The sequence below is a fragment of the Miscanthus floridulus genome, chromosome 2 (assembly GCF_019320115.1).
Source record: "Miscanthus floridulus cultivar M001 chromosome 2, ASM1932011v1, whole genome shotgun sequence".
Lineage (NCBI taxonomy): Eukaryota > Viridiplantae > Streptophyta > Magnoliopsida > Poales > Poaceae > Miscanthus > Miscanthus floridulus.
In genome coordinates this window covers 153,767,524-153,839,612 of record NC_089581.1, presented here as the reverse complement: position 1 = coordinate 153,839,612, position 72,089 = coordinate 153,767,524, and the positions used below count along the sequence as shown (strand labels likewise).

At 45.3% G+C, this 72,089-nt stretch overlaps 1 protein-coding gene across 1 annotated transcript; it reads right to left on the bottom strand.

Annotated features, from left to right (window-relative positions):
• Positions 1–42,641: 42,641 nt before the first annotated feature.
• LOC136533545 (putative clathrin assembly protein At2g25430) lies at positions 42,642–45,588 on the bottom strand. The gene is made up of 2 exons (XM_066526107.1): positions 45,261–45,588; positions 42,642–44,888 (listed from the first exon to the last, which is right to left on the bottom strand). Exon 2 carries the CDS (start codon positions 44,802–44,804, stop codon positions 42,867–42,869), a length of 1,938 nt encoding a protein of 645 aa, XP_066382204.1. The 5' UTR covers positions 44,805–44,888; positions 45,261–45,588; the 3' UTR covers positions 42,642–42,866.
• Between the last annotated feature and the right edge of the window lie 26,501 nt (positions 45,589–72,089).

Genomic DNA, 72,089 nt, shown 5'->3' with positions numbered 1-72,089 from the left:
CCATGAGAAGCTTGCAAGGCTCACAAAAGCTTGAAAAGGCTCATTCCTCTTTGCTTTATGAGCAAAATAAAAAGAAGCATATTGAGACTTGCAATGTAGGATTAACTTATGATATAATTGATGAATCATTATCTATGCCTACCATTGTTGCTCGCGCTAACTCTTCTTATAGTACTTCTACTTCCACCTCATCTAGTAGTGATGGTTTCACTTGTGATGCCTCACTAATGGTTGAGAATGAGAACCTTAAGAAGGAGGTCAATAAGCTCACTCACACCTTGGCTAAGGCCGATGGTGGTGAGGATCGCTTGCTTATGTGCTTGGGTAGCCAAAGAGCTTCTCTCTACAAAGAGGGATTGAGCTATACCCCCAAGAAAGGCAAGATGATCTTTGCTCCTCATAAGACTAGTTTTATGAAGAACAATGGTCGGTTTTGCACTAGTTGCAAGCAAGTTAGTCATGTAGAGCAAAAGTGCATGAACAAGAAGTCACAAGCTAATGTATCCTACATTAAGCTTGATTCTTTCTATGTGCTTATCAAAGGTGCAAATGGTGTCAAGGCTAAGTTTATTGGTAAACCATGGATGGGCTCAAAGAAGAAAGCCATTTAGGTGCCAAAGAGCTTGGTCACTAACCTTCAAGGACCCAAGCAAGTTTGGGTACCTAAAAAGAATTGATCTTCTTTTTTAGGTCAATTACAAAGCCGGTGGAAGGTATTGGGTTCTTGATAGTGGGTGCACTCAACACATAATCGGTGATGTAAGAATGTTCAACTCAATCAATACCATTGGCAGTGATGGTTATGATAGTATCATATTTGGTGACAATGGCAAAGGCAAGGTCAAGGGGCTTGGTAAGATTGCAATATCTAATGACATGAGCATTTCCAATGTGTTGCTAGTAGAGAGCTTGAACTTCAATTTGCTATCCGTGGCTCAATTGTGTGATCTTGGATTCAAATGCATATTTGGGGTAGATGATGTAGAGATCATAAGTGTAGATGGCTCTAACTTGATCTTCAAGGGCTTTAGATATGAGAATCTATACTTGGTTGATTTCAATACTAGTGAAGCTAAATTATCTACATGTTTGTTCACTAAGTCTAGCATGGGTTGGTTATGGCATAGAAGGGTTGGTCATATTGGAATGAAATAATTAAATAGATTGGTTAAGCATGACTTGGTTAGAGGCTTGAAAGATGTTGTGTTTGAGAAGGATAAGCTTTGTAGCTCTTGTCAAGCCAGAAAACAAGTTGGAAACACCCATCCCAAGAAAAGCATGATGAGCACTAGTAAAGCATTTGAGTTATTGCACATGGACTTGTTTGGGCCAACACAATACACTAGCATTGGTGGAAACAAATATGGCTTTGTCATAGTGGATGATTATACTAGATACACTTGGGTATTCTTTCTAGTAGACAAAAGTGATGTGTTTGCAACATTCAAATCATTTATCAAGGGCATTCACAATGAGTTTGAAACAACCATCAAGAAAGTTAGAAGTGACAATGGTAGTGAGTTCAAGAACACTAGAATTGATGAGTTGTGTGATGAATTTGGAATTAGACATCAATTCTTGGCCAAGTACACTCCACAATCAAATAGCCTTGTTGAGAGGAAGAATAGAACACTCATTGATATGGCAAGGACTATGCTTAGTGAGTACAATGTGAGTCAATCTTTTTGGGCCGAAGCTATAAACATGGCTTGCTATTGTAGCAACCGCCTCTATTGTCACCCATTGAAAGAGAAGACACCATATGAGCTCTTGAATGGTAGAAAGTCCAACATTGCATATTTTTAGGCCTTTGGTTGCTGTCGACACGGAAATTTTGTTCCATGCCGAGGGCACACGAGCAAGCCAGAAGGGTCCACTCGATGGAGCTGGAGATCCACCTAGCTTCAACGCAGGGGTGGTCGATCCTGCGCACTCCTCCTGAGACATGCCAGTCAATTTGACCCTACAATTGACAAGGAGAGAAAGTTTATCAGTAATTTAGGGCATACCATACCGGTGTTGCCAGACAGTCCTGAATGTGCGGCTCTGAGAGCCGATATGAAAGGGGATCGACTAAATAGTCAATTCCAGCATATTCATAAGAATAAATCAGTTGAAGCTCATGGGGTTGTGTAAGAAGAATCGGTTATCATTCAGGATGAATATAATTCTTTAGATAAATATTGGTCAATGGCAATAAGATATTAACAATAATTAGTTTACACTGAGCCAATGACTGCTGAAGAACTCGCCGAGATCTACTCTACTCCTACTCCTATGGGGTGGCCATAGCTGAAAAAGTAAATAACTTGTATTGGATTGATTGTGTGTTTTGTACAATAGCCGGGGTTTGATATTTATACCCGGGACCTACGCATGACTCCTATATAAGCACGACCCATCACAATCTTGGGCCCTAGAGAAAACATTCCTAATTTAAGATAACTTGGACTCTAATCTTTATCTTTTTGTAGAGTCCAACATGCTTTGTCCCAGCGCCGATCATAGCCTTTGTTGTTATCTGTCGACACTACTTGAAGAAAGTCAATTCCAGTGTTGCATTTGAATCAGCTGATTTCGATCTACACGCAATTGATTCCTTGATGACATGATCTTAGGAGCTTTTAAGTCCCTGTGACTTTTCTTCCAAATTTTGGTGTAAACACATACCCCCCAATTTTAGGATAAAAGTAATTTTATTCCAAAATTATCGCGTCTGTATCCCCGATAGGTCCGCAGTCACGGGTAGAGAATCTTGATCTGGGGTCTACTGTTTGTTGTTGCCTATGTCAACTCATGAGCCCATGCTTCAAAACTTTTTACGAGAGCATCATTGCTTCACAGGCACTTGGATTCATCTTTCCAGGCCATCTATAAAATGTCTATCCGACCCTGGCGAGAGCAACTCAACGATTCAACCATGTTTCTCTTCTATCTCCCCTCTCGAGTGCTTCCAACTCCACCAGACCCTCCATGGTCTATCCTCTTGCTATGAAGATCTTGAGCGGCTAGAAGAATTCTTGTGCATAGGGTGATTATATCGCTCATTGTAGCGCCTTGTCGAGCAAGAGGACCAGCTATTGCGGTTAGAAATATTCTTGTGATATCACCTGAGTCTTCTCTCCATGCTCACAAAGCTGTTCTAGTGTTTGTAAGGGCTAAAATGTGTGGACACCTTCCCCTTGTTTGTTCCTCCAAACACCCACTGGGAAAGCCACATGCTTCTTTCCCATAATTACTCAATTTACTGAGAAATCGGCTGGGCATCTGTTAGGCGGGTGGCCTTTCCCCTTCTCTGGCACAATTTTATCAACGGGCCGATGTGATTCGGTTCACGATGACCTTCGGCCTTGTGGGGACCCGGACTCCCTTCAATCCAAAGAAGCCTTGGTGGGTTGGTCTCTGGTCAATGTAAATTTTTCGTATCCATGATATTTTGTAATTTGGGGAAGCAATAAGTTGAAATCTGTTATCTCTTCGTTATCCGTCCCCTAAATTTCCAGAGTGTCGATCCGCTTCCATTTCTAATTTTAATTTCACACCCCCGGTGAAATCTATCTTCTCGCCTTCCCGGGCTATATATATGGGCCACGGCTATGGATCGAACAACAACCCGCTTCATCTCAAACCTTCTGCATCCTTAGTATAGTTCCTGCTTTTTTCGTAGGTTTGAGATCATGGAGAACAGGAAGAGGTCTATTGAGGAGGCCCTCAACGGATCTGCATCATCGCGCTAGTGCCTTCATCACCCAGAGGGTGCAACTGGGGCTGCTCCCAGCATTCCAGAGTAGAGGGCTGACTCTGTTCAGCCTTTGGGGTCACCTTTAGCACCAATTCACCGCTAGCTCCCCTGCTACCCGAGGAGGTAGATCAGCAATGACGATCTGCTGGCCTCCATCAATCGGACTGACCAGAATCTGGCCAGCTGCCTCTCCCTTGTAGAATCGGCTTTGGCCATGATTCAAGGCCGATCATCCCTTGAGGCTAGCCCGGTGGGGGAAAGGTTGGCCAGAGCTAAAGCCAAAATCATGGGTGAGACATCTACCACAATCTTTATGTCTTCTTCTTAATTTTGCCTTCAAGATTTATGATCATTCTTTCCTTAAATCTTTTTAGATCTAACTGCTCAGTTGGAAAGCCTTCGATCAGCTATGGATCACGCAGCGGGATTTGTTAATGCCAGGGGCGCTATTCTGGTGGTTCGCTTGCATGACATCCCAAACCGTGTTATGGAGGTCGCTCTTCATGGTGTTCGTCATGGTGCTGCCATGGCATTGGCTGTTGCACAAGCCCGTTCTGGCCACAATCTTCATCTCCTTCCCCATGGTTTTCTAGATGCGCCACACCTTGGGGAGCATGAGCGTTTGGTTGAGGATTTTTCTAGCGCCGCCAACTCTATAGCCTTCAACACCCTAGCCGATGATATAGTAAGCAAAGTGTTTTCTGGCCCATAGCTTATAATAGGTGATATTTTGCAAACAACTTCTTCGTCTTGAGTGGTTTTCCTTTGTTTCGTACTTCATACACATCACTTCGTTCGTGTTTGCTTTGCTTCTATAGGCGATACACATCGTACCAGCTTTTATCCCTTCGGGCTTATTTTTGCACTAGAGGCGATACCTTTCTAATATCGGCTATTAGAGTTGACGACCGAACAAATTGGTTATTAAGTATTAATCCAAATGCTAGGGTAATATTTCTTTAATATTTCCCATTGATTGCTCGGCCATATTCTTCCTCTCCTCTTAGTGTTTCCAAAATATAAGCATTACTAGGCACACAACGTTTGATCCGATAAGGTCATTCCCAGTTAGGTGACCATTTGTAGAATTTACCATCATTTGACCTGATTGGCAATTTCACTTTCCTGATCAAGTCTCCTTTAGAGAATTGCTTAATCTTGACCTTTTTATTGTAATATTTTGCAACCCTCAGTTTATTGGCTTCGATATTTTCAAGAGCACACAACCGAAGGCAACTCAAGTCCTCCAAATTGTCTATCATAAGATTCTTGTAGACTTCGGTTGACAAATCATTCTGCAGTGTAACACACCTCGATCCAGTCCTAACTTCCCAAGGAAGAACTGCATTATGGCCATACACAAGTTCATAAGGCGACATTTTAATTGATCCATGATAGGCCATCCTATATGCCCACAGTGCCTCATTTAGCGTCGAATGCCACTTCCTTGGCTGTTCCTTAATCTTTTTCTTGATCAGCTTAATCATAATCTAGTTGGATGCCTCTGCTTGGCCATTAGCCTGAGCATAGTAAGGAGAGGAATTCAGTAGCTTGATTCCCATACTAGCAGCAAAATCCCTGAACTCTTCTGATGTGAACATTATCCCTTGATCGGTAGTTATAATTTGAGGAATCCTAAAACGATACACAATGTGTTCCCTAACAAAATCAATCATGTTCTTTAAGGTTACCGTCTTCAAAGGAATTGCCTCAACCTATTTAGTGAAGTAATCTATTGCTACTAATATGAACTTATGTCCTTTGCTTGAAGTCAGAAAAATCTAGCCAGTTAAATCAATTCCCCAACCTCAAAACGGTCATGGCTTGATTATTGGATTCATGGCCGACGTAGGCGATCTCTGGACATTACCAAAACATTGATAGTCCTAGCACCCCTTGTAATATTCAAAACAATCTTCCAATATTGTTGGCCATAAATATCCAGTCCTATGAATAATCCATTTCATCTTATAAGCCGATTGATGAGCTCCACATATCCCTTCATGCACCTCACCCATCAACACCTTAGCTTCTTCTTGGTTTAAGCATTTGAGCAACACCCCATCGACTATTTTATAATATAACTAATCATCTAACAAAATATACTTAGCCGATTTATACCTTAGCTTTCTGGTAACTTTCTGAGATGGATCTTTAAGGTAATCGGCGATTTTGACTCTCCAATCATCACTTGAGGTTTCACTACTCAAGATTTCTTGAAACACTCTATATCCTTATGTACTTTGAGATAGATGATTAGCCTCTTGGTTTTGTGCTCTCGGAATATGTTGGAAAGAGATATGAAGAAACTCCTTGAGCAACTTTTGGCACTCATCATAGTATCCTTTCAAAGTCTCTTCTTTGCACTCATATAGGACGATCAACTAATTAATAATTAACTGTGAATCTTCAAATACTTCAATTGCTTCGGCCTTTACTTTGTGAAGAAGTTGAAGTCCCTTAAGAATAGCTTCATACTCCGCTTGATTGTTAGTAATCACTGGTTTAGTTGGAAAAGCAAACACAAAACTTGCTCCCCGAGGCGAAATAATAACAATACCAATGTCACCACCTTGCTTGCATGATGATCCATCAAATAATAACATCCAAGGCATTGGCTCTACATAACCAATGCTTGGCTTATGATGTTGGGTGAAAAATCGGCCATTACTTGTCCTTTGACTGCTTTAGCCGATTAGTACTTCAAGTCAAATTCTGATAACGCAAGAATCCACTTTCCCACTCTTTCATTTAGTATTGGCATTGATAACATGTGCTTAATCACATCAGCCTTGGAAACAACTATACACTCAACCGATAATAAGTAGTGTCACAACTTAGTGCAAGAGAAATATAAGCACAAGCATAACTTTTCGATGGAAGAATATCTTGTCTCTAGATCCAGTAGTCTTCTACTCAGATAGAAAACAACTCTCTCTTTTCCTTCAAATTCTTGCATCAAGGCCGATCCAATTGTCTTGTCATTAGCCGATATGTACAACTTAAAAGGCTTACCTTGCTGAGGAGGGACCAGCATAGGTGGACACTTCATGTATTCTTTTATCTCTTCAAACGCCCTTTGTTGTATGTCACCCCACTTGAATTCTTGATCACTTTTCAACTTCAACAAAGGAGAAAACGGCAGGATCCTTTTTGACAAATTGGAAATGAATCTTCTGATGAAATTAATCTTACCAAGCAGAGATTGCAACTCTGTCTTAGTAGTCAAGGGAACTGCTTCATCAATTGCTTTTACGCTTTTTTGACCAACTTCGATTCCTCTCTTGTGGACCATAAATCCCAAGAATTGTCCAGTTGACACTCCGAAAGCACACTTATTAGGATTCATCTTTAGACCATGTTTTCTTGTGCATTCTAGAGTCTCTCGCAAATCAGCTAGGTGCTCTTTGTACCCTTTGGATTTTATCATCACATCATCGATGTAGATTTCAACAATCATGCCGATCAACTTATGGAAAATGCAATTCATCGCCCTTTGATAAGTTGCACCGGCATTCTTCAGACCAAAGGTCATCACAACCCACTCGAATAAACCGATTGCGCTGGGGCACCTAAAAGCGGTCTTTGCTATGTCTTCCTCAGCCATGAAATTTTGGTTATACCCCTACATTGTTGTCCATGAAGCTAATAACCTTGTGCCCGGCTGCTACATCTACTAACATATCAGTTATCAGCATCAGATAACCATCCATGGGTGTGGCTTTGTTAAGATCCCTGAAATCGATGCAAACTCTTAATTTTTCATTCTTCTTATATACAGGGACAACATTCGATATCCACTCTGCATATCGGCATGGTTGGATAAACTTCGCCTCTAGTAACCTTTCAGTCTCCTTTTTGATATCATCAAGCACGTTTGGGTTGAACCTCCTTGGAGCCAGTTTAAATGGCTGATATCTAGGTTTGATTGGCAACCGATGTTCGATAATTGACCGGTCTAGACCAGGCATCTCATAGTACTCCTAAGCAAAATAGTCTTTAAATTCCCTTGACAAATCAACTAATTCTCGTTTATACTCAGGGTCCAATTTGGCACTTACATACGTTGGCCTAGGTCTATCTCCAGAACCAGTATCTACTTCTTCTAATTCATCGGCCGACGTGAAACCATGTCCCAGTTTGCCATCTGTACCATCTATTGGATTATCCATTAAGTTAAAATTTTAAAGCCGACTGCTTGGATCACCATTGACTCTAATGAAGCATCATTCCCATAACTTGCCAAAAAAGCACTCAAAGTCTCCTAGTTCCCAGAAGACTGGATCGGTTGTTGCGATGCTCATAGACTCATCAGTGTGAACTAGCTCGACATCATCTTCATGCCATTGAATTAAACACTAATGCATGGTCGATGGTATGCAACAGTTCGCATGTATCCAATCACGACCAAGGAGAAGACTATACGACCCTTTTCCATCGATGACGAAGAATGTGGTGAGCAGGGTCTTACTTCCGATTGTTAGTCCAATGTTTATTGCCCCCTGGATCTTAGACGTATTACCTCCAAAATCCTTAAGCATCATGTCAGTCTCCATCAAATCTCCTAGTCCCTTGCCAAGTTTATGAAAAGTGGTGTAAGGCATGAGTTTGATATAAGCACCTTCGTCCACCAACATCTTGTTCATTGGTTTCCCATCAACAAAACCTTTCACATATAAAGCCTTTAAGTGCCGATGCTTGACTGACTTATCAAATATTGCTTGTTGTACAACCGTCAACTTGGCAACTATCTCCTCATACTCTGATTCATCAAAATCCGAATAAACTTCTTGATCTGTCAGAGCTCTGAATTCTGATGGCAATAGAAAAGCCATTTGGATGTTAGCCGATGGTTGCTTTCTATCGGCTGTTTGCTTAGTACGCCATACTTAAGGTTTACCAGGTGCCTGAGCCTGTTCCAACTCTTTATTCCTTAAGTGTTGCACCCTTCTCTTCTAGCTCCTTATCAAACCTCCTAGACACCATTGGCCTTCCTGCCAAACATATTCTCTTTCGTTGCCTTCCTCTTCACAATCAGCCCAGTCTTGGTCAATAACTCATTTTCCAAGCCGATCATGAACACTTTTATTTTTTAAGCGCCGATCCATGTTATTATGATAATATGCATCTTAAGTATGGATAGACCGGCGGTTGGTTTGAGATTGCCTAAACTCCCAATATTGATTGCTGCATTCTAGACAGTCATGTCTGGTAGGCAACTTCAAACCTTCATTCCAGCAATGTCTGAAGAAAGGACAATTCCAATGTGATTTGGTTTGTTTCCTTTCGTACCTCTCTTTGCCCAATTGACGCTGATATTCTTGATCCTTTAACCAACGCTGATAATCCTTTTCCTTCTGCTGCTGCCACTTATTTAATAGAATCCGAGATGTAACTCGTGGCTTTGTCGCCCCATCTTTTGATGTTTCCCCCTGCTCAGATCGACTCTTTTGCTTAGCGCGACGTCTTCTAATTTCCTTGTATTCGTCGGCCGATATTTGCATCTTGGGATCAACTGTTCTAGCTTCTCTTGATTTGGTTGATGTTAGGACCTTAGTCTTTCCTTTGAGCAGCCTAGCATCAACCATATTTTGATCTCCTAGGAAAGGATTATCATCAATTTTCATTTTTCGAGGTGTATCAAATTTGAGCCTTCCCTGCTAAATAGCCCTCTGTATATGCTGCCAGAAAATTCTGTATTCATTAGTGGAATGAGAAGTAGTATTATGGAACTTGCAGAACTTCTTATTTTTCAACTGATCAGGGGGTAACATAACATGACCATCGGGCAACTTGATCTGCCCCTTCTCAAGCAATAAATCAAAGAGCTTGTCTAATTTTGTGATATCAAAGTCATAGCTCTCCTCGACTCCTCTTTCCCAAGGATTCGACACCATTACTATCTTCTTGCCCCAATTCCATTCAGCCGCATCAACCTCTTCCTCATCATCTTCATAGCCATCATCGACTGAGTATGGATTGTAAGCTTCAGCCACTGTGGTACTCTTCTAAAATCTAGTATCTCTATGCATACTCTGGAATTGGCTATTGAGCGCTGCCACTCGTTGAGTCAATTGACCCAAGTTATCAAATTCTTGTTCTAGTAGTTTCTCTTTCTACATTGGCAGTATTCCTTGAACGGCTAAAGCAGCTTGTTGACCATCAGCCAAGTTTAAGGAGAAGCACAAGTTCCTAGTTTCTCGGAACCTCTGAAGAAACTCAGTGCCCGATTCATTAGTCTTCTGCCTTATAGTTGTCAAATCAGTTATCTTCTTTTTCCCAGTCCTAGTGTAAAAATATGTATGAAACTTCTTCTCTAGGTCAGCCCAATTGGCAATGGAATTGACTGGTAGTGATGAAAACCAAGTGAAGGCTGGCCCTAACAGGGACAAGGAGAAGAAACAAACTCGATGGGCATCCTCAACTGATGCTTTGCCCAATTGTGTAAGATACCGACTCACATATTCTATCGTGTTTGTACTGTCTTGGCCAGTGAACTTAGCGAACTCTGGAAGCCTGTAATTTGTGGGAAGAGCGACCAAATGATACCATTCTGGATATGGGCGTTTGTATGAGAAGGTCAACCCTTTTGGCTTTAGACCAAACTGATTCTTCATCATCTCGGTCACCTTCAGCAGCAACTCATCAGCATTTAAATTTGGATTTCTCTGCACCTGCTGACCCATCTATGGATCGAAATCCCATGTGCCTAGGTACCCTAGATTCAAAATCATGTGAAGGGTGTTATAATCTATGCCATAGTGATACCCTTTTTGGAATCTCTATCTGCTGGGTCCTTTGCTGGTTTACTTCTTGCAGTCTCTGATTATAGACATAAGGATCTATATCTCTATGGATCCTTTGAATTGAGGGTGCTATTTTTTGAGCCAACGACGGTATGTGGCCTGATGTGCCAAAATTGATCACCAGGTTCTGACCTTGCCCCACCGGCTGTTGCACATTCTGTACTGACGGTCCAGGATTATACTGTATATGATTCATAGTAGTTCCTTGAGCTTGTTCAGATGAACCCTGAACTACCTGGACATCACTATTACTAGCCGGTGCTGCTTCTTGATGGCTGGTACCGACTTGATTAGTCCTTTGGCTCGATGGATCTAGAATGTTGTAACATGCCGGCCCACCTTGACCAACTAGAAACCCATGAATCGCCTCTTGCATGGCGTTGTGGAATGTGTCTAAGAAAGCTTCATTACGACTTGATATGGCATCACGAACAGATTTGTCTACAACTTCTGTAAAGAAATGCCTATCTTCAGCTTCGGCTGTATCTATCACGTGTAGTGGAAATTTCTGAACAATTGTGTTGTCACGTGTTTTAGTGTAGGACAACAAACATTTGCTCTAAAATTCTTCTGTAGCTTTGCCGATGACATCTTTATCTCCATCAGGTAGATCTTCATAATGTACCATAAAGATGTCATTGTTGTTGTGAACCGCCATGACGATTGTGGTGTCCCATTGGGCGTGCCAGAAACATGTGTCGACACAGAAATTTCGTCCTGTGCCGAGGGCACACGAGCAAGCCAAAAGGGTCTGCTCGATGGAGCTAGAGATCCGCCTAGCTTTAGCGCAGGGGTGGTCGATCCTACGCACTCCTCCCAAGACGTGCCAGTCAATTTGATCCTACAATTGACAAGGAGAGAAAGTTTATCAGTAATTTAGGGTGGAACATACCAGTGTTGCCAGACAGTCCCGAATGTGTGGCTCTGAGAGCCGATATGAAAGGAGATCGACTAAATAGTCGATTCCAGCATATTCATAAGAATAAATCGGTTAAAGCTCATGGGGTTGTGTAAGAAGAATTGGTTATCATTCAGGACGAATATTATTCTTTAGACAAATATTGGTCAATGGCAATAAGATATTAACAATAATTAGTTTATACTGAGCCAATGACTGCAAGTAACCGAACCCCTTTATAAAAGAAATAGTTCATCATCATTCAACCATTTAATAGAGATAAATCTAATGAACATATTAGATCTCATCTATCGCTATGACCAGTGGGGCATAAGGCAGAATCATGCAGGCTGTAGAAACAACAATAGACTCGACTACCCTAACTTATTACTAATATTAGTGGGGCATGAGGCAGAATCATGCAGGCCGTAATACAATAATAAGATCATGGGGCTAACACATCTTTCAACCTATCGCTTCTTCAACGGTCTAGTGACGTGAACTGTTCATGAAAGCACTCGATATCGGCTAAAACAGCCGATTCAGGCATAGCGCACAGTTAAGATCATACTCTCTCAGAAATAGATCTACCAAATAACGATCCTCACTCCACGGTGCTAATAGTGGGGTGTAAGGCAGAATCACACAAGCCATGATAACGGGTCATGGAACGGTTTTTGCTAACCAATAGATCTACTCAAGATCAGACACATCTTAACCGCACGCTATGCACGATTAAGATTGATATAAAATAGCCGATAAAACATAACTCATCGTTTAAAGTGTAGATTATATCAAATTTAGATTAACAAACGATGGGTTAAACAAGATATAAGGCCAATCTAGATCAATCCCAATCGGGTGAAGTGATATTGCTGTAATTAAATAAATAATGGAAGCAATAAGCAATATCGGTAACTTAATGAATCTATCCGAAGGAACGCCACCCTTAGATAGAGCTGATAACTTGACCTTAATCTAGTTCAAGCTGTGGAGGTCGACTGGATCGATGCAGCCTTACTTGAACTAGACAAGAGTCGATAACTAACTTATACTAGAGTCACAGTGGAGGTCGACCGGATCGATGTAGCCGTACGAATAGAGGTATAAGCCATGATGGTACATACAGACAAGCTGTGGAGGTCGACCGGATCGATGCAGTCATACTTGCTGAAGAACTCGCCGAGATCTACTCTACTCCTACTCCTAAGGGGTGGCCAGAGCCAAATAAAGTAAATAACTTGTATTGGATTGATTGTGTGTTTTTTACAATAGCCGGGGTTTGATATTTATACTCGAGACCTACGCATGACTCCTATCTAAGCATGACTCATCACAATCTTGGGCCCTAGAGAAAACATTCATAATTTAAGATAACTTGGACTCTAATCTTTCCCTTTTTGTAGAGTCCAACATGTTTTGTCCTGGCGCTGATCGTAGCCTTTGTCGTTATCTGCCGGCGCTACTTGAAGAAAGCCGATTGTAGTGTTGCATTCGAATCAGCTGATTCCAATCTGCACGCAACTGGTTCCTTGATAACATGATCTTGGGAGCTTTCGAGTCCCTGTGACTCTTCTTCCAAATTTTGGTGTAAACAGTTGCAAATGCTATATTTTGAAGAAAGACACTAAATTGGGCAAGTTTGACAAGAAATGTGATGAAGGATTCCTACTTGGCTATTCTACTACAAGCAAAGCATATAGAGTTTGGAATTTGGATAGTGGTACTCTTGAGGAAGTTCATGATGTTGAATTTGATGAAACCAAGGGTTCACAAGAAGAGAATGAGAACTTGGAAGATGTTAGAGACATTCAACTTTCAAATGCCATGAGGAACATGGATGTTGGTGAATTGAGGCCTAGGCAAGTGAATGATGATGAAGATGATCAAGTGCAAGTGCTCTCTAACTCAAATGTGCAAGATGATACAAATCAAGCTAGTACAAGTGGCTTTCATGTTAATGAACAAGATCAAGTGGCTAGTACATCATCTCAACCCAATGATCAAGCAAGTGCAAGCAATCAAGTTCCAATCCTCCAACCAACCAATATTGTAAGGGATCATCCAATGGTCACTATCATTGGTGATATTTCAAGAGGTGTGCAAACTAGATCAAGATTGGCTTCATTTTGTGAGCATTTCTCATTTGTGTCATCCATTGAACCAAAGAAGATAGATGAAGCATTGAAGGGTGTTGATTGGGTGAATGCTATGCATGAAGAATTGAATAATTTCATAAGAAATCAAGTATGGGAATTAGTAGAGAGACCAAAGGGACACAATGTGATTGGAACCAAATGGGTCTTTAGAAACAAGCAAGATCAAGATGGGATAGTAGTAAGGAACAAAGCAAGATTGGTAGCACAAGGATATATACAAGTTGAAGGTCTTGACTTTGGAGAAACATATGCCCGGTTGCTAGATTAGAAGCAATTAGAATCTTGCTAGCCTATGCTTGTGCCCACAACATCAAGTTGTATCAAATGGATGTCAAGAGTGCATTTCTCAATGGTTACATCAATGAAGAAGTATATATTGAGCAAGAAGCCCGACCATGTGTACAAGTTGAAGAAGGCATTGTATGGCTTGAAGCAAGCACCTAGAGCATGGTATGAGAGATTGAGGGACTTCCTACTCTCTAAAGGGTTCATGATGGGCAAGGTTGACACCAATCTTTTCATCAAAAAGATTGGAGAAGATTTATTTGTGTTGCAAATCTATGTTGATGATATCATATTTGGATCAATCAATCAAGACTTTTGTGAAGAGTTTGGAAAGATGGTGGCTAATGAGTTTGAGATGTCCATGATTGGAGAGTTAAGTTACTTCCTTGGTCTTCAAATTAAGTAATTGAAGAATGGTACATTTGTGAGTCAAGGCAAGTATATCAAGGACATAATCAAGAAGTTTGGCATGAGTGATAGCAAAGCCATTAGTACACCAATGGGAACAAATGGTAACTTGGATAGTGATGCAAGTGGCAATATGGTGGATCAAAAATTGTATCGGTCTATGATTGGAAGCCTACTCTATGTGACCGCATCAAGGCTAGATGTCATGTTTAGTGTATGCATGTGTGCAAGATTTCAAGCCTCACCAAGAGAAAGTCATTTGAAGGCTACAAAGAGAATATTGAGGTACTTGAAGCATATACAAAATATTGGTTTGTGGTATCCCAAAGGAGCAAAGTTTGAGCTAGTTGGTTACTCCAACTCGGATTATGCGGGATGCAAGGTTGAAAGGAAGAGCACCTCGGGCACATGTCAATTGTTGGGAAGATCACTTGTTTCATGGTCATCAAAGAAGCAAAATAGTGTTGTATTATCAACCGCCGAAGCCAAATACATATCCACCGGTAGTTGTTGTGCACAAATACTTTGGATGAAGGCCACTTTGAGTGATTTTGGAATCAAGTTCAAGAAAGTGTCATTGCTATGTGACAATGAGAGTGCAATCAGGTTAACCGACAATTCAGTTCAACATGCAAGAACAAAGCACATTGATGTCCGCCACCATTTCATAAGAGATAACCAACAAAAGGGAGACATTTGCATTGAGAGTGTAGGCACCGAAGATCAACTTGCCGATATATTCACCAAGCCATTGGATGAGAAAAGGTTTTGCAAGCTAAGGAATGAGTTGAACATATTGGATTTCTTAAATATGTGTTGATGCACCCTCCCCCCCCCACTCATATGACCTGCCTCTCCTTCGAGCAATCCAAGGTAAAAGTTGATTGGCATGGCATACATCCTTGCTAAGGACATGTTTAGTGCATCTAGTCATCTATGACATTTTATAGGCTCATTCTTGAAAATCAAATGAATTTGATGTTTGTATGGTACCACTATTGCTTCTATGCTTGACTTGATCTAGTCGTAGCATATGACATGTTTGTGGGCTTGTAAACCTAGTGTTTGATTTAGAAAATGAGCTCTAAGTGTTTAACTCAACATGGTACAAGATAGCCCTTATTTGGAGGTGTGAAGAAGCTTATCCTTGGATCAAACCGAGTTAAATGTCTTTGGCAAGTATTCTAGATTGGACCAAATTTGGGAAAATGATCCTCACCCCATTGATTGACATTGCTACGCTCAACCTATCTACTTTTTGAACTTTTGTGGTCATTGATGACAAAGGGGGAGAAAAACAAAGATATTAGTGATATTAGTACTATGGGGAGAAAAACAAAGATATTAGTGATATTAGTACTATGGGGACAAAAACAAAGAAATAGCGTACCAAAACGACAACAAGGGGGAGAATTTGACATAGGAGGAGAGATATGACAAAGGAAATGGATCAATTAAAATTTTGAGCACATAAGTAGAGGGAGCAAGCTCATAAACTTATATGGTGCATTTGAATGTGCATTTCATATGTTTGCTTGCATGGCACAAGTTTTAAATTTCAATATCCATGCTTATGTGGTGTATGCTAGTTGTATGTTTGAATGATGAAATGAAAATCTAGCATGCATAGGTTATCTAGTGATTTCATTTCCAAGTGGTATCGAGCTAACCATGGTGCTAAGGATGGTATAATGGTGCACTCCGATTGGTATCATGCTTCAAAGGTCCATCTTTTATACCTTGGCATCATTTGGTAGACATTGCCTCCTATATTTCCTATCTAAGCATATGTGCAAGCTTCAATCCAAACTCTTAGCACATATGTAGGGGGAGCAATTGCTACCATATGGAGTTCATGAAACTTGTCCATATCCTTTTACACATTGTAAATATGCTTGGACAAGCAACATGGATTCAATTGAATTTCAATTCATATCTTTGTGAAAGGGTTGTCATCAATTACCAAAAAGGGGGAGATTGAAAGCTCTAGTTTGGTTTTGGTGAATTGATGAAACCCTAAGTGCTAACCTAGTCTATCAAGTGATCATGAGAGCCAAAAGGTACTCTAGTGAATTGCTCGTGGTGATTGTGAGGGGTTCTTAACCTTTCCCCGGCGGAGAGCCAAAAGGTACTCTAGTGAATTGCTCATGGCTTGTGTGATCCTCATCTTGTGTTGGTTGTGCGGCATCCTATTGAGGGTTTGGCGTATGATGCCAATTAGCGCGTGAACCTCCAAGTGAGTGAATCGCCACAACGAGGACTAGCTTGCCAGCAAGTAAGTGAACCTCGGTAAAAAATCATTGTGTCATCATTTGATTCTGAGGTGATTGGTCTTCATTGGTATTCATTCTTGTGATTGATTGGTTCACTCCTTGACTCGGCGGTATAACCATCCTGCTCACTCTCTTTATATTACCGCAAACTAGTTATCAAGCTCTTTAGTGTAGTTAGTTGTGAGACCTTATTAGTTTGGTTAGTGTGGCTCTTTAGTTAGCCTTTGAGAGCACACTAACTTAGTTTAGTGACATAGCCATTGTGTGGTTAGAAACTATAGAAACTAGAATTGTGGTAGGTGGCTTGCAGTTTTAGTAGGCTAGCGCAACACTTGCTTCGCCTCATAATTGTCTAACCAGTTTGCTAAGTGTTGTTGTAGAAAATTTTTAATAGGCTATTCACCCCCCTCTAGCCATTAGAACCTTTCATCCGGTCCCCTAGGATCCGATCGGTCCACCGTCGTACTGTGACCGCGCATTTGATCTCTTTGTGAGTCCATCTTTCCTCGAGCCCCCACGTGTAGTAGGGGTCTGGTCAAGGGTCGGCTCATCTTTGTGATCGTTGTCCCTCAAGCATTTTTTTGATAAAATGCAGGCGCTGAGCCGTGCCACATTTTTTTCTTGATGGATGAAACACGGTGCTCGGCAAGCTGCTAACAGGCTAGTCCGAGTGGGGTCCCGATTTCCTATTTGCTAGGGTTCGACATGGGTCAGCTGGTGACCGACTCTAGATTTTTAGTGGCCAATCCATATAGTTCTCGGGTACGTTCGACCGGTCCCAAGGGCTTGTTGCCTTTCTTTAAGGAAAGACCATAGACTGGGAACCAACCAAGACTCAAACATGGGTTGAGATGCCTGCGGCGCTCTTGCACCTGGGTACTGGCCGCTTTTGGGCCCATCCCTTTCCACCCCTCGCTCTTAGGGTGCCCCGGAGCGGCTGTGAACCCTATTGGTGGGCCGGCCTTCAAACTCCTAGGCCTAAATGGGCCTTTGGAGCATTTTGAGGTCTGTATCCCTCCTTACCTGCGATGATTCTTGGTCCATCGACCGGGCGAACCATCATCCAGTGTGTCCTTTGAGGGCACAGACAGAGATTGCATGCGCATAATCTTTGGAGGGAGGTGACGTGACATGGCGTAGTGGGCATGTGAATCTAGGCGAACAGTTTGCCTTCTCACCCTGTTCCGCCTTATAAATAGCGGCCTCCCCCTTCATGTTTGTGCACACCAAAACCACAGCCTTACCTTCTCTGTTTCTCTGCCGCCGCCGTTTGGATCTACCGTGCTTGCTAGTCTGCCACCGGAGCCCTAGATCTATAGCCTCCGCTCCTCCGCCACCGCCTTTGATTCTTCATAGCCACCTCCATCCTCCATGGATTCATGGCATCACTTCGATGTTACCTATTCATGCATGGAGGGCCTTGTCAAGCATGGTCTTCTCCGTGGGAGGACCGATGTGGTAGAGTGGCTTGTGCCCGGCCATGAGGAGGCGCCAGCGCCGTCCGATGGCTATGTCATCTCCTTCATGCTCTTCCATGAGCGCGGACACATGGTTCCTCCTCACCCGTTATTCTAGGGTCTGCTGCACCATTATCAGATCGAGCTACAGCACTTGAACCCCAACAGGATCTAGCACATCGTGGCCTTCATTGTGACGTGCGAGGGGTACCTAGGGATCAAGCCCCACTTTGAGCTTTAGAGATATTTCTTCTCCATTTCCTTGATGAAGAAGAAGGAGAGAGGCCAGGAGGCCCCAGTGCCTATGGGATGCATGGGCATCCACCTCCGGGGGCAGCGGGCGGCTGAGTACATGCCCTGCTAGCTCTCTAGATCTAACAAGGGGTGGCACTTGCATTGGTTCTACCTAAAGGACGACCCTACCGCACACTTGCCTATCTTCTCTAGGTGTTTGATCAAAGAGGTTCCACTGTCTTGGCCATGTGGGCCACCCATCAAGGAGAAGAAGAGGATGCATGACCTCCTCGAGGCCATCACATTCCTAAAGACCCTAGCCTCTGTGGGGCCAGCATCATCGGGGGAGGGGGGTATCACGCTAGGAGGGTGGCGCCCCTGATGGCACGCATCCTCCCGCTGTACGGGATGATGCTCGGTGCATAGCTCATCGGAACGATGCTTGCCCAGGGTTTGCTCTGTAATACCGAGGTCGCAAAGCGCATCAAGGAGGCCATGGGGGAGGCCGATGTTGTGTTCTCAATCACGGGCTTCATTGAGCTACTAGTGGGGTTAGTCTTTTAGGACTCTATCACGCCACTACCAGAGCACATGGCCGTGAGGGCGCTGAATCATGCCGCAGATGAACAATGGAAGAATAAGAAGGATGACGAGGAGAAGAAATGGCGGTTGAAGCAGCAAGGGAAGCGGCGTCAAGGCTCATCAGAAGAAGAGGAGGAAGAAGAAGAGTAGGAGGAGGAGGATGGCTCCACATCACCCATCCCGTGGGATGATCTAGCCACCGGGGACGAGGACCCACCTTCGCCGCTGGCAGGGCCCTTCCCATGGCATGTCGCGAGGTAGGAGGGGGAAGACGTGCCCCTAGAGCCAGCGGAAACGAACCACCCCACCGCATCTGGACCTTCGACGGCGGCCTCAGAACCAATAGAGCTAGGCCACCTCGCCTCATCCGGGCCTTCTACAGTGGCCTTAGAGCCGGTGGAAATAGGTCGCCCCATGTCGTCGAAGCCCTCGGTGGCGCCTCTAGAGTCAGCGGGAGGAGGCCGTTTTGATTCGTCCAAGCCCTCCGAGCCGAGTGAGGGCTCAAAGCAGCAACGTGCCGACGAGGAGCAGCCGGGGTCGAGCAAGTCAGCCCCAAAACGTCCTTGTATGATGGAATCAAGGTGAGTCAAGAGTTTTTGTCATCCTTTTGTCCTAATGAATTTTTGCCGCAAACTGACCACCATGTCCCTTGCAGCGTCGGAGGACGTGGGACTCTCCTACGGCTCGCTCCAAAAAAGATCCTCCTCCAGCAAATGCGCTAGGAGCCGGTTGGCGCCACGCTGGTGGTGAGCATGAGTGGCGTTGGGGCAGCCATGGTGTCGACTTAGGAGGCACAACTGATGGCTGCGTCGGGGAAGGGCGTGTCTAGGGCGCCCATGGCTAGCGTGGCACAGTCGATCATGTCCTCAACATCACAAGCGGAGGTGGCACAGCCAGAGCCATTGTCTGTGCAGGTGGCCGTGTCCATGATAGGGCAGACAGAAGGGGGCGCACCTGAGTCATCCATTGCGGATGTGGCGATAGGGCAGGCATCTGTGTCCACATCACCCGCCCCCTCCATCACCATAGGAGCCACTCTAGAGGAGCTCTAGCCACCATATAGGTCGGCGTCGCTTGAGGTTGGCGCGGGGACGTCTCGGTCTCTGGTCTGGGTGGCTGCCCTTGATGAAGCGACAGAAAAGAGGGAATAGGGGAGAGTCCACATGGAGGTTGGGGACGTGGTTCGTGCCCTCACCACCATGTTGAACTCAATGCATGACATTGTTGCTCAGGTTGTCCAGGCATGATATGACCGTGCTTCCCACCCTTATGTTCTCCTTCCACGCCTCTAAGTCTTGTCTTCTTTGTAGATCCTTATGGCCCACAGCTAGGAGAAGTCCTAGTTCCTTGCTGACGAGACACGGTGGAGTGAGGGGCTGGCCGCATAGCTCACCGTCGCTCATCAGGAGGTGGCCAAGCTTGCCCCTACCACATGATAGGTGGCCAACCTCTGAGTCAGCGAGAAGGATGCTCGCAACAACATCCATGAGGCCGAGGAGAAGCTCGCAGCCCTGATTGAGAGGATGCATACGGACGCCGTGGAGGCCAAATGACTATGGAAGGAGCGGGATGATTTGCTCTGGGCTGTGGAGGAGCTTCGTACAGGGACTGAGCTGGCTCGCCAGGAGCACGCCATCGCTTAGCAATGGATCAGCCACCACAACAATGAGCTCCAGAGGTAGAGGGACCTAAAGGTTGTAGCCGAGGGCGTGTCCGTCGGGCTCGCCACAGAGGTTGGGCAACGCCAAGAAGAGGTCCAGCACCTAGAGGCTCAGGTGACTCGGCAGCACGATGAGGCGCACAAGCTTCGGGCTGATGTGGACGGTAAGTCCCCGATTTCCCTTGCTATCTTTCTCTCTGGAATTCATGGTAAGCCTTTTGACACAGTTGATATGTGACTTGGGTAGGTCTTGATGACAAGCTTGGGGCGGAGGTGGTGAAGAGCTGTGACACCCTCTAGAAGGAGAGCGATGAACATGACAACTTGCGTGCCGCCATTCAGCTAGTCTACGATGAGCTCGAGCTGGCCCTGGAGCAGGAGACAAGCTCGCTCGTGGTTTGAGCTACCCGGATCTTGAACTAGGCACGTAATATGGTAGGGAGCGCGCTTCACTTTGGTGTTCACTGATCATTCATGATCGCCTATTCTCACTATGAGAACATTGATCTAGCGACGATGAGCCAAGGCTTCGCGCCCATCTACACCAATGTCGAGCTGGACGACATCGAGAAGGAGGTGGCTCCCCTGGCGCATGACCTTTTCACCAAGATAGAGGATGAGATCATCCCCCCGAGGGGCTAGTTTAGTCAGATAGGTCAGGCAGTGCACTTGTAATAAGTGGACAACTTCCAACCCTTCTGTTTCGTCTAAACAAGCTTGTTGTTTCATTTGAACAAATTTGTTCTTTCTTCCTTTTTGTGTGTAAAAAGGGGTTAATGCATTCTGACCCTTCCTATTGTTTAGACCATAGAGTTCGAGGTGTGGGTGAGAAATCTTTGGTCAAGCTGGTAAGCAAGAGTGCCATAGCCACTGGGCATAGGTTTCTTGCAGTCTGACCAATTTTTCTCAGCGTTCGTTTCTACAAACTCTAGGTTTTAATCATGAGAAAGGGTCGAGCATGGTGATTGTTTCAGAAAGGGTATATATATACCCTTATCAGCCCTCAAGTGAGACCCGACCCCTTGTCATTGCTGGGGTCAGATTTTACTAAAGATCGAGGAGACGATAACGAAACTAGTAGGAGAAAGCATCTCTTATTTTAGAAATGTTATTCTTTAGCTTTCATACGTACCCCTTTCTTTGGATCTGAACCATCGTTCTGTGACCATGCATTTGGTCTCCTTGCGAGTCCAACTTTCCTCAAGCCCCCATGCGTAGCGGCGGTCCGGTTGAGGGTTGGCTCATCTTTGTGATCATCACCCCATCCATGGTTTCCGCAATCGAAGGGGTTGAGCTAATGCTACTTGCCTCGATGGCTCGAGTGTCGCACTCGGTGAGCTCGCTAACGGGTATGTTCAAGTGGAATATAGGTCTATCGTTCATAATGGGGTCGGCATAGCCCTCATGTGGTATTCCATTGCTCCTTAACCTGCCTCCCGGTAGATGCCTAAGTCATTCCAGAGACCGATTTAGGTGGCCCGCTGGCCTCTCCTCGATGGAGATTCTGTGGGCATGGCTCGATGTTAGGATCAAATGAGAAGGTCGAGATGACCCTATCTGCTTCTAAGCGGGTCGGGCAAATGCCGCTGGGGCTCATCTATGTTTTCTCCCCTAGCTCTGTTTGACGTAAGGTGGCCTCAAGCCTTTCATGGGCCGGCCTTCGAACCCCGATGGGTTGTCGCTCATGTTGAATGAAACGACTATCGTTTCATGTCGCGACGCAAAGCGTTGTGATGTAATAATTGCATATGCGATGCTTGGATGTATGAGAATGGATGAATGAATGCTCAAGCACTGGAAAAGTAAAGTGGGGGTTGGTAAAGTTAACTCGATGGCTCGAGTGATGGGTTTGGGGAGCTCTTACCGGATATGTTCGAGTGGAATCTGGGTTCGTCCTTTATGACGGAGTTGGCATAACCCACATGGGGCATCCTACTGCTCCTTACCCATCTCTCGGTAGTGGCCTGAGCCGTCCGATCGACTTGGGTGACCCACTAGCATAGGACTTACCTACGGAGATAGAGGATGAGATCATCTCCCAAGAAATTAGTTAGATAGATAAGCTAGGTGGTGAACTCGTAATAAGTGGTCGAGCTCTTAAATTTTGTTATGGCAAAACAGATTTTTAGCCCTTCTCCCCTTTTTGTATAAAAATGTTAATGTGTTCTGACCCTTTTCACCGTTAAGGCTGTAAAGTTCGGGGTGCGGGTGAACAAACTCTAATCACGCTGGTGAGCAAAACCATCGTAGCCGCTGGGGCGTAGGTTTCTTGCAGTCCAACCAGTTTTACTCAGCGTTTGTTTCTGGAACCCTTGCTTCTAGATCTTAATGTGAGAAAGGGTCAGGCACAAAGAATGTTCACCAGGTGGATATACTCTTAAATGCATTCTGACTCTTTTCGTAGTTAAGGCTTAAAAGCTCATGTTGTGGGAAAAACTCTGATCACGCTGATGAGCAAAAACATCGTAGCTGCTGGGGTGTAGGCTTCTTGCATTCCGACCAGTTTTACTCAGCGTTTGTTTCCGCAAACCTTGCTTCTAGGTCTTAACGTGAGAAGTGTAGCACCCGGTTTTAAAAACAAAACTAGATACACACCATATGTGAACCCAGGAAGTCAAATCTCACATATAGCTACAAATAAGGGTAATATCATAAGACAATGCTTATTACATAGCGTATTAGTATAAAGAATACAACCTCAGAGTATAGACAGTAGAAAGACAACTCCGATCTTTAGGTGAAGACTCCATTTCCACAAGGACAACTGACTGGTTGATCACAAGCCTAATTCCTCCAAACTCTAGCAATCTGGTACCCATCCGGGATTTTTATCCAAATAATTGAAAAATAAAGCAAGCGTAAGTACATGTTGTACTTAACAAATATAACATGGGGTTCATGAGGCTCAAAATGCCGACACTGGTTTAACTTCGATTAGCTTTTAATGAGTCATGATTTTAGCAATTGAGTAGCAACAAGTTTATCACAAGCCCATGTAAACACATGATCAGGTAAACATGAATAATAAATAGTATAAACAGTAATCATTAGTGAGCATCTTCATCATCAGTATCATCGGTGTTCATTATCTATTTCGTAAATGTTCCAAGGCCGCTTGTGACCATGAGCATGGCTGATATACCAGTTTTACACTCTGCAGAGGTTGTACAATTTCATAGTGAGTCGTGATTTGCCCTTTTGTCCGAGGTGATCAGCCTCTTGACCCACTACCAAGGAAGGTCGGCAGGGTTCGCTATGAAGCCTGCCAAAGGTTCATCTAATAAGTTAGGGCCGCTAGGTTTCTATGGCCTACGAATGTAGGGCTCCCCTTTTGGCAGGCACAATAACGTGCAGCCTATACATTGACGGACAGGCCGCACTATATTCAACCCAAAACACACCCCTCTTGCGCCATAAAGGTAACCACTACCAAGCTAGAAAATATCCTCATACTGAGCTAAAGCCAGAGCCATATAGCCCTCACAGTTGTACTATAAGTCTCGAATGATCACTTATAGATAAGTTCTTAGGGAGAGGAATCTAGAGCACCATAAAAATAACCCAATGCTCTAGCCCCCTTGTTCCATGTTGCTAAAAATATCGTTTAGTGTTTATTGCATATTCCATTAGTTAAGTTACAAGATCATGGCTTTAGTTGAGCACTAGCATCATACTACCCAATGCAATACCCCAAAGGTGTCAAGGCACAAGGTACAAAGTACTAGGAAATCCTTAGTGGTAGTCAAGGTAGACACATGCAGTATGAATTAAATGATTAAAGGTGTATAGAACAACAGGGAAGATCCCATGCTATACTTGTCTTAAAACTCAGATCCTTCTTCTACTAAATTATAACCTCCAAAAGACTTCTTCTGGATCACCAACTTCTTCTATTTTACCAACGTATTTCTCACCGACTGGACATGATCATAAAGCACCACATAAGCATCCATGCAATCATACACGAAGCAAACAATAGAACTAAATCAGAATAGTACACCAAACATAATAAACAACAAGTAAAAAGGTTTTAAAGATGTTCTACACGTCGCCACGAACACACAGACACGAAAAGCACGCTAATCAGAACTACGGTTGTAAAGAAATGACTACAGGGTTTTATATTATAAAAAGAAAAGAGAAGACTATAAGCTTAATTTATGTTAATTAGGAAAAACTATGTGAGTAGCATTAATTTAGATTAAATAAATCATATTTATACCTAAAAACTGAGTTGAAGTTAATCAGATTTTATTTATAAATATTTTGATATCATTTATGCCAATTCAACTTTAACTTGCAAATACAAACTGACATATGAGAATATCTAATCAAATTTGATATGTGTGTTTAGACTAAACATATTATAATTTAGAAACATATTTATGTTAGCAACTAGTCATGTTAAAACTTATTTGCAAAAGAGCATTGTATATAATTATGTTGCTTTTATTTATAAAAACTAGTTGCATGCATATTAATCAAATTAATATTTAAGCATATATATAAAAGTCACTTGACATGAAAAACAATGACACTAGCATGTAGATCACATCGATATGAATCTAACGCAATTGGAACGATTCGAAACGGACTTAAAACGAATATACGACGATGATATTACGAACTGGTGGTAATTTCGTAATTACCTCGTCTTCATCTTTTGGCCTCCCATACAGCCACCACATGGCCATGGCAACAACAGTTGTGCAGGGGTGGGCTCGACTTGTTGCATAAAGGAGAGGCTGGTCGGGCTGGGCAGCACGGCGGTGATGGCGAAAGAAGGAGAAAAATCTAATTTACTACACGAGGGATTTCCCAAACTAGGGGCTCCCCTTATGTTAGTTTTGGTGTACTTTACCCAAGGTGTTGGTACATATTTATAGGGAGAAAAACTCCCCACATTTACATCAACTATCAATATAGTACTAATTGATGTTGCACCCTCCATATTTATTAACGGGCCTAAATAACCATTAAAGCCCACTAGTAAATAAATGCATGGGCCTTTGAGATTTATTAGGATTATTGCACATGGGCTTTGAGCGTTGGAAAAATGAGAGATTTATTATTTTTTGAATTAATTAATTTCATGGATAAAATAATTCCACAAAAGTCTAGAATTATTATTTAAGCCGCGAAAAATACTCTGAAAGCTCTGAAAATTCGGGAAATTTTCTAGGGACATTATGGAACATGAGGAACCCAAATAAAGTATTTGGAGCCCATGATAAAATAATTTGGAGCTTATAAAAATTAAATTATGCTCACAGACAAGTAGGAACAAGTTTTAGAGAAAGCTAGAAAATTCCCGAGAAGTTTGTAGAGATTGATTGACGGACGAGGAACTGAAAGGATTGATTTGCGTTACAAAGAAAAGATTTTAGGAAGCTTCCAATGAAAACTTGAGCCAAGAAACAAATAATTTGATTGTAGAAAAAGATAAAGGCATGCTAGGGAAGGAAAATCGACCTATTAACGCATTTTAAAGACTTTGCTCACTCTCAACACACAAAGAAGTAACAAGCAAACATCACATCTTCCAAAAGCCCGTCAAAATTAGAAAATTTTGAAAATTCACATTTTTCCTATAACTAAACTTGCGCTAGCTCAAACTAAACTTGGTAAATTTTATCCAAATATTACAATAATTCATTTTATTTAGTGTTTTCTATGCACAACCCAAAATCAGAATTTTTTTGGTGTGACAGTTGGGCATAGAGAATATCTACCGGATAGATATGCTCTTATCAGCTCTCGAATAAGGCCCGACCCCCTGCTATTGCTAGGGTCAGGTGTCACTAAAAATCGAGTTGATAGCGAAACTAATAAGAGAAAGCATACGTAGATTTAAGGGTAAAAGCGATGTAGTTGTTCGATGTTCCAGGCGTTGATGAAGACTTCGTTGTTGATGGTCCTGAGCTTGTAGGTGCCTTGTCAGAGCACCTTCGTGACGACGTATGGTCCCTCCCATGGCGGAGAGAGCTTGTGGTGGTTCTTGTTGCTCTAGACGAGGCGAAGCACCAGGTCCCCGACGTTGAAGGCCCGACCCCACACTCGACGACTGTGGTACCGGCGCAACACTTGCTGGTACTTGGTTGAGCGGAGGAGGGCAACATCATGCGCTTCACCTAGCTGGTCCATGGCATCCTCGAGGGATGCCTCAGCTCCATGTTCATCGTACGCCTTGACCCTTGGCTCTCCATAATCGAGGTTAGTTGGGAGGATAGCCTCAGAACCGTAGACAATGAAGAATGGCGTGTAGCCGGTGGCCCAGCTAAGGGTCATCCTTAGGCTCTAGAGCACCATGGGAAGCTCCACGACCCATCGTCCACCAAACTTGTTCAACCGGTTGAAGATCCTAGTCTTGAGGCCTTATAGGACCATGCCGTTCGTGGGCTTGACTTGCCAGTTCATGCAGGGGTGCATCATGATGGTCCAATCAATGTGGATGTGGTATTCATCGCAGAATCAGAGGAACTTCTTCTCGGTGAATTATGTGTCGTTGTCCATGATGATGGAGTTCAAGACCCCAAAGTGATGGACGATGTCAAGGAAGAATAGCACGGCTTGCTCGAACTTGATCGCGGAGATCGGTCGAGCCTCTATCTATTTTCTAAACTTGTCTATGGTGACAAGCAAGTGCGTATAGCCCCCGAGCACCCTCCTGAGAGGTCCAACCAGATCGAGCCCCTAGACCACGAATGACTAGGTGATGGGGATTGTTTGGAGTGCTTGGGCTGGCAGGTGGGTTTGCCAAGTGTAGTATTGACACCCTTCATAGGTGCGCACAATCTGTTCAGTGTTGGCTACTATGGTTGGCCAATAGAAGCCTTGTCGGAACGCATTTCTAACCAGGATCCTAGGTGCGGCATGGTGCCCGTAGACCCCACCATGGATATCACTCAGCAAACGCTCCCCTTGTTCGATGGGGATGCAACGTTGTAGGATCTCGGTGTGGCTTTGCTTGTAGAGCTTGCCCTTAATGACGACAAAGGACTTGGCACGATGCATGACCCACCGAGCCTTCATTTTGTCTGTCGAGAGCGCCTCACGGAATAGGTAGTTGAGGTAAGGCGTCCTCTAGTCGGCCAGAGGATCGAGCTCTATTGCTAGATCCTCATCAAGCTCTATGACTTTAGGGTCGGATGGAGCCAATGGCTGGTTAGCCCCTAAGCCTAGGGCAGACGTCCCACTATTGGTCTGTTTTGGCTCCTCGTAGTGGACCAAGGGCTTATACTGATCGTCGGCAAAGATGCCCATCAACACCGGCTCTCAGCCGGATGCCATTTTCGCCAGCACATCAGCCATCTCATTGAGATGCCTCGGGATGTGATTGAGCTTGAGACCATCAAACTTGTCCTCTAGCTAATGGACTTCTCAACAATACGTAGCCATCTTGGCATTGTGGTAGCTTCATTCCTTCATGACTTGGTTGATGACCAGCTAGGAATTGCCCTGAACGTTAAGCCATTGGATACCCAACTCGATGGTGATGCGTAGACCATTGATGAGTGCCTCATACTCGACCACATTGTTGGAGGAGGGGAAATGGATGTGAACCATGTACCTCAAGTGTACCCCAAGGGGCAAAACGAAGACCAGCCCTGTGCCGACACCTTTCTTCATCAGTGATCCATCAAAGTACATCGTCTAGTACTCTTGGTCGATGACTGCTGGCGGCATTTGGACATTTGTCCACTCTGCAACGAAATCAGCCACCACTTGGGACTTGATGGCCGTTCGAGGGGCATATGAAATGCCTTGACCCATCAGGTTGAGTGCCCACTTTACGATTCTTCCTATGGCATCCTGGTTTTGGACGACCTCGCCGAGAGGAAATGATGTCACGACCATCACTGGATGCGACTCAAAGTAGTGACGCAACTTTCTCTTGGCGATAAGGATGACATACAGTTGTTTCTAGATTTAGGGGTAGCGAGTCTTAGAATCAGACAAGACCTCGCTAATGAAGTATGTGGGTCGCTACACTTTGAGGGCATGTCCTTCTCGCTCTACCACCAGGGCGGCACTGACCACTTGCATGGTGGCCGTAATGTAGAGCAGAAGCGATTCCCCATTGGCCGAAGGGACCAAGATCAGGGCCTTCATCAGGAGCTGCTTGACCTTGTCAAGTGCCTCCTAGGCCTTGGGCATCCATTCGAAACGGTCAGTCTTCTTTAGAAGCCAATAGAGGGGAAGACCTCATTCATCGAGGCGCGAGATAAAGTGGTTGAGCGTGGTGAGGCACCCTGTAAATCATTGTACCCCCTTTATATTCTAAATTGGGCCTATCTTTGTGATGGCTGAGATCTTCTCTGGGTTGGCTTCGATACCACTCTTGGAGACGATAAAACCCAGCAGCATACCCCTTAGGACCCCAAAAATGCACTTCTCGGGGTTGAGCTTGATGTCGTTTGCTCAGAGTTTCATGAAGGTCTGCTCCAGGTCGGCTATGACATGGTCAGCCCATTTGTATTTGACCATGATGTCATCCACATAGGCCCCAATGGTCTGCCCGATGAGATCCCCGAAACACTTGAGCATGCAGCGTTGGTACGTAGCCCCCACATTTTTTAGACCGAACGACATTGTGATGTAGCAGAATGATCCAAATGGGGTGATGAAAGATGTTGCGAGTTGGTCGGACTCTTTCACCACGATATGATGGTACCCGGAGTATGCATCAAGGAAGCAAAGGGTTTCGCACCCTAAGGTCGAGTTGACTACTTGGTCTATGCGTGGCAAAGGAAACAGATCCTTTGGACATGCCTTGTTGAGACCAGTGTAGTCAACACACATTTTTCATTTCCCACTCTTTTTTTGTACAAGAATGGGATTGGCTAACCACTCAGGGTGGTATACTTCCTTGATGAACCAGGCCACCAAAAGCTTTGCAATCTCTTCACCGATGGCCCTGCGTTTCTCCTTATCGAAGCGACATAGGCGCTGCTTTACTGGCTTGGAGCCCGACCTGATCCTCAAGGTGTTCTCGGTGACTTCTCTCGGAATGCCTGGCATGTCTGAGGGTCTCCATGCAAAGATGTCTCTGTTGACATGAAGGAAGTCGACAAGCATGCTTTCCTATTCAGAGGAAAGCGTGGTGCCAATGCGCACCACTTTGCCCTTAGAGTTGCTGGGGTCTATGAGGACCTCCTTGGCACCCTCTACAGGCTCAAAAGACCCAGCCGATCGCTTGGGGTTGGGTGTTTCTTTGACGATCTCCTCCCTAATGCCCGCAAGCTCTTTGGAGGCGACAATTGCCGCAGCGTGTTTACAGCACTCGACCTCGCACTCGTAGGCACACTGGAAGGAGGTGCCAATGGTGATGACCCTGCATGGACCCGACATCTTCAATTTCAGATAGGTGTAGTTGGGGACATCCATGAAGTTCGCATAGTGAAAGGACCGTGACACCTAAGAGGGGGGGGGGTGAATTAGGCAACTTAAAAAATCTAACTCTAAACAATGGTCTCTTTTTCTAACCCTAGCAAAACCTATGCAATAGATAAACTATCTAGATGTGCAACTATGGTTTTGCTAGTGTGTTGCTATCTCTACTGCAAACGTAGTAAAGTAATCAATGTAAATGCGGAAGCTAAAGAGTAAGGTAGAGATATGCAAACTCCCGTCGACGACTCCGGTATTTTTACCGAGGTATCGAGAAGCACGCAAGCTTCCCCCTAGTCCTCGTTGGAGCCCCTCGCAAGGAATCCCTCGCAAGAGCCAAGCTCCCGGTCGGGTAACTCCGTGGATAGCCTCGGGCCTTCCCCACGCGCAAGTGGGTCTCCGATGTGCCTCTCCGCAAGCCTCTCCCGGATGCTCCCCGCCGTCTTCACTATCAAGCTTCCGACCGAAACGTCGCGGGCCTTGTTCCCTCCGGTACACGGTGGTAGCCACACCACAAACGCGGTTGGTGTGATCTCGCAAGACTTCAAGCCCCTCCGATGTACAACACTTGTGCTCGCAAGCACGGGGTGGCAAGAGGTATGCAAACCTCACTAAACACTAGGCAAACACCTAGAGCAAGCGCATAAGCGGTGGTCTAATCAACCTAAGCACTTCGCAAAGCCCTTATGCTAATCACCTAATAAGACACTAAGCACTATGCATGTGGAGATCACTAAAATGGTGTATCAACACCCTTGGTATGTTTCCTCAGTTCCACACACTACAAATGGCCGGTTGGGGGTTGTATTTATAAGCCCCACTGAGAAAGTAGCCGTTGGGGTCCAACTCCCGCAATTCTGCTACTGACCAGACGTTGAATCATCCTGACCGGACGCATCCGGTCATCCCGACCATTGTAGCCACGAACCACCGATCGGACACTGGCAGCGTCCAGTCGCCTGCCACCGGACGCGTCCGATCGCAGTTTTGCGCGCCTGGAACCTCTCTGTACTCGATCGGACGCTGATGCCCTGTGTCCGATCGGTTGCCGCCAGCGTCCGGTCCAGCGTCCGGTCGCCTCTGCGAGCTCGTTTCTTTGCGATCTTGCGTACGGCTTGCTTCCAATCATTATGCTTGGACTTTGCTTGATCTCTTGGGTCTTCTCTTGTGCTCCTAAGGTCTTGCTTAAGGTGTTGATCATCGGATCATCACGTCGCCTTCGTCCAAGTCACGTCTTGCACCCTATTGGACTACAAAACTAACACTTGCAAATTTATTAGTCCAATTTGGTTGTGTTGGTCATCAAACACCAAAATCCAAAGTAAATGGGCCTAGGGTCCATTTTTCTTACAATCTCCCCATTTTTGGTGATTGATGCCAACACGACCAAAGCAAGCAAATAATAAGAGTTTGGAAGTTAAAAACTATCTACTTGCTAGGATGCAATGCGAAGGGCAAGGTTATATGATACTAATTGACAGATACCAATTGAAACTTTACTTAAAAGCTTGTCTTGCCCTTGCAAATGTCCCCATGTAATATTATGGATTAAAGCCTAGCTTTCAAAAAAAATCTCCCATTACTTAGACTAACCCATAATTTACTTCCCTCCCTTTCTCGGACCATTACTTCTTGTATCTAAATGCTTGTCTTTGGTCCTTCAAATTCTCCCCCTTTGGCATCAAACACCGAAAAGGAAGACATTAGTAGCACAAGGGAGGGTCAAATTTCATGATCCTTTGTGTATAGAGTGAATGGATCACAAGATTTGACTCTCACATTATATAGACTAAGCTCCCCCTAAATATATGCATACATATGGTAGAAAGCAAAGCATATGCATTTTTAGCAATTTATTGTACAAGAGAGTTTAATCTATATAATGCATGGAGAAAACATAAAAATATGAAATGAAATCAACATGATGAAGCCAATTGAAGAATGATGCTTAACTCCGGGGACTCCAATTTCCTTACAACGAGACTACTACACATGTGATAGGTTTGAAAAAATGATACCATTTGAACAAGTGTTAGTCTCAAAGCATCCAAGTTGTAGATTAAGCTCCCCCTAAATTTGTGCACACAAGTGTTGAAAACTTGTAAAATTTGTGCACATTGATTTAAGTATCAAAATACCATTTGAAAGATGATATTTGGGAGAGATTATTTACAATTTGGAATTTGGCACATATTAGATAATTAATTGTAAAACAAGCTATGTGCCATGCTCCTAAATAATTTTAAACCATGTAGGTTTGCTCCAAGGGTTGATAATGAAACCGAGCAAGCCTACCATATGATATACCTATTGAATGCATAACAAAAGATGTAAGCATGTAAATGCAAACATAGGCATAAAAGATAACTAGATGCTTTAATAGAATATCAATTGAAAAAACAAAACCAATTGAAATGAATACTAATTGGAAGTAATGACATCTAGTTACCTAACATAGGAAGGGGAATTTGGGTCCATAGTATTCATTAACCTACTTGGCAATGACTTTGTCCAACTTGATGCATCCCATGAAATGCACCCACACTTTGTCAAGTCTCCAAATTCCCCGTCGTCCGATGGACTTCTTACTTCCCTTTCAGAATCCAAACCTTCTTGGTGCTCTTCATGTTGGAAATAATTTCCTTTGGTACCCAAAAGCGTTTGACCCCATTGTTGGCTTGCTTGTTCACCTTGATGGCCACCACCTTGTCATTTTTCTTCTTCTTCAAGAGATAAGGGTGGAGGCCTTCTTGTCTACCTTGTTGGTGTAGGTGTTGGAGAGCTTGCTTGTTTGCTTTTTCTCCTTCTTCTTTGCTCCTCCCCCATTCTTCACCTTGCACTCATAGGACTTGTGGCCTTCTTTGTGGCACACGTAGCAAACCATGGTTTGTCCTTCATTATGTTTCTTCACTCCCTTGATGGTGTTATCTTGATGAAGTTGGGTTTGCTTCGCCTTGCCTTTCACTTGAGTCAAGTCCTTGGTGAGGTGAGCTACTTCTTGCTTGAGTTGCTCATTCTCTTTTGCAACCTTTTGTGTGCATGTATCTACAATCACTTTCTCAACACAAGCTTGGTTGCACAAAGGTGAGTCTAAACATAAATCATTGCAAGAGGTAGATGCATTCTTTTTTATTGTCATTTCTTTTAGATGCCTTAGTGGGGGTATTTTTAACGGCCTCAAGATTAGCAACTTTATTTGTTAGCTCATCACAATGTTTGCACATGATTTCCATTTTAGCAAGCAAACTTTGATAATCATTTTGTGAGCTAGCTAACTTTTCTTTTAATTTTTCATTTTTCTTTTCAAGTTGCTTATCATTAATTGTGCATGCACTTGTTGTTGCACTAGCCTCAAGTTGCTCAATTTTAGTAGATAGTTCAACATTGAGATTTGCAAAGTTTTCATATTGTTCAAGCAAATTCTTGTATGCTTCTTGTGAGCTACCTAGCTCTTCTTTTAAATTTTTGAGCTTCTTTTGTTGACTAGTGCAAACTTTAGCATATTTAAGATTTTGTTGCACAATTGTATTGTAAGAAGGCAAATCATCATCACTATTACTCTCACTAGAGGATGAGCTTTCGTTACCTCGTGCCATAAGGCACACACGAGAAGAGCTTGATGATGAGTGCTTGTGACCTCGCCTCTTGTGATGGTTTTCTTCTTCACTTGAAGAATCATCCCATGACCTTATTGTTGTGAGGGCTTTGTTCTTACATGCCTTCTTCTTTGTCTTGGGTGTGGGCTTGTTTGGACAAACTTCCACAAAGTGCCCCAACTCGCCGCATCCATAGCATCCCCTCTTTCTTTGCTCGTTTCTTTGATTAGTGAAAACGAGGTCTTGAATTTGGATGGGCACACCCTTGACATTGAGCCTTACAATCATCTTCTCCACCTTTTTGATAAGTTTGATTGATTCTTCATTAAGGTCGGAGGTGGAGGAGGAAGATTGATCATCGTTACTTGATTCTAGTTCATCATCATCATCATCATCATCTTCTTCTTCTTCACTTGAGGAGCTTGAGCTTAAGCTTGACTCAACTTTCTTGCCCTTCATCTTTTTCTTCTTGCTACAAGCGAGAGCTTTGCCTTTGCTTGATGAAGATGCTTCTCCTTGATCCATCTTCCATGACATTTCAAATGCCACTAGCTTGCCAATGACAATGCCCGGGGTCATGGTGCTCAAGTTCTTCATGTTGTGAAGGATGGTGATGATGCTTGCATATTTCTTTTGTGGTAGAACGGAGATAATCTTCCTCACGATGTTCGCATCATCTAGCTTTAATAATCCTATTGAATGGAGCTCATTGATAATTAGATTCAATCGAGAATACATATCACGAACAAGCTCATCATCATTCATAGCAAAGGAATCATAATTTTGTTTAGCTAGACAATATTTTTGCTCACGGACATTACTTGTGCCGTCATGGAGCTCTTGGAGTTTTAACCAAATTTCATGTGCCGTATTTAAGGTGAACACTTGGTTAAACACATCCATGCTAAATGATTCAAACAAGCAATTCTTAGCTCTAGCATTAAAATGCATTTCTTTTTCGTCACTCTTTGTGGGCTTTTCGGGATTCTTAATGGGTTTCATCTCGTCACGAGTGACTCTCCATACACCTAAATCAACCGCCTCAAGGTGGCAAGCCATTCTTGCTTTATAGTAAAGGAAGTTAGTGCCATCAAATTGTGGAGGCCTAGCGGTATCCATCCCAACCACTCTACAATAGCATCGGCTCAACGGCGGTTAAGCCAAAGGTCCAAAGATGAGCCAACCGGCTCTGATACCAATTGAAGGGACCGTGACGCCTAAGAGGGGGGTGAATTAGGCAACTTAAAAAATCTAACTCTAAACAATGGCCTCTTTTTCTAACCCTAGCAAAACCTATGCAATAGATAAACTATCTAGATGTGCAACTATTGTTTTGCTAGTGTGTTGCTATCTCTACCGTAAACGTAGTAAAGTAATCAATGTAAATGCGGAAGCTAAAGAGTAAGGTAGAGATATGCAAACTCCCGTCAACGACTTCGGTATTTTTACCGAGGTATCGAGAAGCACGCAAGCTTCCCCCTAGTCCTCGTTGGAGCCCCTCGCAAGGAATTCCTCGCAAGGGCCAAGCTCCCGGTCAGGTAACTCCGTGGATAGCCTCGGGCCTTCCCCACGCGCAAGTGGGTCTCCGATGTGCCTCTCAGCAAGCCTCTCCCGGATGCTCCCCGCCGTCTTCACTATCAAGCTTCCAGCCGAAATGCCGCGGGCCTTGTTCCCTCCAGTACACGGTGGCGGCCACACCACAAACGCGGTTGGTGTGATCTCGCAAGACTTCAAGCCCCTTCGATGTACAACACTTGTGCTCGCAAGCATGGGGTGGCAAGAGGTATGCAAACCTCACTAAACACTAGGCAAACACCTAGAGCAAGGGCATAAGCGGTGGTCTAATCAACCTAAGCACTTCGCAAAGCACTTATGCTAATCACCTAATAAGACACTAAGCACTATGCATGTGGAGATCACTAAAATGGTGTATCAATACCCTTGGTATGTTTCCTCAGTTCCACACACTACAAATGGCCGGTTGGGGGTTGTATTTATAAGCCCCACTGAGAAAGTAACCGTTGGGGTCGAACTCCCGCAATTCTGCTACTGACCGGACGCTGAATCGTCCTGACCGGACGCGTCCGGTCGTCCCGACCGATGCAGCCGCGAACCACCGATCGGACGCTGGCAGCGTCCGGTCGCCTGCCACCAGACGCGTCTGATCGCAGTTTCGCGTGCCTAGAACCTCTCTGTACTTGATCGAACGCTGATGCCCTGCGTCCGATCGGTTGCCGCCAGCGTCCGGTCCAGCGTCCGGTCGCCTCTGCGAGCTCGTTTCTTTGCGATCTTGCGTACGGCTTGGTTCCAATCTTCATGCTTGGACTTTGCTTGATCTCTTGGGTCTTCTCTTGTGCTCCTAAGGTCTTGCTTAAGGTGTTGATCATCGGATCATCACGTTGCCTTCATCCAAGTCACGTCTTGCACCCTGTTAGACTACAAAACTAACACTTGCAAATTCATTAGTCCAATTTGGTTGTGTTGGTCATCAAACACCAAAATCCAAAGTAAATGGGCCTAGGGTCCATTTTCCTTACACATAGCATGGACGTCCCAGGATGGCGTGGTAGGTTTTGTGGAACCCGACCACCTCGAAGGTAAGGGTTTTCGTCCTATAATTGGTCGGATCCCCAAAGGTGATGTGCAGATCGATCTGCCCAAGTGGCATGGCCTGCTTTCTTGGCATGATGCCATGGAAAGGTGCCACGGTCGGCCAGGTGCGCGCTCGATCGATGCCCATGGCGTCGAGTGTTTCAGCGTACATGATGTTGAGGCTGCTACCTCCATCCATCAGCACTTTGGTGAGCCACTTCATGTCGATGATCGGGACGACCACGAGCGGATATCTTCCTAGCTGTGGGATGCTTTCCGGGTGGTCAGTCCGATCAAAGGTTATGGCAGACTCCGACCATCGGAGGAAGGTAGGCGCGGTCGGCTCGACCATATAGACCTCGTGGCGGGCAAGCTTCTAGCGGCGCTTTGAGTCATAGGCCACCAATCCTCCGAAGATCATGAGGCAACCATCCAGCATTGGAAATCCACTGTCCTTCCCCTCAGCGTCATTTGTGGCAAGCTTGGGCTCCTTCCTATGCTCCCCCTTATTAGAGCCTCTGGACAAGAATCGCTTCATGAGGATGTAGTCCTTGTATAGGTGCTTGATGAGGAAAGCATGGTTCGAGCATGGCCCTTCGAGCAGCTTCTCAAAGTGGCCCGGGGTACCCTCGATGGGCTTCTGACCTCCCTTGTGGTTGGCAGTAGCCGTGAGCAAGCCCTCGCACCGCTGCTTGTTCTTCTTCTTGTTGGGATGGTTGGAGGCGCCTTCGTCGGCGTCCTCATCCTGCTTTGCCTAGCCTTTGAGGTGGTAAAAAATCACCCCGACCGCCTCTTCACCCAAGGCGTGGCTGGTGGCGATGTCGAGGAGCTCCTTGGTGGTTCACAGGCCCTTATATCCCAGCTTATGAACTAGGGACTCACAGGTGGTCCCAGATAGGAAAGCTCATATGACATCAGCGTCAGCGACGTTGGGTGGCTCGTTGCCCTGCTAGGAGAAGCGCTGGATGTATCCACGAAGAGTTTTTTCGGACTTCTATCGATAGTTTTTAAGATCCCATGGGTTCACAGGATGCGCGTATGTGCCCTGGAAGTTTCCCATGAAGATCTCTTTTAGGTCCGCCTAACTTTGGATTCAGTTGGGCGGAAGGTGTACCAACCACGTTCGTGCCGAATCAGCTAGGAACAATAGAAGGTTGCGGATAATGAAATCGTCATTATCCACTCCACTGGCTTGGCAAGCAAGCCGATAATCCTCGAGCCATAGTCCAGAGTTTGTTTTCCTAGAGTATTTCAGGATATTGGTCGGCGGTCGGTACCACGGTGGCAAGATGGTGTTGAGGATGTGTCAGCCAAAGGCCTGAGGTCTCGGCAAGTTAGGGCTCAGGCTTCGGTCCTCGCCGCTGTCGTAGCATACGCCACAATCAGGGTGGTAGCCGCTGCTAGCCTTCTCCCTCACATCGCCGCGGGTACGCCTGCGGGCGTCAAGGGTGTCGCGCGTGTCACGGTGGACTCTGAGACGCTCATGCACTAGGACCGTGGCATGTGGCCTGCCGCCTTGCTGCGCCTGGTGGACTGAGACGTCCCTATTGGGTTGCTCTGAGGGCACGCGCTGGCTGGCGTCGAGCTCATGTCGTCAGGACAGCGAGCTCTTGGCCTGTTGCGCCACCACACGCTCGAGTAGTGTGCGAATCTCTCAATGGGTCCGACGATCCACAGGTGTCGTGGGCCCTAGAGGCCCTCGGAGCAAGGCTGCTGCAGCAGCAGCGATGTTCTAACTTGCCTGGGTGAAGTGTGGGAGGGCTTCATCGTCCTTGATGATCCTCCGGTTCACATCATGGGACACGGTGCTCGCACACCCACCGTCTCAGTGGCGCTCGATCTCTCGCTCGAGCTCCGCACGTTCCTGCTCGAGCTAGAGTTGTGCTTCCTCGAGCTCTTAGTGTTGGGCCTTCAGCTGCTCTACCCGCAGGTTTGCCCGAGCGCGAGCCTCCAGTGCGTGCAGTTGTAGCTCCTCGAGCGCCTCGGCGATCGCATCGAGGCAGGCAGAGTGGAGAGGTTAGATGGCGGCGAGGACTGGCGCCAACTCTCCCTCCGTTGAAATAATAAAGTCTAGGTTCCCGAAATGCACGTGCACACCCGGGACTCAGCTGACGCCGTGATTAGCCATCCGAGGCCTGATGTGGATGTCGAGATGTGCAAAAAACCCTACCTAGCATGCCAACTGTCGGTATTTTCGGACCACCGATGAGTAAATTTGTATTTGCACGTCTGGCTCGAATGGTGTGCTCGGAGGACACAATGGTTTATACTGGTTCGGGCGAAACGTCCCTACGTCCAGTTTGCTGTTCCTCTTGTTATCGGCACTTGTTTGCAATAGGGGTTACAAACGGGTGAGAGAGGGAAAGGATCCCAAGTCTTTGGTGGAACGAGTGAACGGGTACTGAGAGCTCGATCGTTGGTCAGCCATGTGTTCATGTCGTGCTCTTATATTTTTATCTCGTGGTTCGGTCCCATGCGGATCTGGATCCCCTTTCATGGGGTGCCCTGTTTCCCACTTTATAGGTGAAGGGAAAGCGTGGGTTACAGCGGAGGAAAATGAGAAGAACGAGAGAGAAGAAGGCCTCCAGGATCGTCGGGTCCTTCTTCTCCTTCATGGGGGTCCCGTCGATCCTGTAGATGTCAAAATGGATGGCTCCACGTCGCGGCCCTGTTCATCATGGGCGCCATGCGCAGGCATCATATGCCGGTCATAGCGTTCCATTCCGTCCCAGCGGACGTCGTGGTGAACTGTCGCGCCTGTTAGCGTTCGTACGAGGGTTAGGCAGAACAGCACCGGCACGCCCGACGCTATTCTTGATGTGAATCCTCATGTATGGCCTGTCATGGCCACGGGTTACATCGAGTAATGCCAGTCTCTTCCCTGGTATCAGAGTTTTGACCCAGGCCTTGGGGTCGGACGAGACGGGGCACAAACCCATGGGGTCGGGCGAGACGGAGCACGAACCCAAGGGGTCGCGCGAGACGGAAACCACGTCCTTAGACTCGGACGAGACGGAGCATGAACCCAAGGGGTCGGGCGAGACGGAGCCGCGGCCTTGGGCGAGACGGAGCCGCGGCCTTGGGCGAGACCCCCACGGCCAAGAAGTCGGGCGAGACGGAAACCACGTCCTTAGGGCCGGGCGAGACGGAGCCCGCACCCAAGAGGTCGGACGAGACCTTTTAATACGTCTTGCTCTATCCGGTGAAGTCCTTGCTTTGGATATCCCTACTATCTATACCCGACACATGTGTATATACAAACATATTCTTACTGTGAGAACATTGTTGACATAGTTGCTAGTACGGTAGCACCTAATGCGTTACTTATTTTGGGCATAAATTAAAAGAACCTGAATCATCGTTCCTTATGTTTTTGTTGTGTAAATGTGTGTGTCGCATGGCCTGACTCCTAAAAATAGTGGTGTGTACACAGTAAATCTCAACGACTATCAGAATTAATTTAATGAAGCCAAGTTGATTGAAAGATCAATAGCTTAGTTTAGACAGACTACTCTTTCTGTTCTAAAATATGGCTCTATTGACTTATCTTATAATCCGTCTTTTTTAGCTTGTTTTTTCAGCCGGAACAGTATTTTTCTCTCACAACAAATCAGCCAGAACAGTGCTTCGGCTTATTTTTTCAGCGAAGCGAACGGGACCTTTCTAGATGCATTGATTTTACTCTTATAGGATCTTTTGGTCTTTCTAGATGCATTGATTTTACTAGACATAAATATATATCCAGATGTATAGCAAAATTTATACATTTAGAAATATCAAAAACATCTCGTAATTTGGAACAAAGGGCTGAACCATTTCCAATGGCTGAAAATATGCTGAGAATCATTGTCCACACCCAACTCATGAGGCTTGGCCTCTAGTAACCTCACACTTTCTCTGCAGTTCACAAAACAACTGCCAACACCCGTCAAAGCTCTTGCTGCCAGCAACTAACACAGGCATTGGCAAATACAAGAGAAGAGAAATACATAGGTGTTTCCGCATATTTGAAAATAAGCTTTGTATATCCTAATTAGCTTCTATTTTGGGCCATGTTGTGGTGCTGCCAACGGGGTGCTCTGAGGTGCCTCGATTGTTGGGGTTGTTTTATTTTTGAGGCCGCAACTTATCTCAGAATTATCGTAAAACTTGTTTCTATCATAATTAAAAGGTATAGCTCTTACCACCTATGTTTAGATGGTATAAGTAATTTACTAGAGATAAGCAATCCTATCATCCTATGAGATGAGTGTCCTGAGAGCATGGAAACCGGAGTTTGCCTAACGCTGATGAATTATTGAGCACCGGAGCTGCAGAGACAATAGCTGGTATTTTCTCACCAACAAAACACTGCAATCCCATATTTGCCTGCCAAGCATAAATCGTTAACTTTTTAGGCAACTAGCAGGCAGCTCTCTCTCTCTCTTCTCTCTTCTCTCTTCTCTCTTCTCTCTTCTCTCTCTCTCTCTCGCCAAACAAAGTATCCATCGCTCAGGCAGTGATTAGAGCCCCAAGCATCTGTGTGGATCCTTCTTGCCGCCAGGCAACATTGCTCTGAGGACATCAACCAGCCCCTAAATGCTAAAAGGGTTAATTACCTACCTGTTTATTAGGACTAGATGGACATTCGAACAGGGTAAACAACCGTATAAGCAAGACAAACTGCCCAATAAATAGATTCGACTGGCCACTATATTTGCCAGGCAACAAACTAGGCCACCAGTCACTCGAAATCGAGAGCCTAAATTACTGCCTGGCCAGCCAAAGTTGACTGGGCAACAAACCAGACAAACCCTTAATGAACAGACTACAGGGCCGCTTAGGTAAACAATGTCATCGCCATGTCGAAGTTGTGCTTGCCTCACTGCTGCCTGGCCATTCGGTTGCGTCCATGCAGGGTTCGTCTTCAGAATTCAGAGCATGCTAATGCTAGGGCTTTCTATTTCGAATGAATAAATGCTGAAAATCCCTAGTTCTTGCTGTGATATTTCCTCGCCGTACGGCGTACGTTCCACCATCAATTCGCATACAAAGAAGAGTATGGAATAGTTCCTTGACGAGTTGTAGATATCATCCAAGCCCTGAGTCGACGGCGACGTGCTTGTTATCCTGCCGGGGGTCGCCGTCTGGCGAGCGTGCCGTGCCCGGAAAGCGCGCACTCTGCGACGCCCCAACCCCAATCGGTCGAAACTCCTCTCAATTTTTTAGTGCTTCCCGCTACGTGATGAATCATTTCCAGGTTCCTTACCTGTTTATTTATCAGACCCCCAAAGTTGTCCAGTAACCCTGATCGTTTGATTGTATCAGCCGTGCTTATCAGCCATGATACAGTGTTTTTCTCTCGCAACAAAACAGCATCAGTCGACTTATAAGCCATATAAACAATAAACGAACAGTGTTACCTGTCTACCTGCCTGGCTGCCTCCCTAATGGATCAGATAGAGTCAGCGACGGACCACAAATTAGGTCACTGTGATTTATTCAATGATGAATGTTTTAGCCTGCGGAAGTCGTCAACAAACTACTGACTCCAACCAAAGCTAGCGAAGAAATGAACTAACCAGTAACTGTAGACTTCCCATTCACCGCAAATATTGGGTGGAAGCAGGGGTAAGAGAAATTCCCGTCCGTACCACATCGTTTTATACATTATGATAGAGTTTCCGAGCTTAGCAAAACATAAAAAAAAGTTATCGTTTTCAACCAATTTCAAAACCTGTTCGGCAGTTTTCTTCCTTGTTCATTTCTAAAATGTAGTCTGTGTTTAGTTGGATGGAATTTGGGAATTTGGCTACTGTAACACTTTCGTTTTTATTTGGCAATTAGTATTCAATCATAGACTAATTAGGCTCAAAACGTTCGTCTCGCGATTTCCAACCAAACTGTGCAATTAGTTTTTTTTTCGTCTACATTTAATGCTTCATGCACGTATCGCAAGATTCGATGTGATGACTACTGTAGCACTTTTTTGAAAAAACTTTTTGACAAGGCCGTACTCTTCAAGAATAACTATCGCCATTGTAGTCCAAGAGAGGTCCACACACCAGACTTCATAGCTTCAAAGAGCAACATGCTAGAAAGTAGGGCCTCTCAAGTCTATTTCGGAAAAGTATTGGTCCCAACAAAAATAGTTATAACTTGGTTACCACCAAACATGGCACCCTTAATGCCAACAACCAGCAAGCTTTTCCAACAAACATGGCGATCTAGATCTGAGAAACAGAGCATTTCTCGTCACAACAGGTAGATCATTTATTCATAGAAGATGCGACACGCAGTGTACCACTTTGTTCGGCTGACATGAAACCCGGCTTGGTCCGTTTATTTTTTCATCCGGAACAGTGTTTTTCTCTCACAAATTCCTTCAACATTCCTCCAAATCATCCAAATTCCTTCCGAATTCAGCCAAGCGAACAGGCATGCAAGTGGTAACATCGGTGTGACAGTCACTCAACGCAACATCGAGTGAAGAAAAGTGATAACATGCAGAAGATTAGCAACATCTTTTGCTTGCTTGGGACTGAAAGGCTATGTTGTTGTTGTTGTTGTATGCAGAAGATTAGCAAAGATCAATTGAGATTATGTAATCAACTACAGCCACCCTCGGATGCTGCATTTGGTTCCAAACAAATAAAATTACATTACATATATCAGACCAAAAGGTTTGATCCAGAGACAGGGGAACAACAGCTGATGCTGGACACAACCCCAGGGCTGGGAGTAAGATCACAACACAGAACGAAAAATCACAGCAACTGTAAGGATGAACAAAGAATAGACTTCCTCAGTAAGTAGGGTAGTAATACCCGGTGTTCCCGGTGTAAGCCATTGGCATGGGGTTCGTGTTGTATGCCGTGGGCATCCCATTGGGCATAGCCGGGTTGGGGGTGAAACCGTTGTTGTAAGCCCGGTCGAGCCTGTTCAGGCTCGATTGCCCTTGCATGCCGTCCCTCTGGTACTGCTGCCACATAACTTGCTCCTGCGTCAACAGCTGTTGCTTCTTCTCCAAATCTGCCATCTGCACATAGGACGGTGGTGGGACAGCAAGGGACGCTGCAAAGGGGTCACCACCAACAGTCTGCATTGAACCATCCGGTGCAGGCAGAGCAAGCATCTGAGTCTTCTGTCCAGGAGCAGGCAGGGCGACGCTGCTGGCACTCCCGGTTGTCACCTGTGAACTGACATGCTGGCGCACAACACCCTGGTCATACATACCATTCAGCAGCAGCGGGTCCATACCACCTGACATTGCTGGCTTCTGCTTGGACAAGTTGCTTGCTGTCTCTACAAGGGCAAGCTCCCAATCAGCCTTCCCAGGTTCAGCTGCAGGATTCTGCCATGCCGAAGTCACCTCGTTGCCACCATTTGAAGGGAAAGCCTCCCATGACCCATTGCTTCCACCAGCAGCGGGTGGCCCCTGGAAGAGAGCTAGAGCAAGCCTATTACCTTGCTCATCTGCACTAACAGTAGCTTCTCTGAGATCCACCAAGTCACCCTGTGGCTGCGGGGGTGGCTCTGGCTTCACCTCTTCCTCCACCTTCTCAGGTTCAGGCTCCTTATAATCTTCTGGTGCTGGAAGCGCCTTGATGCTGTTCATATCCGGCTCAGGTTCCTCCTTGACAGGCTCAGGTTCAGGCTCCCGTGGTGGGCTCTTGGGCCTCTTTGCCCGGTCCCTCATAAATTCTTCCAGCGTCTCCAGCAACTTATCAGTGACACGCTGCACCTCTGGGTACTCAGATGACCTTGCAACTCCGGTATCTTTACACCATGAATAGAATGCACAGAGCTCATCAATCTGCTTTGCAGCACTAGCATAGGCCTCAAAAACCTTGACGCACTCAGCATACTCCATGTCAAAGAACCTGTCCAGCAGCACCGCCAGCACCTCGCAGATATCAGCGTAGTGCTGGAAGCTCTCTCTCACAATCTGATACAGCGCAACCAGCACCATCCTGCTGTGCTTTGCGCCACCAGTGGGGCGGCAAGCAAGGAACCTGTCAAGCAGCTGCTGTAGGTGGTGCATTCGAGCAAGGACCCGCTCTGGCTTCATATCCCTCACTGGGGTGGGCGGCCTCTTGTCATCATTGTTCCCACCATTCCTCTCGCGGTAATCATCATATCCGCCATACCCAGGGGGTGACGAATAGGAGGGAGAGCGGCGGCCATAGGGATCAGGTGAACCCCGGCGGTCACGATCACGTGGTGACGGACCATTATGGCTGCTGCTGCTGCCATTATTTGACCCCTGCTTGCGCTCATGGAGGAAGAACTCGAGGCGCTGGTCAAGGTAGAGGGCGTAGGTGCGCACAAAGGCAGAGTGATCCCAGGATCCAGAGTGCGCCTCGTCCCGAAAATCGGAGAGGTTGAGCAGGCGGGTGCCCCGCCGCGTGCCGTGGAGGAGCTCGCGGTGGAAGGACGGGTCGCCATCGGCCAGGAGCCGGTGCACGAGCATGAGCGACTTGAGCGCGACCACATAGTCGCGGGTGCGGGAGAGCCTCCGGGAGCACCCTGCCACGGCAGCAGCGACGTGGGCGCGGGATCCGGACGTAAGGTGGAGGATCTCGCGGATGTGGCGCTCCTCGGCCGGCTCGTCGTCGTGGCTGGTGGCCTTGACGATGAGCACGTCCAGGTCGGGCGCGATGTTGCTGGTGACCTTGGCGAGGCCGATGCTGGTCTGGTCCTTCACCGCGCCCAGGGCCTTCCGGATCGTGCTCGACGACATCTTCGCAGCCCTCCCCTGCCGCTGCCGCCGCCTCTTATGTACCGACCAACCACCACCAACCGGAGCTGAAGCTTGGATTCAGATCTGAACACAAAAAGAACCATATGATGAGTTTATGGAAATTAGAAAAAAAAAATTCAGCGACGTTCGCTCTCGGTAATACTATCTTAATCAGTTAGGCGCTTTGGCAAGAGCAGATCCCTGCAATTTCGCAGGTTCTATGGAAAGGAATCAAAGAATCAACGGAGCTCCAGAGATCTGCGGAGTCGGGAGGCCGGATTTCACTCCATTTGGCGAATCTACCAAATATAGGGTGGCTAGTAGATATACTAGCCGATGCTTATCGGCTACTACTAGAGCAAGCAGGTCTAGCCGCGAAGCTAGCAACCGAACTACCCTCTGCTCGCGGAAGCATACCGGATCTACCGGGTACGGTTCAAGCAATCGACGATTTACCTCAGGAGCAGCAGCAGATCTGCGCGGGGCGACAAGACCTGGGTGTCGGGCGGTGGGCGGTGGGCGGTGACGGGCGCGCGGAGAGCGCAGCTCGGCTCAGATCCGGGACCCTCCCGCCCTCGCTCTCTCTCTCCGCCGGAGGAAGGATTGACCTCGCTCGGCTGCTGTGGAAGCGGAGGTGGAGGAAGCGGTCCACGGCGAGGACGGGAGGAGGCGGGGCAGGGAGGAGGCTAGCGACTCGGGCAAAGAGGGGAGGAGCCGAGGAGGGAGGGATAGAATAGAAAGGAAAGGAAATGGTCTGCGGTGGTGGGGCGCTTTTGTGTGTGTTTGGTGCTTTGCTGTTTTCGAGATTTTTTTTATTACGTTTGTTTCCGCGCGGGGGCTGAGGCGGGCAGAGCACGCGATGCTTCCTTCCCTTCGACCGCGCACCGACGGCGCGGTCCGACGCGAGCCACGCGACGCGCGACTCGATTCGCCCGGCGGCGCCTACCCACGCTGGGAAACCACGGCGCGCCGGGTTTTCCCCGCGCCGACGACGGGATCAAGGAAACTCGTGGCTCGGGGGCTCGGGGGCGGAGAGGTGGCTGACCGGCTCGGCGATGGGATCGGTCATCGGTGCTGCCGTGCGCGCGCGCGTACGCTTATGCTACGCCAGCGGGTCCGTACCAACGACCCAGCCTGTTCATTTCGTAGTGGATTATTTACTGCTGACGGTGAGAGAAAAATACTATTCTAACTTATAATCATGATAATCCATGATTGTAAGCAAACAAGCGAACATGCTCATGTGTCCATGGCTGCCGCGGGGGCAACGGCGGGAGGAGAATTCTGGCGCCGCCCTGGACAGCGGGACAGCGTGACGCCGTAGGGTCGCCGGGACGTTTGACTTCGGCCTCGGCTGTGTGGCTGGGACGCTGGGTTTGCAGCTCCAGCTCCTGTGTCGCGCCAAAGATCCGTGCTGCGTTTACTGCCACGCTTGATTAGTCCGCCACGGTCGCTTTCGTTGCGTAAGGCTACGCTACACTGGGAGATCAGTGGTGATTGAAAATAACCCTGTTTGGATTTGTTCCATTTCGAAGAACCGATGTTGAAGATAACCCTGAATTTGTTCCCTTAATTACAATGATGCCTAGATTTTTTTTGCGTATTCGAGAAAAACACATAGAATCAATCATGTCAAAATAGAAAGAAGAACAAATACATGAGGTAATCTTATACCAGTGCAATACCTAGAAAGAGAAGTTATCATAGAAAGAAGAAGAAAAATACATGCCCAGAAAATTTCAAGGCATGTATTTCATCTTTCTTTTATGTTTCACTTATCATTGAAACCTTGATTAAGTTGTTATCTCTATAGAGCCCAAAAGGAGAAAAACGGAGGTGTATGAAGCCCGTTCCCTTTAGGTTTTAAATATTTCAGATATAATTTTAAAGGTACCCTGAAAGTAAATATTTTGATATGCTGCTCTACGCGGAGTTAAATCAAAGCGAGAGTGCAACGTGGCTCAAGCATTGTGCTCACCACACCTTCACGGAACACAGCACATTAACTTGGATCTGCTTATGTAACAATGTTGGCATGTACGCTATCCTCGTGTTAGATTACCACGTGACAAATGATGTCATGTGTCGCTTACAAGTGGGATAGAGTGGTCATTTTCCGTGATTTTGTTGAAAAGCAACCGCGTCGTGTCTCAAAACTGATGATGGTCCGTTGTCTCTCTTAAGGGCTCCTTTGGATCAACCATTCCCCTAGTGAATTGGAGGGGATTGAGGGCCCCTTAGCGAACATTGATTTCCACGCTGGAAGAAACGGTGTTGTAAAAGAAAATGCTAACCTCGATGACTCTAGTTACCTCGATGTTCAATCGACAAATTATTGTTCTCTACTTCTCTTGCTATAATACTGCTGGCCACACCTAGTAGATGAGAGAGGAGATTGATTCTACTCCTTCCATAAAATGAAGTAATTCTTAATTTTTAAAAGAGCCAAACGATTTAAAGTTTAACCACAAAGTTATATAAAAATACTAATATTTATGGTATATACTATTAAATTAACTATAAAATCTATTTTCTAGTAAACTTAGTTAAAAATAAATGTTAATATTATTTACTACGAACTTAGTTAGAATTAAGTTAGTTTGACTTGTATATAATAAAACCTATAGTTGTATTCTTGATGAAGCACTTTTTTGTTTGCTAGCAGGCTATACATGATTCATGCATGTCGCCACCACACAAAACAAAGGGACATTGGTATAGCATCGGCTCCCGTCAAAACAATTCTAACAAATGGCTTCTTTGATAGAGCAGTTATTTTTTTAACTCCGATTTCGGTGGTTTGAAAAACTAGATGAACCTAACTCCGACTTCGGTGGTTCGAAAAACTAGATGAACCAACTTTTCCTGATCATTGAAAAGATTGAAATATCTATAGTATTCTTTTTATTTTTTCTACTTAATTTTTTCTTGTATATTTTATTTAGTTTTCCTCCTCTATTTCTCTCTCTCCCTCTCTCTCTTTCTTTCTCTTCACCTTATCCTGTCCTCGCCGTCATCTTCATGCACTTCTACACCTACGACCTCCTCGAGCTATGTGCCGCCTCGACTGCCTCCTCTCTCGACGCCTATCCACTCGCCGCACCACCGTCATAGGCTCATTCCTCGCCGTCTACGGCTTCCTCTACTCCGCCATCCGAGGTTCTTCTCCGTCGTCGCCGCCCGCGCCATCCCCCACAGGAGCTCGCCACGAACGAGCGGTCAGGAGCATCCATGTCCACCCGTGCGCGCCTCGCTAGAGAACCGTTGGAAACAGATTTTTTTTTTCAACTCCGCCGTGCACCCACCCTGCAATAGGGTGTTTTTTTTCATGGCTTCGTGTGTGGAGTTGAATAGAATAGAGCTGTTTGGTAGTGGAGATGGTAGAGCGGCTCCGGAAGTGAGAAGCTCCACCAAACCGCCCAGTTGAAACATCATCGGTTCTGTTGTGGTGGTTCATCAAATGACATTTTAAGAATTCTGGTTTCAAAAAATTCACTATCGTCTTCATGCTTACCGTAAGGTAGCTTGCGAATCGCGTCACGAAGTCCCAACTTGCAAGTTGCAATCACGACTACAGGACGGCTGGGCGCCAGGGCCCGCTGCGCACCGCGATGTGTACCTAGCCTGCGAAGGTGGACTCTCACGCGGCAATAGTACCGTACGTGCATATCTGGCATCTGAATGGCCACAGCCAGCCGAGGCCCGAGGCTGCATTGAACGCCTCATCTAGGCCGCCTTCTGCCCTTCTGCTTCCGTGTGCACCGGCTACCGTGAGACGACCGCAGGATCCACGTGCTCCAGCGGTGCATGCATATCATGAGCTGTTCATTCGCATCGTCGCCGACGCAGCTCGACGGACCGTTTCAGGCTCAGTGATGCTCCCATCCAGACGTCCGGAAGGTAACGTCTCGCTCCACCCGCTACCGCATGTGCTGCTCGCCTTAAAAAAAACAAATTCTCATAGAAGCTCATCTCCCCAATTCCGTGCTCGTGCATCGTGGCTTTACTGCGCTGTGTGGCCATCTGACCGTGCCAATCCGCCACGCTTCCGCCTCCATTCTACGCCGCCGCCTACCATCCCCGCGGCACCTCCGTCTCCCGTGGCCATCCCCGCGGCACCTCTATCTCCCGCGCCTAGGCCAGGTGGCCAGGAGGGGGGGGGGGGCGTCGTTGGCCAGGCTAGGACAGGCGCAAGCACAATTGACCGCTGCCAGGCCATGCCACCATCCTCGACTCCCGGCTGGCTAGAACTAGCCGTCTCCCGCTCTGTGCTGCGTGGTACAGAAGAAGGATGAAAAACGCATATTACAAGCGTCTGTTTCAAATATTTCAGAGATATGTTACAAGTGTTTCAAACAGATGTTGCAAAAGTAGTTCAGGATGTTGTACATGTTCCAATGGTTGTACACGTATGTTGCAAGCTCATGTGTTCTCAATGTTTCATCTGTTTTTCGACGTATGTTGCAAGTGTGTTTATCTGGATGTTTCATATGTTTTTACATATATGATGTAAGTGCTTTTTCAGGTGTTTTTGCAAGTGTTTCACACGCATGTGTTAAATATTTTATTTGTTTTCAGTCGTATGTTGCAATTGTTGCATCTAAATGTTTTAAAACTAGATCGAGTGTTGCATCTCCCTCCTCGTCTTTCTGCTGTCTCGCCTCGGTGTCAAGCGTGGAAAGATGGAGACAGTCCCCCATGCCGCGTGCGTGGGTCCCACGTTCTTGTGGGCGGACGCAGCAGGCGGGACATAGGTGGACAGGCGCAGGACGTGAAATGGGGGCAGCTGTGCGGACATCCCGATAGAGGGAGGCGCTAGCCACTCCCTTTCAGTCTAGCCTCCTCCACGATAGCCTGTGTCAGTAATGCCAAACTTCTCCCGATTGTTTGTAACAGCTTTCTGAGCCCCATCACTCCATTCCGTTCTCCTATAAGGCTGTCTCCAACAGGAGATTTATTGGGGAATCCAAATCCAAAATGAGTTTTCAACTAAAATATGTATAGCCTACAAGAGAGTACCTATATGAAAAACATATTTTGGGTGTTAGGATAGGCATAACCCAAATCTGACTATCCTCTCTCTTGGAGACCTATTTGTAAAAATGGTTGTCTTTTGGGTCTTTTTGTTGGAGAAGACCAAAAATATGTATTGAACCATTTATATGTAGCGTTATTCAAAGTACAAATGAGTTTTGTATTTTGGGTTGTAGTTGTTGGAGAGAGTCTAAAGGGCTGCAACTTTGCGTATGGACGGATAAAAGACGCTTGGAGAAAAGGCAAGGCGAGGCGAGGCATCGTGTTCTTCTTGATAGGCCATCGAGAGGCTAGTGCGTGGCCAGGGGCCAAATGGAGTGGAGTGGAGGGGTCTCTGGCTCTGAATCTTGCATGGAACGGCATCTCTTAGCCAGCAAGCAAAATGTCCATGATGGTGAACTCAAAGTTGTTTTGTTATTACTCCGTAGGCGAGAAAGACACCTCAGGTGGCTTCACAAAGCAGTCAGCTATACGGAGTATATTCTTAAAAAAAAAACTTTCATTTTTTTCTGTACAAGTGCGTATTGAGCTATGGAAATCTCTTGTAAGTGTTGATACTTCGCGTATTTGACATGTTTGGTACTCCGCCCAAAAAACTTAAATTATAGATATTTTTATTACTTCCTCCATTCTAAATTACAAGACGTTTTAATTTTTTATACATAAGTTTCTCCACGTATCTATTATCTAGACAACATACGTACATAACAAAATCTATGTACCAAAACTAAAACCAGACACGAAGGCGAGGCTGCATGTCCGCTCGGCGGCACGAGGAGAGGCCGAGTCGTGAGACTCGGAGACGTACAGAAGCGTGATTGAGAGGGAGAGGCGGCCGAGTGAGGCCTGAGTGACTTGGATACGGGAGCTAGGTTTAGGATTTTTGTTTCATATGTTGCATCGAACTGTTGTAATGCATCTCAGGTAATCCAACGGTAGAGAATGACCGGGCCACATCGTGCCGGTCCAATTTTCGTGCCGTGCCCGTGCCGGTACTGCGGGCCAAAACGCGGCCCAAGCACGGCACTGCCACCGGGCCATGCCAGGCACGGGCACGATAGACCTCATGTCGGGCCGTGCTCGGGCCATGCTTTTTCGTGTCGTGCTAGTGCTGGCCCAGCGGGCTTGGCCCATTTGGCCAAGTTTAATGGTGAGCGGCGTCTGCCCGCTTATTCTAGCGAGCGAGAACAATGAAATAGATGACTCGTAAAATTCTATTTTGGAATACTGTTGGAATGTATTTTCTCTTCCAAAAATCTAAATCGGACATTACTCGAGAATTGTGACTCTCTTGAAGTTGCTATAATTGATATTGGCTTATTGTTGTAATGGCAAAACCTACTAACAAATTATCCATAACATTATCCTTGGCTGTGAATTGTGACCGGAGATTCAGAGAGCACCATTTATCCTCTAGAGCATGTGGCCCTCACCTCAAGAAAGTAGCATTATCTAAGTTCAGAGATTTATAACTGTGCAAGAGTATGCATGTAAGCTCCATGCGACACATACAAAACACAGGGATGGCGATATGACCGAAGTACCTATATGATCTGACCGTGACATATCAATTATTTGCGCTTGGAGTTCCATTATTTCCATAAGATAAGAAATTCATTAATAACCTTGGTGGAGCCGACGACTATGACGCCATTTGTTCCACGACAGTTATCAGTTTATCACAAACGCTTATACTAGTACTAGTACTAGTAAAAAAGTGGCAGAACTTGTTCGCGAGTCAATTGGTCTGCCCTCTAAGGTCCGACTCACCTCAACTGTCACTTTCCACCATCGAGTGGAAAATGCTTTATACGCTATAAAGAAAGCGATCCTCAATTATAGATCGACTAGACTAGACAATATAGTTGCCGCATGGCCTAAACCGTCGTCTGCGATGTCGAAGTCTGTTCCAAGGAAACTTTCGCATTGCTTACTCAGAATGTTTGGGTGCATATATACAGTCAGACAAGGGTATTAGCTTAATGGAAGTTGCACGTAGCCGACGTATGTATGCGCCTTTGCATTTCAGCATAGAAAAACAGTCTGCCACGAACAGCCTGTGAGCTATGGCTGCCATCATTTTTAAGGCCGTGTTAAAGAAGTGGAGGGGAAGAGAAGGCCGGCCGGGCGTGGTGGTTGGCTGGATCCAGCTAGTATTACACGGATCAATGGAAAGACGACGCGTAGATGGAGATGATGACAGTGACAACGCGGAGGCAAACACAAACCAATGGTGAGTTGTGCTGGCGCTGCACTGGTTAAGCCCATCATCAGCTGAATATACTAGAAAATATTCAGCGATTAACAGTATTAAATGCATCCACGTCGTGGCGACGGCAACCTACAACCAGGTGTGCCATGTGAGTCGCATACGTCGGCTAACCACTTTTCTTCCGTTGTTTTCGAATTGGGTTAAAGAATTGCCTCCTGTCAGGTGGTTTCCATGTAGGGCACATCGACGGAGGCTAACACTCTTAGTTAGCAGTTTTATATACAAATAAAGTAACTCATACCGTAGGGCACATCCATATAGGGCACATCGATGGAGAGGAAGGACCTAAAACGGTGGCCAGAGAAGGTGAATTGGTGTCATAAAATTTCTCGTGTAACTTTTGGCTGTGGTCTCAAAATCACCACTAAACACACGAAACAAACACCGTGATATCCACGACCCAAAATAAGTGGGTGAATGTTCACTAGGAACACAGCAAGACACCACAGAGCCAACACAACATACGGAAAACGAAACAAAGCTCAAACGCGCAAACAACGGAAGAAACAACACGTCAGCAACTCATACCGGACCTGCCCGAGAACTATACCGGACATATCCGGTAAACATGGACTCAGAAAAGCTGCTGAGCCGAGCGCAGTCAGCACATACCGGATACGGCCGGTATACAGAACTGCACGGAGCGACTTTGAAAACCCTATGAAATGGTGTAAAAAAATTATAAAATTTTAACCAGAGTTTCTAGACACCTTAGGGAAGGTCTCCACTAAATTTCAGCTCCAAACTCGAAAGTTTGACCTACCAGACGCCCCGGACATATCTGGTATGTACGAGCATATTTCGGGAAAAATCGATTTCAAATCCAAAATTCGATCAAATCAACTCGGATCAACCAAGGAGTGCCCCTAGATATTTTAGGGCCCTAGATGAAAATACTAAAGAGATGAGATTAAGTAGAGGCAATCTCATCTTATTTATAACCTTATTATATAAATCCACTAGTGCTCCGAGATATTTAGGACGAAGCACCTATCCTGAAGTTATTATGCTTCAACTCCGTTGATCGGACTTAACGGGAAGAGCACGGGGGGCTGTGGCGAGAAGAGCACGCGATGCTTCCTTCCCTTCGACCGCGCACCGACGGCACGGTCCGACGCGAGTCACGCGACGCGCGCCTTGGTTCGGCCGTCGGCGCCTACCCACGCAAGGAACCACGGCGCGCCGGGTTTTCCCCGCGCCGACGACGGGATCAAGAAAACTCGGGGGTCGAGGGCGGTACTGTGCGGGTGGAGGGATGGTTGACCGGATCGGTGCTGCCGCCCGGCGCTGCGGTTCCCATTTCCTAGCAAGGCGCCGCCGTACGTGTACGCGTATGCTACGCCCGCGGATCCGTACCAACGACAGTGTCCATGGCGCAGGGGCAACGGCGGGAGGAGAAGAACTCTGGCGCAGCCCTGGATAGCAGGACAGCGTGACGCCGGAGGGTCGCCGGTACGTTGAATTGGGCTGCGGTTGTGTGGCTGGGTTTGCAGCTCCAGCTGCTCTGTTGCGCCAAAGATCCGAGCTGCATTACTACCACGCTTGATTAGCCCGCCGCGGTCGCTTTCATTGCGTAAGGCTACGCTGCACTGGGAGATCAGTGGTGACTGAAAATAATCCTGTTTAGATTTGTACCCTTTGGAAGAAGGGATCTTGAAGATAACCCTGTAGATTTGTTCCCTTAATTACAATTATATCTTTTTTTTGCGTATTCAAGAAAAACACGTAGAGTCGATAATGTCAAAATAGAAAGAAGAAGAAATACATGAGGTAATCTTATACCAGTGCAATGCCTAGAAAGAGAAGTTATCATAGAAGGACAAAAAAAACATGCCTAGAAAAATTCAAGGCATGTATTTCATCTTTCTTTGAGGTTCCACTTATCATTGAAACCTTGATTAAGCTGTTATCTCTATGGAGCCCAAAAGGAGAAAAACGGAGGTGTATGAAGCCCGTTCCCTTTAGGTTTTAAATATTTCAGATATAATTTTAAAGGTACCCTGAAAGTAAATATTTTGATATGCTGCTCTACACGGAGTTAAATCAAAGCGAGAGTGCAACGTGGCTCAAGCATTGTGCTCACCACACCTTCACGGAACACAGCACATTAACTTGGATCTGCTTGTGTAACAATGTTGGCATGTACGCTATCCTCGTGTTAGATTACCACGTGACAAATGACGTCATGTGTCGCTTACAAGTGGGACGGAGTGGTCATTTTACGTTATTTTGTTGAAAAGCAGCCGCATCGTGTCTCAAAACCGACGATGGTCCGTTGTCTCTCTTCAGGACTCCTTTGGATCAACCATTCCCCCAGTGGATTGGAGGGAATTGAGGGCCCCTCAGCGAACGTCGATTTCCACGCCGGAAGAAACCGAGTTGTAAAAGAAAATGCTAGCCTCGATGACTCTAGTTACCTCGATGTTCAATCGACAAATTATTGTTCTCTACTTCTCTTGCTATATATGATACTTGTTAGGAATTTAGGCATTTTCATATAAATTTAATCCAGAAAATCTATAGCAAATTGGTGACAACATGTATGTGCACGTGTGTGATATTACTACTTGCACTAGTAGCAGATATGAACATGAACGACATACATATCATAGCGGAAAAGATATTTGAATTTAACAAATTCATGAATAGAATTATATCCAGCGGAGGGACCCATGCTCAAGGCACCGGCGGCTCCACACACACTAGTTGACATAGTGCGTTGCTCGATGTCGCGGACCATAGTTGATGCAGGACGATGTTCGCAGCGCAGTCCCTCGATGTTCGCAGTGCAGTCCCTCGAACATCCTCCGGGAAGTAGACGATTCGAGAAAGAAGACGTTGACAGTCACCAGGAAGATGGGAGCAGTCGCGAAGACGCTCCTCAAAAACCTGATCGCCCGTACACCCGAGCAGGTGTAACAGATGCAGACGACGGTTCCGGAGGCCTGCTCTCCCAACTCTCCATGCATGCAGAGGATCGGGACGAGGAAACTTAGAAGGCAACACAGTAGTGAGAAGTGAAAAACACTAATTGACTATCTTAGGATTTTTTTAACTGAGAACTTCCAATAATAGTTCTATTGTTGTTGTGTGTTTTCTATTGTTGTGTCTTTTCTCAGAAGGATTGGTACACATATATATAGGGAGGAGAACTCCATACCTCCACATCAACTAGCAATATGGTACTAATTAACGTTACACCTCCAACCTCTACTCATGGGCTTAAACAATAAAGCCCGTTAAGGAACACAAATATTGGGCCTTTGAGATTTATTAGAATTTCTTCATACTGATTTAGGGAATTTTATCCATATAAATTCTAACAATCCCCACCAGATCTCAAAAGCCTAGTATAGATATTTTCCTTCTTCCATTACTATTTATATACCAGTGTTTTTCAGCAGAGACTGTTAAGTTGAACATTCGTCTAGAGCTTCAAGCTACACCGATCCATAATTTGAACAATGGACTACGCTTTAAATTGCAAGTTTTGTATGAATGAGTTTCACCTAAACTCTTTACTGATACTAGGTTGCCAAAAGCATCCTCTCTGTTGGAGCATAAGTCATACTCCTGGGCCTTTCTTGAGTATCTAGAGATCACTATATATTGTGACTAGTAGTCGAACTCATATAGGTGTATTTCTCAAAAGATGTTTTGTAGGACAACATCTTTGCTTCAGCAAGCCACTTGGAATACATTAAGGTAAAAACCAACCTGACGTGCATCTGACATGGGCCAAGTTAAGGGTCTTTCCTCACAGTCTACCAGCGGCGAACCCAGAAAATATTTCAGGGGGGCTGAACAACACTGTTGTTCGATCTTAAGTCTTAGCCCCCCTACATTATAGAACTTTGCCTAAAAATTCATAGGGGCTCCACAGGGGGTTCCACTGCTTCGAGATGGGTAGGGGGGCTTGAGCCCCCCCCCCCACCCCATCGCTGTGTCCGCCCCTACAGTCTACCACTGACTTGTTTCACTATCCTACTTCATGGGATCTCCGATCACATAGAACAGGTTACACCATGATAGGCTTCATGTGGGTCTTAAGCCCATCTCACTCGATGCACTATCTATCACATTACGTGACAGTCCCTTAGTGAATTGATCTGCCATATTTTTAGACGTATGGACATAATCCAATGCTATCACTCCGGTGTTTCTTAATTTTCTGATATATTTTAAACGCCTCTTTACATGTCTTGTAGATTTCATGTTATTCTTAGAACCGTTCACCTTGATTATCACAGTTCATAGAAATAGCTGGTATATGTTTTTCTACCACCGGTAAATCCATAAGGAGTTCACAAAGCCATTTGGCCTCAACAGTGGCGGTATCTAATGCTGTGAGTTCTGCTTTCATGGTTGATCTTGTTAAGATGGTCTGCTTGCAAGACTTTCATGAAACAGCGCCATCTCCAAGTAAGAATACATATCCACTTGTGGCGTGAACCTCATCAGCATCAGATATCCAGTTCGCATCACAATAGCCCTCTAGTATCTTCGGGTACCCTGTATAGTGAATGCCATAGCTCACAGTACCTTTGAGATAACGCATTACTCTCTCAAGAGCACGCCAGTGATTATCTCCTGGATTTGACATAAACCGACTTAGTTTGCTCACAGCAAACAAGATATCAGACCTCATAGCGCTAGCTAGATACATAAGTGAACCAATGATTTAGGAGTATCTCAATTAATCCCTTAATATTCTTCAATTTTTCCTCAATAATACACAAGGGTCATAAGGCGTAGCAGCAGGCTGACAATCACTAAACCCAAAGTGAATTAAAACATTTTTCACATAGTAAGATTGTAGAAGTATAACCCCACCATTTCCTTCTCTTAATAGCTTAATATTAAAAATAACATCAACCTCTCCTAAACATGTTATCTCAAAATTATTAGACAAATATTCTTTAACCACCTTGATCACATCAAGGCTGGTTCTAAAAGATTAGTATGTCGTTAACGTTGTCGGGGACCTAATACTGGGGTACCCAATGAGGTGGAGCCAATAACCATCAAATGTTGATGCTTTCAAATAGACAAAAATGTAGCTATGCTTCTTGCCCGAATGACAGAAGATTGGCTCCGCCTCGCCTGATGTCCTAGGCAGGCTCTACCTGGCCCAACGTCTGAGGGTAGGCTCTGCCTCGCTCGATGTTCGAGGGCAGGCTCTGTCTCGCCCAACGTCTGAGGGCAGGCTCTGCCTCGCCCAACGTCCGAGGGCAGGGCTCCTCCTCGCCCAATGTCTAGAGGCTAGCTCCGCCTTGCCTGACGTCTAGGGGCAGGCTCCGCCTCGCCCAACGTCTAAGGATCGGGCTCTGCCTTGCCCGACGTTCCAGGCTGGCTCCGCCTCGCTCGACGTTTGAGGGCAGGCTCTGCCTCGCCCGATGTCTAAGGGCAGGCTTCGCCTCGCCCGACATCTAAGGGTAGGGCTCCTCCTCACTCGATGTCTGGAGGCTAGCTCTGCCTTGCCCTACATCTGGGGGCAGGCTCCGTCTTGCCTGACGTCTGAGGGCTAGGCTCCACCTCGCCCAAAGTTTTGGGCTGGCTCCGCCTTACCCAATGTCTGAGGGCAGGCTCTGCCTCGCCCAATGTCCGAGGGCAGGCTCCGCCTTGCTCGACATCTACACCCTGCTCCTTCATAATGACGAGCATAGGGTAAGACATGACATTCGAGTCAACCGTAGTACCGAGGAACATGCCATGCCCGCCTGCAGAAAAGTACCATCATGATATGACGGGACAGGCACTTTAAGCCCTTCTAGGCATGACAGAGCCCAAATAGTGTTGTAGGCACCAACTTTTGCCTTATAGTGTTGTGGGCGCCGCCATCAGCCCTCGGACGTGGACCCTGACATAAGCATACGACAACTACTACAATCCAGGAGGGAACTCACATCATCTATAGTAACGGATGTATGGTCACTTCCCTGTCTACTCCTTGTTAGGTCACGGCCTGGCACCATGGCATGCCACACCATTCACCAGAGTAGGATGGGACGCGACCACTTGCTGAACAAAGCCAGAGCATGGCCCTATCAGGATCGATGAACTTGCCATCCCTGGCACCGTCTGCCATGTCAGCAGGTCAGGCTCAAGGGGAAAAGGAAGACCTGGCACCTTTGAAGGACCTTCTCTACCTCTGGGTTTTTCCTCTTTGTCCCATCTATAATCCCTGTTCCCCCTTGGGCTATAAAAGGGAGGGCAAGACTCCCCACTAAGGGGACGGATCAATTCGACACACAACTAAAAGGACCTAGGATGTCGCCTAGAGGGGGGTGAATAGACGTTTCTGAAAATTAACACCTTTAAATGCAGAAATAATTAGAAAAGGGGGTTTCCAAAATGGAAACTCCAAATTAAGAGTAATACCACACCTCACAAGTTAGCCACAGAGTAAACAAGGTATAAAGAATATATCTAAAAGCTACAACCCTACAACACAAAGTTATAACAGAGATCAAATAATATTCAGCCCTGAGCTCTAATACCGGACGTGTCCGGTATACACAATTTCTACAGATCAGCCCCAAACTTGCTCCTTTCGATTGCTATCTTCAAACCAAACTGCAGGCACCTACAGAGATGAGAATATACATAGAGAACCTACACGAGAGCTGGAGCAACACAAATATCAAATGGAATGCGAATTGAGACATGATATTTGTTTTACCAAAGTTTGGACTCGTTCGAGTCCTACTCTCCATTGAGGGGGCTGCGGGTGACCCAGTGAAGGTCAGCCCTAGAGGGTACCATGAAGGTCACTCTAGCCAGAGTCTTTTTCAACTCCTTTTCCTCTTTCCACTAGTTGATTCCGATGTGGTGAAATCGACCGTTACAAACTTTCCGAGGCACACCACAATCTCTCGGGTGCTCTCCGGCGACGCCTAACCGTCTAGGACCGAAGAGTCCAAAAGTAACAAATGTGAATCACGAGATTGACAATATGCATAAGTGCTCAAATGGTTGGATTGCTCTTTTATTGAATTTCACTCAACCCACAATTTAATTTGGCAAATTTGATTAAACACTCACTAAGAGAGGGTTGGGAGAGTTGGCAAAGCTCAAAAACGTGCTAGAGGATCAGTAGAATCAGCAGCCTCCAAAGGTGGAGGCTTGGGGGTATTTATAGCCCCCTTAGAAAAACTAGCCATTTTATAGTTGTTGCCATACCGGACACGCATACCAGACACGTCCGGTATGACTTACACTACGCCAATGATAACTAAGTTACAGTGATATTGTGAGGCGTTGGAACTCCCGATGAATATTGGAACTCCCGACCATCAGAACTCCCGATCGTCGAAACTCCTGACCCTCAGCATATTTTGAAAACTAGGTAACTGAGTTGAAGTTTGTGAGGTGTCAGAACTTCCGACCCTCAAAGCATTTTGAAAACTAGCCGTTGGCCTCTGGTCGTTCATACCGGACATGTCCGGTATGACCAGGACAGTGAACCTCTGAGTCAGTTAAGCGCGAAACATCGGAACTCCCGACCTATACCGGAACTCCTGACCGTCAGAACTTCTGACCCACATCAGAACTCCCAACGAATCAACCCGAGAATAATAAGAATTTTATCCTAGCTAGGCACATACTGGACACGTCCGGTATTGCCAGACCAGCAAAAACAGATTAGGTCTTTTGTCTCTCAAACACTCAAAACTCACATGAGTTGGCTTGAGCACTTATGAAACATTATCTATCAACATGATGCATCCCTCTTAATAGTATGATATTCCTATTAACTCAAATTTAAAAGTATAATGAATTTAAACCTATTGAGTTGATCTTTTTCAACCGAAGCTGTGTATTCCAATCTTCATCAAGTGAGGGTGCCAACATGTTGATATTGATCTTTTCACTTAAGCATAGCCATCTTGAGCACGTGACTTGATTCCATTCATCAAATTTGAGTAATCTCAAATGTATAAAGTCACTTCCATCAAACACTTCAATAGTGATTTGATCCTTCACATTAACATGACCATCATAAGTTGATTAGTACCTCAACTAAATACAAGTACTTCCTTCTTCACCCTAGCTAGGTTCTTCAGCCGCCAAGCCATCGCTTACCCTTCATCCTTGCTTAGTACCTCAAAGCCTTTCCTTGCTATCTTCACCATCTCAAGCCATCAAGTCACATCTTGTACTGAATCAACCATTCATTTGTATTGTTATCTTTTTCATTTCAATTTAGCAAGCTTCAAATATGAGACCATTCCATATGCAATCTCTCATGTCTCATTAATTAATTCTTACGAGCTTATTTTTACACAGTACATGGAAATCCCACAATAAATAAGCCTTTAAATGAATTTCATTTACTTTATTGTCTTGTGCTTGAACTAGATTGTTTATACAACAACACATCATTTTGGCTTTCATTAAGTACCTGTGAGATAACCTATTACCTGTCCACACTTAGTAAATGGTTAGACCTTTAATCATGTTGTCATTCAATCATCCAAAACCCACTAAAGGGCTAGATGCACTTTCAATCTTCCCATTTTTGGTGATTGATGATAACTTGATTAAAACTTACAAAAGAATATAAATATTTAAGCTTTTGGGTTCAATGATTTATGAGAGGCTCCCCTTAATATGTGCTTATGATTAGAATTCACAAAATGATCTCAAATGTCAATTACACATACTAAAACATATAGGAGACTCTCCCTAAATCATTGCATCCATGGGGTGCATGTGTATATGATAAGTAAAACTGTGATGCATATGACAAAATATACCACACAAGAATAAATATAAAGACATCACATCAAATATTTTCATTCTAGCATGCATAGTCCTTATAAAAATAAATATAACACATGTATGTCACACATAGACTCGTTACATATTTTCTCAAGTCCACAAGCCACTAATATAATATAAATAAAGATCATGTCTCAATAGATACATAGATAAAGCATAAGTGAGTCTTATCTCTCACATGATACAATCTGGCTCAAAAGATTACATTAATAAAGCTCAGAAATTAAAAAAGAGTCAAGAAACTACAACCTGCAGTACATATCTTCAGGTACAAAGATAAGCAAATGAAACTATCTTGAAGCTTTAATCAGTCTCTCTCCCCATTTATCATCTATCACCACAAAGGTCCATCAATGACATACTAAGGACAAAGGGGCTGTAAGCTATCTCTGAAAGCTGTGATCACTCATCATCATCTTCATCTCTACCAGCATCATCATCATCTGAGCGTGTAGCACCGGCTAGATGAGAACCACCCACACCAGACAGGTCATAGAAACTACCTGTGAGGTCACTCCACCGGTCTAAAGCATACTCGTCTGTAGCACTGGGACGTGGCTGAGAGTGAGTAGGCACTTGTGCTTATAGTGGTAAAGTGTCAGGGTGCTCTGGAGCCTGCTGCTGCTGCTGTCGCTAAAGGAACTCAACAAACTCTACGTCATACCTGCCCTACTACTGCTCCTCAGTCTCAGGCTCACTAGCTACCTCATTTGATAGTGGAGACCTAGGAGGATCAAGCTCAAGTCTAGAAGCAATCTGCTTCAAAGTCCGAGTATCCTTCCTCCTAGCCTCCCTCTCCTTCTGCTGATAGCACTGAACATCTTGCGAATAGGAGAAGGATGACTATGGTGACGTGAAAAAGAATGTGAAGGAGCATGTGGTAGAGGAGAAGATTGTCCAACTGTTGCACCACCTACAGGTGAATCTACCTCTGGTGCTGCTGCTCCTCCTCCTAGTCCTACTGGAGGTACCCCAATCTCTGTCAAGTCATCTATAATCTTTAGGACTTTATGCTTCTTGTCATACTCAAATGTGTGTCCTATGACCTTCTCAATCATAAACATGATGTAAGGTGTAAATCCATAGCCCTTGAGGGGCCTCTCTCCCACACTCCTAATCTCTAACCAAATAAAGTCAAACACACTAAATGGCTGAGCATCAGGTGCCATCCTATGGAGCAGGTTCCTAGAATAATCTACAATGTTACCCTTATCTCCACCCTTGCTATCAATAGTCTTCCTGAACATCCTGTCTAGGTATCTATAAGTAGGGTGAATACCTAGAACCTTCCCCACTGCTCCTCTCTCACCTCCTGGTGGATACATATAGGCAAGCTGCTTAGGAGGAAACACCTGCTTAGTGTGGATCCTATCTCTCTAGAGGTCCTCCTCTGAGAAGCCAAGAAAAGCTGCAAAGGCATTGTAGTCAACACTGTACCACTGGCCTTTAGGCATCCAATGCATACGCCTTAGCTCCTCTTCCACAAATAGAGACTTTAGAGTTCCAATCATGCATAAACTCCATGAGCATGTATACATCTGTGTGCTGACAAGTGGCAATAGCATAGTCAATGGAGGACTTCCATAGCTCTCTGACATGTTTCCAATCTATCCACTAAGACTTGGCTACCATAGGATTCCTAGCAAGTATCACACTAGTATAATAATCCAGATGGAACATAGTGTGAAAGCGATGATCGTACTGAATCCTAGGTAAACCCCTGGGATCAATCCTCCTATGATCTCTTGCTCTCATAGTCATACCCTTTCCTTTGTAGTTGACTCTAACAACATAGATGGGTAAAATGGGAGCATGTACTTCAAGAAGGCCATAGTCCATGCCCTGACCTAGGTGGTGCACTAGAGGTGCCTGCTGCTCCTCCTCTATCTCCTTAGAGCTATCACCATCATCTGACTCTTTGTCTAAGTCTTTATCAGTGCTCTTTCTTTTCCTATGCTTAAGTCTATAATCCTCAGTTTCATCACCAGAAGAGGGGCTACTATCACCATCACCACCCACTTTGTGTTGTGGAGCACCCCTAGTGGCTCTAGAGGGTCTCCTGCTATTGCCCTGCTCCTGCTGACTAAATCTAGGATGCATTTCCTATCTTACCTTCTTGTGTTTCTCCAAAGCTAGATCATGCCTATGCTTGGACATAGGCTCCTATCTCCCGCTCATAGTTGTTGTCCTATATCCAAAGATTTGCAAGGAATTTTAGATACATGCCCAAAAGATAGCTTATTTTAGTTGAAACATAGAAATAAGAGTAATTATGCTATGCTTTGTAATCACCTCAACCAAACTAGGTCAAAAAGATTCACAAAACACAATAGACAATTAAACTTAGTCCTAAGAATCAACCACCGAGAAGATTGAAACAAGGGAGCAAAATCTGCTCTAATGTCCCATATACTGGACACGTCCGGTATGAGTGGACAGCAACCCTAACCGGGGTCCTTCGCTCAATCTTCAACCAATCCAATCCAAACTTTGGGCATTGCTTCTAGACAGGTAATGTAGCATCTCTACCGAAGGAATTCCAAAATCATGCCCTAACCGCTTAGATCGGATGAGGTCCGGGATTAGGGTACCATGTGAGAGTGAATGAAGATATGATTGGAAATCTAAGTCCCGGAGTCTTCGATCTTGATGCAAATCTCCTCCGATCCAATCTCCCTCTCTTCCTTTTCATGGTGGAATCACTCGATCGCAATATGGTGGAACAGAGGTGGCGGTGTTGGCTTGGAGGAGAGAAAAGAGAGATAAAGGATCAGTCCGAAGGGGTACCGGCCATTTTTATAGCCCCGCTCATACCGGACACGTCCGGTATTTGCAGGCTGGCTGATCTTTTTTCAAATTTCATTTACTTAATTCTAATCCCCTTCTATATCATTTCTTGATCCAAAAACATGTATGTCCTTGATCCAAACAAGGTGTAAATACTTTTCTTATCCAAATGCCATGAGTAACACTTCTCTTTTCCAAATATTTGGCATATTGATTTTGATCACTTGAGAGAGAGATTGTGAGACATAGTAGATTGTGGACTTAAGAAAGCCATGTCATGTGTAATTAGCCAATCAAACAATCAAGGAGAGCTATAATTATCACATGACAAGACTAGGTCACAAAGACCAAGATTCAAATAGTTTTTCAAATTCACACCACATACACATGCTAGTAATGAGTTTTGAAAAACATCTCTCCTATGTCACACAAATGCACATTCTAACATATAAAGGGCCTTAGATGCACTTACAATGCATGTATGTAAAAACATACCTTTGACTTGAGCCCACAAGAATACCACTAAGAAGATACATAGCATGATAATCTTTATGTTGACCTTAATTGCCAAATAATCATACTGGATATGAAATCACTTTTTCTTCCAAAGGACCACAAAGAGTGCTAGATAAATCTATTAGTCCACAAGGTGCAAAATAGAAACCGAGCCCCCCCTAAATAAGTGCTTTAAGTAATTTAAATGACTTTTAACTAGCACTTTATTCTATTACGAATTTGGGAGTCAATTTTCTATTTTGAACCACAACCAAATAATTTTCCATATTTAAATTTGAGTTTAAGAGATGCTCACAATCCACTTAGTTTTGATAAACCACAAGCTTCTGAGTAAATTAAGGATATATGAAAATATATGGATCAAAGACTCAGTTGTAATCCTATCAGTGTTCTGGTTTCTGCAATACTAGACACGTCCGATAGGTGTACCAGACACGTCTAGAATACGTAGAACAGAAACACTTGCTTTCTGTCTCTGTCCATACTGGACATGTCCGATAGGTGCAGGACAGAAGCAAATAACCCGCTGCTTGTGATTCTTCATTTTAGCGATAGTATTTATTTTATGCCCTGCATCTCAACAAATAAATTGCTCCACTAGAGAGCCATTAAAAACATCATATGGCAAAATAAAATATTTTTCAATTAGCCACTTTCAATATTTCACAAATATGCCTATTTGTGAACTATTGAACACAAAACGAACAAGGTGGCTATCCTATAAGGTTTATGTACTTGTTACAAATGGTGAGGATGAAATATATGATATATTCATTGAATTATCTTCGGGTCAACCATATAAGAGATTGTGATAAGAATTGGTTGATAGATTGAGTGAATATTATCAAATTGCTTGCTCAACCACCCCAAAGCCTTCATCTCATCACCAAGTACCTACATCATTAACCTAAGCACACTTTGGTACCCAACTCTTGTTGGGTCCTTTTGGGTTAGTCAACAAGTGCTTAGGCATCCAAATGGCTTTAGCACTAGTTTGTGGTGAACACATCACCTTGCTAGTGTTAGCTCCATTTGTGGTCTTCCTAAGCATATCATTATAAACAAATGTGTTTGGCTTAGGAGCGTTACCATTTGGGCATTCATAGCTTAAATGCCCCTTTCTTCTACAAGCATAGCATATGCGGCCTTTGTTTGCTCTTTGCTTGTTTTGCTTGTATGGACATCTATCAACCTTGTGGCCCATCTCATTGCATCCATAGCATCTTCTTGTTGCAACTTGGGCTTCCTTTCTTGCCTCTTGGTACATTGGGCATTTCTTGGTAGGATGCCCCAATTTCTTGCTCATGAGACAAGCGCTTTGTCCATCACTTTTCTTTTGGTTGGCCAACTTGTTTGAGGCCTTTTGTTTAGCCACTTCACACTTGTCAGACCAACTCTTATGTGGACACATTGCCCACTCATATTCATATAATCCACAACCATAGCATAACCTTTTTCCATGTTTCTTGCTCTTGGTTGTGTTGGCCTTACTTGAAATATGATTCTTTTGTTGGGCTTTGGAGGAAGCAAGGTTTGAACCCTTCTCAAGTTTCTTCACCATATTATCATGGTTATCTTGAGAAGGTTGTGCTTTCTCCCTACCCTTCAACCGAATCATATCTTTCTTTAACCTTTTCACCTCTTCTTTGAGCTCTATGTTTTCTATAAGATTTAGCTCAATCAAAGATTGGCTTGCTTGAGGACCACACTCATTAATACAAGAAATATTTAATTGAGATGGTGTACTAGTGAGTGAATGTGTGAGAGGTTGAGAAAATTTTACTGATGTGATCACAACCTTATGAGCTACCTCAAGCATGATGCTTGATTCTACTACTTCCTCATGAGAGCACTTTAGATGAACATAGTTTGCTTGTAGCACATTATACTTGCTTGATAGTTCATCTAGCCTTTCCTTGAGCTCAAAGTTTTTCTTCTCTAGTGGTGAAACACTAGAAGAGGAGTTAGTAACTAAAGCATGCTCAATTGATAATTTTTCATACCTTTCACTTAGAGCCTTTAGTTCTTCCATCTTGGAGATGAGAAACAATTCTTGCTTTTGAAGTGATTGCTCTTGCTTCTCAATCTCTTCTTCAAGCTCATCATTCTTTTCAACTATCTTCATGATGATGAACTTGTCTTTGCGGTTGAGATGATCAAGGTTGTAGTTGTCTTCAACTTCAACATCACTCTCATCTTGATCATCTACTTGTGCTTTCTCCTTTTCTTGATCTTTCTTGTTACTCTTTTTCTTGCTTTTCTTGGCCATGAGACACAAGTGATGAGTATCATGAGATACTAAGGTTGACTCATCACTTGGTCACCACCGGGCTTGAGCATCGTTGTAAACAGCTACTTGTTGTTCTGCTACCTCGGCCATACCGGACATGTCCGATAGGCATACCGGACACGTCTGGTATGTGCTAGCAGACAGCAAGTCATGCGCTGCTTGCACTTCTTGCTCTAGCTTAGTGCTCTTGAGGTCTTGTGATGCTTCTTTGCTGCATGAAGACACAATGGACATACTTTCTATTGACTCGATCTCAAGTGCATCATCACATTTGGATTTTCTGTATAAATCAAAAGGTCTAGTCCAAATGAGATGAGCACTCTCCGGAGGTGGTTGTCCATTGAAGATTGCCTCATCTTGAACCTCTACACTCAATGTACTCAAAATGATATTAATAGCTTGAGCATTGAGTTACACGCACATCTCTTCCTCTTTTGACAAATTTTTGTAGTTGCTCCAATCAACTATAGGAAGAGGTATGCTTGCATCCACAATATGCTCAATAAGAGGACTAATATTCCTAAAAGCATTGAGTACATGAATTGACCAAGATAGAAAGTTTGAACCATCATTTTGGAGAAGCACCGGCTCCAACTCGATAGGCGTCGACATCTTTTTCTCATGGCGGTGAAGCTTTAGGTGAGAACCTTGCTCTGATATCAATTGAAAGGACCTAGGATGCCGCCTAGAGGGAGGTGAATAGGTATTTCTAAAAATTAACACCTTTAAATGCGGAAACAATTAGAAAAGGGAGTTTCTAAAATGGAAACTCCAAATTAAGAGTAATACCACACCTCACAAGTTAGCCACAGAGTAAACAAGGTATAAATAATATATCTAGAAGCTACAACCCTGCAACACAAAGTTAGAACAGAGATCAAATAATATTCAGCCCTGAGCTCTAATACCGGACGTGTCCGGTATATACGATTTCTATAGATTAGCCCCAAACTTGCTCCTTTCAATTTCTATCTTCAAATCAAACTGCAGGCACCTACAGAGATGAGAATATACATAGAGAGCCTACATAAGAGCTGGAGCAACACAAATATCAAATGAAATGCGAATTGAGACATGATATTTGTTTTACCAAAGTTTGGACTCGTTCGAGTCCCACTCTCCGTTGAGGGGGCTACGGGTGACCCAGCGAAGGTCAGCCCTAGAGGGTACCATGAAGGTCACTCTAGCTAGAGTCTTTTCCAACTCCTTTTTCTCTTTCCACTAGTTGATTCCGAGGTGGCGGAATCGACCGTTACAAACTTTCCGAGGCACACCACAATCGCTCGGGTGCTCTCTGGCGACGCCTAACCGTCTAGGACCGAAGAGTCTAAGAGTAACAAATGTGAATCAGGAGATTGACAATATGCACAAGTGCTCAAGTGGTTGGATTGCTCTTTTATTGAATTTCACTCAACCCACAATTTGATTTGGCAAATATGATCAAACACTCACTAAGAGAGGGTTGGGAGAGTTGGCAAAGCTCAAAAACGTGCTAGAGGATCAGCAGAATCAGCAGCCTCCAAAGGTGGAGGCTTGGGGGTATTTTGTAACACCCTCGGTGTTACATTGTACTGTTCTTGCTAAACATCGCATGAGCATCATATTTATGTGCATATGTGTACAACATGAATTATAAATCAATGTTGGACACTTGAAACATTTATGCGAAACGTGAAACAATGTTACACGTCATGTCACTTGATTGAATTTTTGTCGAACAAAAATGTATAGAACATTTTGCGAACGATGATGAAATAGGTGCAGTCGGGGACAAGGATAACTCGCTAGTACATCCTGTAGAACAGATTTGGGTTTCAACGTGAAATCATTCGAACCGACATCGTTTCGCGTAAGTTTTAAAAAGTGTCGACGAAGCCATTTCTGACCATGTGTGTAGAGCGATCAGCTTAGGAGGTTGCGCGATGTCATGACTTCGTTGGGTAGCTTGAGGTACCATCTTGCGCATCGAACAATTAGTTTGGCATTTGGAGCATTGCGTACAAGTTTTCTAACTGCCTTAAGCTCTAGGCGCATGGCCTAAACTCTAGGCGCGGTCACCACTTGGCCTGGCACCACTACAAGCTTGCCAGCGCATTGCTATGCCGGCCATGTCCCGCAACCGCGCCGGCTGCGCCTACCACCGTGCATGTGCACGCGCACGGCCTTGCGCTACGTGCTGAGGTCGTCTGTCACCGCGTGCTAACCGTGGCCATCGCCGCTGCTGGCCATGTCCACCGCTACTGGCTCACTCAAACATGTGCACGCCGATGCGCCGGCCACATCCGCACTACCACCATGAAGGCACACGCTCGCAGAGTCTTGGCGCGGCTGCCTTGTCTGCCTGTTGGCACTTGTTGGCACACGGGTCACAGCACCATGGCTGATGCGTTGTGCTTGGGCCACCGACCAAGCTCTGTCATGCCATGCCCTACCCTGCTTTGGTCGGAGGCATGTCAGGTCCTACGCTACATGCCGCCAGCGGCCACACATGGCACTGCTCCGCTGACTCACCTTGGCTGCTCACACGAAGGACGATAGCCTGCACCACCATCACCTCCGTGTCACTCGCACTGTGTTTTTCTTATCTGGCGCTGCCCGCTACGACGCCGTGCCGAGCCACATCGGCTTACAACCACGGCCGTGCAGACAGTCACCTAGAGCACGTCCCGCTGTCCCCCATCATGGTGCGTGTTTCTTTGTTATGTTGACATCTGCAGCCGAACCAAGCCAAGCCATGCCAGGACCCCCTGCCTCCGCTATAGCCATGACCGGCGGGACCTCCTTCATTCAATTCGCCGTGACCGCAGCAATCTAATCAAATTCATCGCTGCCTCGGCTCCGTTGGGTAACTAGTCATGCAACCATCCCCACATCACTGCCTGTGTCCTCGTGCTATGCCCTAATTTTGAAATGTCGTGCCATCGGGTCCTTAAGACCAGGGCGGTCTGCATCGTCGGCTAACCATGCGACCAAGGCATCCCGATCCAATTCCTTACTCTACTAGCCTCTCATCCAGTTGGGTGTCACCATGCTCACCAAAGTCTAAGCCCTACCACCATGTAGCAGTCCCTGGCACAGCCGTGCCACCGCCGTGCATCGCCGCACCACCTCGCTCGCACGCGGCCAGCTCACCTCGGGCTTTCTCCAGCCAGGCTGTCAACATGAAGGTATCCGTGAGTAGTCCCTTGAGCTCTCTAGCTTAGTTGCTTGCTCCGTCTTCACAGTCACTCATGGGAATGTGCCCGCCTTCGTAGGGAAGGGACCACCGCCGGGGAGGAGGCTTGGCACGACGCCCCTGTTCACTGTAAAGCCTCCAGTCATTGTGCTTTGTCCCCAAGGTAATCATCGGCCCCTTAGTTAGGCCTTAGTGGCTCGGGTGATGCCGGCATGGCCACCTGATGCCCACACCATCACGCTAGTGCGCGCACGGGTGCCGAGGGACGTCGCCACAGTAAAGAAGGAGAAAGGGGAGGGTGCAGCTGTAAAAGCGTAGACTAGCAAAATAGTGCCTTAGAGCTCGCTGTAAATACATAGTAGTTCGGGGGTGTCCTTACATATTTGCGTCGCGCGTGGGCCTCTCCCGTCGCGGGCCGTGGGATGGGCCGAGGGGTAGGATTCGGTTTCCTTATTTTCCAGAAGAATAGAAATGTTTATTTATTTTAGTTATGAGTCGAACTTCGATAAATCGATAAATCATAGTAAATTGCGTAGTTGTCCAAAAATAGTGAGACTAATTTTGTTAGGTTCGCAAAAATACCATCTACTTGATAGTATAGTTGGATTGCAGTTAGCTATGACGAGTATTGGGTCATAAATTCAAAACTAGAGAGCTAATATTAGGTAGGTTATTACTTGTAGGAATATTGGTGGATAATTGGTGATAGATATAGCCACAAAAATTTTACAATAGGTCCACTAGGTTGTCATGTACTTGCTGTAAATTTTGTAGCCTTAGAATGAGTTGTTAAATAAAATAACTATTGCTCTTGTTTTATTGTATCTAGATTAAATCGGCATTAGGACTAAGAATAACCGTAGTTGTGATAATAATAATGAATGTCATACCTCAAACTTACCGGCAATAATAGATGACTTACCACCGTATTATTAAACATTGCATCATCATTTCATGTAGATCATGAACTGGTAGACTTCGTGCCCGTCGGCGAGTCAGAGTACGACGAGGTGATCGAGGAGTACAAGGAGAAGATCCTCGTGCAGGGGGAAGCCCAGGAGCCTGTTGATGCTGACCCTGTTGACCCAACGCCTGCCCAAGGCAAGCCCCGGAGCATAATCTATATTTTTATGATCACTATATATATATATATATATATATATATATATATATATATATATATATATATATATATATATATATATATATATGTGTGTGTGTGTGATGTGCATTTAAGTTACAGGTATTTTATGGAAACTACCTGTATAAATGTATCTACCCATGAGTCCTACTAGTACAGGTCGAGTAGCTGCTATGCTCAGGATATCGATAGCGTGAGTAACCTATTGTTACTCGCAAATAGGTGATAAAATATGATCACTCATGATAAAATGGTGGAAAGAAAAATGGTGACTGGACAGGGATATGGTTTGGGTACTGGTGGGTGTAAAGGGTTGTGTCCTACGGCCAATGGGGCATGACTTGGTTACATTTTTTCCCTATCCACGTCGATTAAGGACTGGTCGTTGTAATGGACGCTAGGCAAGTCACAGATCTATTATCCCGATGTGCATACTTGGGTATGGGCGCAGGGAAGACTTGTTGCTCTCTTATCGTGGATCCGGCTCTTTTTGGACCGACTGATTGAAGGCGAGGATGGTGGAGGTCCTTGCACCACATGGAGTTCAGGACTCAGGGGTGGGGGCTTGGAGTCCAAGTTTGGATGGGGACCTAGACACCCAGGATAGGAGAGTGATGGGTTAGTCCTACTTGTGCCTAGGGTACAAGCGGGGCGTGTGTTTTGGGGCACCCAGTTGGGCACATTGGTTCACGAATCGCTGCCGAGTCGGTACGACTTGTCTTAACTCTAGCATCGTCATAAGAACTGAAAGTTGAAAGGAGAAGACATGGAACTGATTGCTCAACTCTTGCTTGAAAGTAGAATAGGTGCTTATATAGACTGGCTAGATGATAATTTAATACGGCTTATAATAAGACATAAATAAGGACTCACTATTAGCGTTGCTTCCTGCTAAAGAAAACCAGCAAACCATAAAGCCTGTCATATTCCTTGGAGTCGGGAAGTTATTCCCACTAGTCGGATAAGTCTTGCGAGTACATTGTGTACTCAGGGTTTATTTACCCCTATTGCAGGTGATGCTTGAAGAGTACCTTTGTGTGGAGGATCCTTCTGGTGGGCTCAGACAGAATCCTCGCCCTTATCGCTAGTTGTTATTTTAAAAAATTCCGCTGTTTATTATTTCGCACTCTGGTATTTGGTATTGTAATAATGTACTTTTTAAGAAACTTGGATGTATGAAATGAACTGGTATTGTAACTCATTCTCATTATTAGATCCTTGAGAAAAATGTGGATCTTTCGGGTTCTCCATCGGGGTGTGCTCGACGGACACCGCTCGCTGTAGCC

Bases quoted from the DNA above. Each gene is read 5' to 3' on its own strand.
- LOC136533545 (XM_066526107.1), bottom strand. From the start codon at position 44,804: ATGTCGTCGAGCACGATCCGGAAGGCCCTGGGCGCGGTGAAGGACCAG.